Source organism: Callospermophilus lateralis, chromosome 2 (assembly GCF_048772815.1).
Source record: "Callospermophilus lateralis isolate mCalLat2 chromosome 2, mCalLat2.hap1, whole genome shotgun sequence".
Lineage (NCBI taxonomy): Eukaryota > Metazoa > Chordata > Mammalia > Rodentia > Sciuridae > Callospermophilus > Callospermophilus lateralis.
This window is the reverse complement of record NC_135306.1, coordinates 156201241-156273329: the sequence shown is the minus strand read 5'-3', so window position 1 is coordinate 156273329 and position 72089 is coordinate 156201241. Positions and strand designations below refer to the sequence as shown.

At 36.0% G+C, this 72089-nt stretch overlaps 4 protein-coding genes and 1 pseudogene across 4 annotated transcripts in view; all 5 read left to right on the top strand.

The window, feature by feature from the left end:
- Positions 1–30538: 30538 nt before the first annotated feature.
- Or6a2 (olfactory receptor family 6 subfamily A member 2) lies at positions 30539–31522 on the top strand. The gene has a single exon (XM_076844168.1). The coding sequence runs from the start codon at positions 30539–30541 to the stop codon at positions 31520–31522; it is 984 nt and encodes a 327-aa protein (XP_076700283.1).
- Positions 31523–37339: 5817 nt separating this feature from the next.
- LOC143391467 (inhibitor of nuclear factor kappa-B kinase subunit alpha pseudogene) lies at positions 37340–39416 on the top strand (annotated as a pseudogene).
- Positions 39417–44346: 4930 nt separating this feature from the next.
- LOC143389306 (olfactory receptor 6B9-like) lies at positions 44347–45291 on the top strand. Its single transcript, XM_076842456.2, has one exon. It carries the CDS (start codon positions 44347–44349, stop codon positions 45289–45291), a length of 945 nt encoding a protein of 314 aa, XP_076698571.1.
- Positions 45292–53772: 8481 nt separating this feature from the next.
- On the top strand, positions 53773–54717 carry LOC143389295 (olfactory receptor 6B9-like). The gene has a single exon (XM_076842450.2). It carries the CDS (start codon positions 53773–53775, stop codon positions 54715–54717), a length of 945 nt encoding a protein of 314 aa, XP_076698565.1.
- Positions 54718–69734: 15017 nt separating this feature from the next.
- LOC143389285 (olfactory receptor 6B9) overlaps positions 69735–72089 on the top strand; it is an 8520-nt gene continuing 6165 nt past the window's right edge. Inside the window, exon 1 of the mRNA XM_076842447.1 lies at positions 69735–70646. Within this exon, the coding sequence (XP_076698562.1) occupies positions 69735–70646 (912 nt within the window). The remainder of the gene's footprint in view (positions 70647–72089) is intronic.

Here is a 72089-nt window from a genome sequence, read left to right as displayed (position 1 = left end):
TTAAACATTAATATTTCATCAATAAGGACTTTGCTGTACAAACATCTCCAACTATATGTGAATATTTACCTGCATACATACAATACCTTTATCTCCTTCATCACAATTGCCACAAACAGACCCTTAGCTCCCCCACCTCTTCCAATTCAAATGTTGAAGCCCTAATCCCCATGATAGTATTAGAAATTGGGACCATAGGAGATAATTAGTTCTTAAGGGTGGAGGCTCTCATTAATGTGATTAGTTTGTTAAGAAAAGGTCAGAGAGTTACCTAGCCACCTTTCTGTCATGAAACCACAAGGAGGATTCTGCAGTCTGCAAACCAGGAAGTGGATCCTCACCAGATGTTGGATTTGCCAGCACCCTGATTTTAGACTTATCATCCCCCAGAACTCTGAGAAATAAATGTTTATTTTCTAGGACAATCTATGGCACTATTTTTTAATAGCATCCTAAACCTACTAGGGAAATAGTTAATGATAGATCATTATTCTTATAAAAATAAAGCTGTCATTCAATGTCTGACTCCTTTACAAATTTCTTTGTTTATCTACAAAAGAGTCTTTGAAAGGTTTATGTATGTATTCCTTTCAATTGCAGGCACCAGACCATAATGTCAAGTCATTATTAACATGAAGCAATTTTCATCTAGAGCAGAATCCTTTACTTTTTTATTTTTCAGGCCATTAACTTGTTTGAAAGTCAAATTTGAAAGTCAAATACCTATGGTGTATCTCAGTTTGTGTTTATGTGAGTGCATCTTTGCTGTTTAGTCTGTTACTCTATCTTCCCATGATTTCGGAAAATGGGCTAAGGGTTGATTAGATTCAAGTATGTTTGTTGCTCATACCACAAATAAATGATATTTTGAACATATTTCAGCAAAAAACTGAATTTTTTAAAGGTATAGCTACCTACTTCTGCATATGGAGATACCTGGATATTTTTTAAATGCTCCAAAATACTTCCTTTTGATGCATTAAGTTGCCCATGCATGAAGACAGGATTTGAAAAAGTTTGGTCCTACCACCTAAAGAGTTGGTATTTGATACAGATGGACTTTGAAGATCTGAAAGTTCCTTGTTAAATAGATGTCAACCTCAGATAGTTGAGTCATAGGAAGCACACTCCTGGAAAACATGATAAATACTAAGGCTTAACACTTATTCACTTATTTATAGCATGGCTGTGCTTTTACTTGGCAAATTTAATGTTTTTCAATCTCCAGAATTGGCTAAATAAATTTGAAAAGCACACTCAATTTACCAAAAAAAATATTCATAGTTGATTGTATATTCATTCATTAATAATCTCTGAATGCCCACTTAATGCCAAGCACCATTCTAGGCATGGAAGACAGGCAAGAAATCTCTTAAATTACTTAATTGGTTTTCACATCAGTTAAAACTATTCAGCATATAATATATGTGTGTACAATACACAAATCATGAATGATGTTTTACTGTGACACAAAGAAGTGTGTGACATATCACCTGCCCTCCTGATGCCTTGGCTTAGGGTTAAGACAAACACCAAGCTGTGATAGACTAGAAAGACATGAAAGCTGCTATTGATATAAAGAGGTGATTGAAATAGTTTCTGATGGAAGACTGAGCTTTTTATTTCATTAGAGCTACCAATTAGGAGGCTGGGATTGTGGCTCAGCAGTAGCGTGCTTGCCTAGCATGTGCGAGGCCTTGGGTTCTATCCTCAGCACCGAATAAAGATAAATAAAATAAAGATATTGTGTCCAACTAAAATATTAAAAAAGAACTACCAATTAGCTATAATAAAATGAGGGAAATAACTGAGTTCAATAAGTGTTTTGTTCATGTCTTAAAAATTTGGATTTTTTTTATGTTCAAAACAACATTCATCATGAAGTCAAGAACACATTTTTTTATCAGACATAGTTTGTTGCTTTGTCAATTTTGCTTTATCATTCACTAGCTAGAAGCCCCTGAAAGATAAGTGACGAGCATCTGTCTGTATTATTTGCATGTTTTGATTTCCTATTATACATAGGCAGTCTTCTTCTCCCCATTCCCCTACTGCTGAACTGGATTCAGAGAGAGGAAACAGGCTGAGTCAAGGAAAAGGCTCATGATCAAGCCAAAGACATTACCAGAAACCCATCATCCAGGCAAATACTATAGCAGTGCTTTGCACAGAAGCCTGACTCAGAATTAATTATTCTTAAATAAAGAAAGTACAGAGTACTAAAGAGAAATCCATTCAAGTCTCAGACATACCCTCCCCGTTTTTTTGGTATAATATAAAACTTCTGGGTTTCAAGAGCCCCAGGGCTTCCTTCACCACATTGACATAATTAGGCAAAAGCAGGAACAAGAACAGCTCTCCATGGTCCTACTTTATTCTCATTAGTTGGCACATTTCTGACACTAAGTCCCAGCAACCACGCTGTGGAGTTCTGCCTGGGAGCAGGATGTGATAGAAACAGCCTTAATATCCCTCCCCGCCCCCCCGCCCCCCAACATGTTTGAGACCTGGCGTGGCTGCCTGTTGGCTATTCACTCACAGGCAAGTTTTGGCTTCCCCTATCCTCATATGAGTGAGAACTGGGCTTAGAATACTTGAAAAGGCTGTTGTGAGAATCACACCTGATTGCAGAAGTAAAAGAACTCTGAAAGCTGTACAATGAAGGAATCTCCATCCATCTTCTTGGTAATACTTGTGGACAAAGTTTCTTTTTTTATTTTAAGATTTTATTCTTTGTTTCTGTGTCCATAAAAGTTTACCTACTGGAAATTAAAATAAAACAAATTAGATATAGATCCTTCCCTTTAGCAGATTTTAGAGTAAAGGACATAAACATAGGTGGCAACAAGGCTATGTAAAAATTGCTATAATCACAGGGGTGGGGACACTTTTGGGAAGTGGCAAAGGGTAGAATTCTGGAACTCTTGTGTGGCTGAAAATTAATGGTCAAGTTCAAGTTCAAAATCTGAGCCTAAGCAAGTTTGAGGACAGAGTAAGCATATAAATGGGGTGGGAAGGAAAGTCGAATCTGGCTGCAGTAGAAGAGAAGAACAGATGGTCCGAGTTCAAAAGAGAGGGAGAAGGAGTGGGAGGGAAGGGACAGAGGAAGGAGGGGGCCTGGGAGAGGTCACCTAAGAATTTGGAGACTACTGGTAGCCTCTACACCTAAATTAGTTTCTCAACCTTAGCTGCACTTGGAGTCACTGAGAAAACTATGAAAATAATGATGACTGAGTCCCACTCCCAGAAATTCTGGTTTAACTTGTCTGGGGTGGATTTTTTTTTTTTTTTTTAAAGAGAGAGTGAGAGAGGGGGAGAAAGAGAGAGAGAATTTTAATATTTATTTCTTAGTTATCGGCTGACACAACATCTTTGTTTTGTATGTGGTGCTGAGGATCGAACCGGGGCCGCACGCACGCCAGGCGAGCGCGCTACCACTTGAGCCACATTCCCAGCCCTGGGGTGGATTTTTAATGATTTCTATCTGCAGCCAAGGTGAAGAGCCAAGGAACCAAGGCAGTGTTGTTCCACCTTCAGTTCACTGGTACAAACAACTCACCTTGAAAAAAGTGTGGGTCTGGAGTGAACCTGAGATTTTGTACACCTAACAAAAGCTTGTATGCTTAAGCTTCCAGCTCCTAACAGGCTCCTGTCAAGTTTGTGTCTGAATTTCATAAAGGGATACAAGTTGATTGACAAAAGGTGATAAAATAATGATGGAGATAATGTCAACATTGCCTAATATTTATTGCAAGCACTGTGCCTGGGGCTCCCACAGTTAAATTGTTATCATCCTCAAAACAACCTTGTAGGGTCTGGTAATATGATTAACCCTGCTTTACAAATGAGGGAACTGAGGATTTAAAAGTTGGTCATCTTATCTAAGTTTAGAAATCTGGTGAAGATATATGAATTCTGTCAGGCTGATGTCAAGGGCTCTGTTATCCCTGTTCGGAGATAAGTCTACAGTTAATTTTAAATGTTAGGCATACCCCTGGAGAGAAAAATCTGACACAAAGAAGCAAATCTGGAAGTAGCTAGAAATGGTATAGAGATAAATAAGGTTGAAATCTAGAGCTGGTTACTTATGGTAGCCAGAAGAAAACAGAAGAAAGGACTGGCTTATGAATTGTTGCAGGGGAAAGCATAAGTTCTTTATTCTGGATAAGACAGATCACAGACTTTGCCAAGGTTCGCAGTGTGATTCCAACTCTGTTTAGTTCATTAAATCCCTTGGACACATTGAAAAAAGTCCTAGTGTTTAGGTTACACCCCAGATCAGATAAATCAGACTCTGGGAATAGGCACTAGCATTTTTAAAAAACTTCCCAAGGATCGGGAACTGCAGCTAAGGTTGCCAGTGGTGGAGTTTGCAGTGTGGGGCTCTGGGAGGAAACTGATACCATGCTAAGTTTCCTAGGAAATGTTACATTTCCTAGGCAGCCTCTCCTAGCAGCTAGAGGTGTTTTCTTCTTTTTCTGAGCCTCTCTACCTTTTATTTCTGTCTGAGAACACTGGCCACATGCCACCTTTAACACACGAGTACTTGCCTTTACCCTACTCCCCTACAGCTTTGGAGACCACAAAAGAGTCTAGTGTAAAGCATACTACACAACAGGTTTGAATCTAGTCAGTGACCCCAAATGAAGCTCAAAACTTTCCTTGACCAAATCAGTTGAAGTAACATAAGGTACATATTACTCTCTTTAAGAGTTTCAGAGAGTTTTGCATTTAAAATCCCTAAGATGTTCTGTAGTAAGAGAATGTCTTTAAATTGTCTCATGGAGGCATTCAAAAAATTATTTGAACATAAATCAACCTTTTTATTCTATTTTTTAATGCATAATATTCGGGGGGAAATGCTAGTGTAGAAATGAGAATGGTCTTATGCAATATCTGGCCACCAACTCCCCATAATAATAATAAATATTAATACCACAAATACTACTAATGAAAGCAAACTTTATAGGCTGTTGTAAATGATTACATAAATTGAGTTTGTAAAGGATAAATATAATAAGTAACAAATAAAATAATATCATTTATGTAATGTGTCTATTACACTTCCTGGTGGTGGTGTTTCTTTCTTTTATACCTGGCACAGATTCATGTTAAACACACTCAAGGGTCCAGGGCGTTAGCTCAGTGGTAGAGCGCCTGCCTCGCATGTGTGAGGCATTGAGTTTGATCCTCAACACCACATAAAAATAAAGATATTGTGTTCATCCACAACTAAAAAAAAATATTAAGCACACACAAAAAACTTGTCATGATTTTTTAAAATTTATATTAGTATATTAATAATATTTGTTATCTATTTTATATATACTTATATAGACATACAATATATTTTATTAATATATTAATAATATTTCTCTCTCTTTTTTTTGCATTAAAATTCTTAATCCCAATATTGGTTTTGCTTGTTAAAGTGAAATGTCTCCATTTTACACAAAACTAATATTTATACTTGTGGCTCTTTCAGCCCCTAGGATATTCTTTCTACTAAATGGTCTCTCCAGAAAGAATTAAAATACTGAGGAAAGGGGAATGGATTCCAGGTGGCCATATTTGCTACTCATTCTCCTGAAGTGAGCACATAATATGTCAGGTGTCATATCTGATGTCATAGTTTGTCTCCACACCTGCCCTTCTGGCCTGAAAAGGGGCAGGGATGTCCTTCATCTCCACATTGCCTGCATCTGCAAGATGCCTGGAGATTCAGCACTGTGCACAGTTTGTTGAAGAGCAGAACAATTGGCACAGGGCAATGGAGATGACTCCCCAACTGATGTCTACTGATCACCAATGGAGCTAGACACTGACTACCACTGTGCTGTCCTCCTCTGCCTCTCCAGAATCAGCCTTTGTGATTCTTGAGTCTGAACTCTGAAATCTTCTCTGACTCACCTCCAAGTCTAGAGCCAAACCCAGCTTGGCAGTCCTGAGATCTTGACTGTAGCTTAAAGGTCCTGATACTTGTTTCAGCCCTTCCTTGGAGAATTAGTTTAATATTACTTTCATATCCCATGTCTAATAAACAACTTTGGGTTTGGCTAAAAGGAAAAGCCAGGGATCTCATTTCAACAAAAGTCTATTTTGGGTAAGATTCTTCCATGTCTCCAGGGTGAAACATTAACACATTGCCAAGACCTTTTTATAACACATGTATAAACTCATTGCTTATATAAAATGGGGACTCAGTGGCCCAAGACAGGCTCCATTTACTCTGGAGAGAAGAATTCCTGGGAAGAACTTGCTAGAACCTGAATGAGACTGTGTAATTCTTTAGTCTAGTGAATAGGCGGTGCAGTATCTCTTCACTACTTAGCATGCTGAGCAGCAGAGAGTCCTCATGCACCTCAAAGCTGCAGGTCTCTGAAAATACGGGAAGACACAGGAACTAGAAGGGGAGACAGTGAGAGTGCAGAGTTTAGGGTGGTCTCACCTCACAATTTCCTCCTGGTTCTGTTCTTCCCTAATGGAAAGTGGATATTGGTAGTTTTTTGCCACTTTTTTTGTAAAATTCTGATGCCCAACATTTCATAATCATAATACTCTCTCTGACCCACAAAAACTCATGTCAATCTCACAAAGCAAAACAAAAACAAAACAACATTTAGTTCATTTACAAGAGTCCTATAGTCTTAACAGTTTTAGCATTTCCCCAAAGCCCAAGTTAAAAGTGTCCTCTGAGATTCAAGTCGAACTCTTAGCATAAGCCTCTGTAAAAATCAAAAGCAAGTTATTTATATCCAATATATAGTGGTACAGGATGAACATTCCCATTCCAAAAGTGAGAATTAGAAGCAGGGAAAGAAGAAATGGGGCAAAGCAAGACTGAAACCTAGTCAGGCAAACCAGTTTGGCAACTCTGCTTATAGAATTTAGGACATGTGGCTGGGAAATATGCTTTCCAAAGGGCTTGTGCAGCCTGACCCCTCTGGCCTTGCCAGGTTATACACATGGCCTCTGAAAGGAAAGTGACCACAACACTCAGAGCAACCAAGAGATCTTTATTGCAGCAGTGAAATGGAAGAGGAGGAGGAAGAGGAGGAGGAGGAGGAGGAGGAGGAGGAGGAGGAGGAAGAGAGAGAGAGAGAGAGAGAGAGAGAGAGAGAGAGAGAGAGAGAAAGAAAGAGCAAGAGAGCAAGAGAGACAGAGAGAGATAGAGAAAGCAAGAGAGAGAGGGGGCCCAGCAGGAGGGAGTTTTTATAGCCCAAATCTAATGGGGTCTCTGGGTCTGCAAGCTGCCTTGTTGGCCCAAGGGGGGTTAAGTGTTCAGCCTTGAGTGGGGGGTTGAGTGCTCAGCCTTGAGCAGGGTGGGGGATTGCGAAGCGCTCAGCCTTGAGCGGGGGCTTGGGCACTTGGGCTTGAAGCAAACAGGTGATAAAGAACCAGACAGAGGGTTTGACTGGCCAGGTCATCCTGCAGCTAACTTTGTTTGGCATGACCTGCAAACAACTTATTCAGCCTGTCCTGCACCTAACAGCTTCTCTTTTAGTTTGGTCTCTCCATGTCAGCAGCTTTTCTCGGCAGAGAATTCATGCCATTGGCATCTCTTAACCTCAGAATTCTCCATTGCAGTTTGGCTTCCCTTTCACAACTTCATGCATTACCCTCTAAGGAGCTGTCTGAGGGACTCTGACCCTGCTACATCTTTCTTGGCCTCCCAGGTCTTACTTTGAAATCTCAGAAAAAGTCTCCACTTTATAAGTATTGTAAATTACCACAAAGAAATACATAAAATAGTTAAGATCATTTCCATTTAAGTTGATCTCAAGATTATTTTCTTTCAATTCCTGTTATTGCTCTCCTAAGGGCTCCTTTAATTTCTAAAACTTTATTCTATTTCCCCTTTAACTCATTCTCAGATTCTAATTCTAAATTTTAGAGAAGGCAGGCATATGTAGTTCTTTAAAAGTACATAATATTTAGGATTAAGACATACACTAGAATACTAGCTCTGGCTCTTAAATAATTGTTACTGTTGAACAAGTTATTTATGCTTTGTTAGCAAGTATCCTATTTTATAAACAGTGGTAATAACTTGAAACTTTATTCAACAATATTTAATTCGTATTCACTTGCCAATAATTGTTATTTATTTAGTTTACCCTGCTTCAGTGGAGTTCACATATATTTCTTCTGATACAATTTTAGTAAACCTACTTGAGAATTCTGCTTGACTTGTAGGAAATGCTAATTGTTTTCTATAAGTGGAATTGATTGGCTTGACTTGTAGGAAATGCTAATTGTTTTCTACAAGTGGAATTGATTGGCTTTCATTATTCTTATTTTACTATATATTATCTTGCATAAAGTATTAGTATGTATATGTTATGTAATTTTATTATTGTATTATATCCCAATTGAAAATTTAGAGGAAATGAAAGTATAGAGTTTTAGAGTAATGGTATGAACTTGAATAACTCATAAGTAGTAGATACAGGCATTTTAGTCTCTAAATTGATAAGGGGAATTAAAAAAACTATGTTTAGACAGATTAATAATGCATTGTGTAAGGGGAAAGAAAATAATTCAATATAACCATAGATGAATGGATGAATGAATGGCAAGAATTGAAACTGGAAAGGTAGGATTTTATAATAAGGAAGCTTAGAACATTAGTTTTATTCTGAAGATGAAGGTGAATCATAAGGGTTTTAAGCATAGCAATGATGGATTATCACATGTGTATTTAGAAAGAACTCTAGGGAGACTATGAAGGATAGATTAGAATAAGGTGTATGAAAATCTGTAGCATAACTGGAAGCAGGGACTCCCAATTAGGAGACTCTGGCACTAATTCTCTAGGGAGATTTAAATTAATGCCCAAGTTTCATCTCCACAGCAGTGATTCTGTGAGAACCTGGGAGTGTATGAAATGTTAGGAGTACAAAGGGAGGAGGGAAGAGGGCCAATGACTCCTAGGATAAGTATAGTTCAAAAGTATTTGAAATATATAAAAAATCTACACATGGATATTTAAGGGAAATAGCAAGGAAATCCATGGATATGGAAGGCAAGAGGGTTTAAAATTTCAAGAGCACTATTTCATGTACACAAGCATCCAAAAACCCCTGAAGAATGTTTGGTTTTCCCCAAGACTCTCTACCAAGAGCTGGGATGAGCTTGGGACCACTTGGCTCTTCTATCACTTCCTCCTTCCAGGCTCTGGTCCCTTGAGTTCTCTCTCTCTCTCTCTCTCTCTCTCTCTCTCTCTCTCTCTCTCCTCATAGTGTCTGAAAGGGACCCCAGAGGTCTAACAGTAAAAGCCTAGAAGTTTCTGCTAAGAGGAGCTCATTCTCTTTCCCTCCAAAGTAGCGACTCTTGGGCTTAGCTCTATTGTCACTGACTTCTGTCCTCAGTTTCTTCGTCCCCTGGGTTTGTAAACTAACCAATCCATTAATGAACAGTCACTGTCTGTGACCTCATTAAAAAGTTGATAATGAGACACTCTGCTCTTGAGGGAGCACAGCTGACTGAGGCTCCCAGTGGCCTCTGCTGAGGCCTGGAGGGGAAGGGTAGGTGACTAGATAGGCTCAGATCTGGGGAGGGGGCTAATGTCCCAGATGACACAGCCATACCTCCTAATGATCTCATCTTGGCAAGAGGCCACCTTTGAAGCTCAAGTCTCTGCTGGCCTGCAGGTTTCCAGGAGCAGCTGCTGTCTACAGCAGAAACAATTTTCCTCTGAGCAGTCAGCTCTGCTTAAAGCCTGCTCTGCTAACCTATTAAGATGGATCACTACAAATTCTGAAATTGAGTTGACTTTGTGCTGCTTTGAATTTGTGGCTCATTAATAATTATATCATCTTTTTATTTGGCCTCTCTCACACTGGCTATGTGCCCTTGTCACCTACTCTCTACACTGCCATTAGGACGAGTCTTCCAATCTATGATTGATTGTTACTTCACGCTCAAGCTCTTTCCATGGGAATATATTGCAACAAGATAATATTCAAATTCTGTAACATAAAAGGCTCTCTACTTTTCTGTACTTCCAGACTTCTGTCCTGACAAATGCTATCATGTTAGTCATGATTGCCACTACTATCACCATCATCATCATCATGAATATCATCATCGTAATTAATATTTCTATAGGGCTTCTTAAATATTCTGCAGTGTATTTAAAATCCCCAACAATGCAGGAAAATAGATGTTGCAGTTATCTCCCTTTGGTAGACAAGACTGAGGCAAGCTAGCTATGTAACTTGCCTAATGTCATACTGGGTACTCCGAGGAATGAAAGCAGAATTATGACCTGGACATTTGGCTTCAGAACTCATGCTTTTACTCATTATAGTATACATCATGAAGATGCGGGCTTCCAAACATTTTTTGCTTTCAGCTTATTTGTCCAAGGGTGCCTATCTCACACACAACCTGCAAATTGGTTCCCATTTTTTCATATACTTCTTGATTTGCTACTACTTCTAATCATTTTACATTAGAACTCAGGGTCCTGTTGTTTATGTATTCCCCCCACCTCCCAACTGAAAAGAATGTTTTTGCACATTAAGTATTGATTTGGGTTCAAAAAGTTATAATAGTTTATTGAATCTGTTATTATACATTTGTTTCAACATAAAATATTGTATCCTCTTTGAGAAACTAGAAAATGAACCCTTGACCACTCTCTTGCTGCCATGCCTCTACTGCCATAGGTTTGCCCCCTCTATCTTTTCCCATATCAACAAAAGGAATCTATCAGACAGCTTGCTTGTGCCAGAAATATGAATGTAATCTCACACTTACCCAACACTAAGTCATTGTCCGCTATCACTTGGTTGATTATGATAGTCTCCTACACTCTCTTTATACTTTTGCCACCAATAATATACTATCTACACAATAGATATGGTTACCTTTAAAAATTATTTTTTGCTCACAATGTTTCATAGCTGTCTATTGTGTAGATTAAAATCTAACATCTGTAGGATTGTCTGAAAGAAGCTTTGGAACAGTACAATATTTTCATACCTGTGCAATCAATTTTTACCTCTTTCATATGTATCCACAAAATTTCAAGTTGATTTTTCTGGTTTTGGTAGCATAGTCTGTTATCCTCACAGAGTGAATTAGAAATAGTTCTAACTTCCTCAGTTCTTTGGAATATTTTCTGCAAGAGTGTTGTTGATTTATTTTAGAAATATACTAGAACTCACCAGTGAAGGCATCTTTCCCTGGGCTTTTTTTGTGAAGCTTTCTATTATTAATTCCACTTCTTGTTATAGGTATGCTGAGATTTTCTATTTATACATCATTTATACATTTATACATTCTATTTATACATTTTCTGTTTATACAGCTTTAGGCAGCTGGTTCTTGTATTTTTTTCTAGGAAATTTTCCACTTCATCTAGCTTATCTGATTTGTTGACAAGAAGTTATTCCTACCTTATTAATAATCCTTTTTATTTTGGCAAGGTCAGTTTTAATGGTCCCCTCTTTCATTTCTAAAATTTTAGTAATTTGAATTATTTTCTTGATCAGTCTAGCTAAATCGTTTTCAGTTTTGTTAGTCTTTTCTAAGAATCAACCTTTTTGTTTTCATTTAGTCAACATTTAAACTGATACATAAGAACATACAAATTATACATATTTATGGGATACAATGTCATGTTTTGATACATGGACACATTGTACAATGTTTAAATCAGGGTAAACATATATATATCTCCTCAAATATTTATCATTTCCTTATAGTTAAATCATTTAAAATCCTTTCTTTCTAGCCTTTTGAAATACATAGTATATTATCATTGTCCATAGTCACCCTATCACACAATAAGTTGCTAGCACTTCTTACTCCTATCTAACTTTGACTTAGTGCCAATCTTGCTTCACTTTCCAATAACCACATATAGATTACATTGACACTTACCTTCTGTTGTCTAATGTCTACTATAGGTTTTGATTATTTTATAGAAATATTTAATATTTTATTCCTTCTGCTGGCTTTGTGTTTAGTTTATACTTCAGTTTCTAATTTCTTAAAATAAATTGTTGATTTTTTTCTTTTCTGATATACTTACAACTATAAATTTCCCTTGAAGAACATATCAGGTATATCCCATTTAATATGTTGTACATTATTTTTCCTTCTCATAAAACATACTTCCTAGGTTTCCTTGTGACTTATGCTTTGACCCAATGGTCATTTAATTTTCATACTTCAAAAAAATTTCCAATTTTTTGTGTTTTCTAGTTTTAATCTATTTTAGTCAGAGAATACCCTTTATATGATTTCAATCCTTTTCTGATATTTTTCAAGTTTTCAAGTCTTCTTCTTTTCCTTTTATCTTCTAATTATTATTATATTCATTTTTGAAAGTAGAGCATAGAAATCTCCAGTTGATATTTTTGAATTGCCTGTTTGCTCAACTTCAAATCTTTCCCCTTTTGTTTTATATTTGAGGGCTCTTTTTTTCAGGTGCATATAATTGTTAAATATTCTTGCTTATTCAATTCTCTTATAAATGTTAAATATAATTCCTTGTTTCTAGGAAGTATAAAGTATGTTTTGTTTGATTTTAATGTAGTTATTTCAGCTCTTTTGGTTACTGTTTGGGTAATGTATACACTGTGTGTGTGTGTGTGTGTGTGTGTGTGTGTGTGTGTGTACAATTTACTTTCAACTTCTTTATCTCTTTGAATATAAAGTATATCTTTTATAAATAGCATATGCCTAGATCTTATTTAACCAGTTTTTCATGAGAGTATTTATACTATTTATAGTTAATGTAATTACTAAGTTAGGATGTATGTTTATTATTCTGCTGTTTGTTTTTTGAGTTGTATGTCTCTGGGTTGTTGAGTCTATTACTGAGTTATTTTGTGTTAAGTAGATATTTTCTAGTGTACCATTTTAATTCCCTTGTTTATTTTACAATAATTTTTTATTACCTTTAATAGTTGCATGGGACTATAATTTACTTATAAAATATTAACATAAAAGTTTTGTTCAGATTAATAAAAATAATTTCATAGTTCAAAAATGTTCCTATATAGATCTATTTCCTTCCCACTCCCATTACTATTATTATCAGATGAATAACATCCTTATTTATCATATGCAGGTCAATATGATAATTTGCAATGATTTTAAATCATTGTCTTTCAAAATAAAGAAAATGCATTAACACTGTCTTTCTTATTAACTAAGTAGTTAATTGGTGCTCTTTATTTCTTCATGTGGGTTTGAGTTATTGTTTAGTGTTTTTTCATCCTAATTTGCAAGATTTCCTTTAGCATTTATTGTATGGAAAGTCTACCAGCAGCAAATTCTCTCAGCTTTGGTTCATCTAGAAATGTTTTAATTTATGCTTTCTTTCTTCATTTTTAGGTACCAGGAGTTGAACCCAGGGGGGCTTAGTCACAAAACCACATTCCCAACCCTTTATTTTATTTTTAAATTTTGAGATGAAGTCTCACTAAGTTCTGCTGTATTTTTGAAAGTCAGTCCTCGTGGAATATAGAATTCTTGGTCAACAGTATTTTTTTTTTTTGTATTTTGAATATATCATGCAACTACCCTCAGTTGTTTATGATTCTGCTGAGAAATTAGGTATTGATGATGTTGATGATCTTTGTACATGATAAGTCTTTATATTTTTGTTGATTTCAACATTATGTTTTGATTAATGAAGCCTGGGTGTAGCTTAGAGTATATCCCATGGGAATTTGTTAAACTTCTTGTATGTGTAGATTACTTTTTGTCATAAAATTTGGGAAGGTCTTAGTGATTATTTTTGTCCCTTTGTTTCCTTCTAATAATCTCATATGAAAACGTTACTATGTTTGATGGCATTGTACAGTTCTCTGAGGCCTTGCTCATTATTCTTAAAAAAAAAATTTTTTTTTTAGTTGTTGATGGACCTTTATTTTATTTATTTGTATGTGGTGCTGAGAATCGAACCTAGTGCCTCATGCATGCTAGGCAAGTGCATTACCACTGAGCCATAACTGCAGCCTATTATTCTTAACTATTTTTTCTTTGTGTTTCCAAGAATGATTTAATCTCAGCTGATTTACCTTTAAATTCACTGTTTTTTTTTTTCTTTCTACCACCTCATATTTGTTGTTGAGGCACTTTAGGGGTTATGTGTGTGTTGAGGTACACTATTGGTGTTCATGCTGGAAGGTTACAACTGTGTCTTTAGCCTTCACTCCCTGCTTGCGCAGAACCTCACTGAAAACCTGAATTGAAAACTGCTTGCCTTCTCACTGGCAGATATGGAGACTCTGGGTAGACTTAACAGTATGAACTTTCCCTTACGAAGGCTGGCCTGGGTATACTAACGTGCGAACAGAAAAATTTTAAAAAGTGAAATGACTTCTTTTTTTAAAAAATCATGAATCTTAAGGGATTCAGAGCATAGAAAACACATGAAACAGGAGTCAGACTACTCTTATTTAACTACATAAAATTTATGAAGACAAGTTGAGAGAGTGGGAAAACAAAGATAACATAGTCACTGCAGTCCTGAGAAATGTTGTGAAGCCTCCTTATCTTTATTTTACTTAAAATTTAGTTTTTTTTAAGGATGAGTGAATAAGAGGACTTTTAGTTTATATGGTGGTCTCAGAGCCCTCAATCTTTGATAGAATCAGGGAAACTTGTAACTCTTGAGTTTCCACATACATAACATGACATGGTAACAGAAAAAATATCTTGTGGTTTGTCTAGACAAATGGGTTTGATACAGATTTATATAGGTCTCAAAAATAATGTAAGGCATGTAGAATGAGTCTCAGTGCTTGAAAGAGTTCTAAAAGCAGTTTTCTGTAACTCAAAGAGTTGCAGTCAGGTCTATCAAAATGCTCCTCATGACAAGAAAGAGAAAGGACTGAAACTAGAATCTGTGGAGAGTCTTAGGAATGATCTCATAAAATAAACTTTGGATGATATTTTGGAGTATACCTGTGTAATATATAGAACCACTTATGAAGCTCATTCTATGTTTATGATGCTTTAGCGTAGTGCAAGTCCCTATGAACCTAGGTATCTCTGGTAAAAAAGTAAAGAATCTGAAATGAAACTTAATTTATATCAGTTTCACAGAAAGGGATCTCATAAAAAAATTATGTTCTATTTTAGAAAAATAAACTACAAAGTTGAATTTGGGGATTTCTAGTACAGTTGATCAAACATACATTCAATCTTGTATTCTCTTAAATCCATATCTTGACAACAAAAGGATTTTTAAAAACAGGCACAAATACTCAGGGACAGAATACAAAGAAGTTCAGATAACAGCAATACAGTTTTGGAAGTTTGAAAAATGATGCCAGAAAGACCAGAGAAAGACAGAAGTAGAAAATAAATTGCTGAAGTGGAGGCAACCATGGCAGATGATGTAATTGGCATACCAAGTCTGCTTTTCTTTTCTTTTTTACTCCCCTGTATGAGTAATGTAGCAATTTCAAATTACCTAGATTACCAGAACTTTTCTTTAATTGGCACATCAGTAAGCCATTCAGTTAAGATTTTAGCTTACTTTTATATTGAGAATTGTTCATAACCAAAAATGTGTAAGAAGTTTATTTCTGGGTTTTTGTCATAGTTAATTATATGTTAATTTTGACTAGCTACATAAATATGAAGTTTAAAAATGAAAGAGTATACCTGTGTCACTTGTCCACATTCTTTCATTACACACAATACACACACACACACACACACAGATAAGAACTCTATATTAAGTATTTACCTCTAAGTTTCTAAATAACATGTTCAAAATGTTGTTTATTCATTTTTTAAATTAAGCATACTTAGAGGCATTTTTTTTAATATTTATTTTTTTTCAGTTACCGGCGGACACAACATCTTTGTTTGTATGTGGTGCTGAGGATCCAACCCGGGCCGCATGCATGCCAGGTGAGCGCGCTACCGCTTGAGCCACATCCTCAGCCCTAGAGGCATTTTTTACTATTTCTTACAAAAAGTTTTAAACTGATCAGATACAAATATTTTCCTTAGCATTTTTCATTGATAGCTATGCAAATAATTTCCAACCTACAGAGATATGATTAATTTCTCTTTGGGAGAAAAGATGAATCTGCCAGTTCATGATGACCATCTGAGAACATATTTTTTTTTTTGTATTTAATTCAGCAATTAATTGTAGCATTTTTTGTTCTGTTACTGACTATACAGGATTTGTAATCCCACTCATACTCTCATTGTTTTTTTTTTTTTTTTTTTAATTAATTTTTATTGTAGGTTGTTCAAAACATTACATAGTTCTTGATATATCATATTTCACACTTTGATTCAAGTGGGATATGCGCTCCCATTTTTACCCCATATACAGATTGCAGAATCACATCATTTGCACAACAATTGATTTACATATTGCCATTCTGGTGTCTGTTGTATTCTGCTGCCTTTCCTATCCTCTACTATCCCCCCTCCCCCCTCCCCTCCCCTCTTCTCTCTCTACCCCCTCTACTGTAATTCATTTCTCCCCCTTATATTTTTCCTCCTTTCCCCTCACTTCCTCTTGTATGTAATTTTGTATACCCCTGAGGGTCTCCTTCCATTTACATGCAATTTCCCTTCTCTCTCCCTTTCCCTCCCACCTCTCATCCCTGTTTAATGTTAATCTTCTTCTCATGCTCTTTGTCCCTACTCTGTTCTTAGCTACTCTCCTTATATCAAAGAAGACATTTGGCATTTGTTTTTAAGGGATTGGCTGGCTTCACTTAGCATAATCTGCTCTAATGCCATCCATTTCCCTCCAAATTCTATGATTTTGTCATTTCTTAATGTAGAGTAATACTCCATTGTGTATAAATGCCACATTTTTTTTATCCATTCGTCTATTGAAGGGCATCTAGGTTGGTTCCACAGTCTTGCTATTGTGAATTGTGCTGCTATGAACATGGATGTAGCAGTGTCCCTATAGTGTGCTCTTTTTAGGTCTTTAGGGAATAGACCGAGTAGGGGAATAGCTGGATCAAATGGTGGTTCCATACTCTCATTGTTGATGTAAATAAAACTGACATACACATTGAATGAAAATTGCATTTTCTTTCTTTTTTGTTATATTTTATATGAACAATAATACAAAATATGGAATACAAAGTACATATATTGGAAAATAAATGATAAAAACTCCATTATTCTAATAGTATACTGGAAAAAAATACAGGTAAACCAGAAAAAGCTACTAGAGGTAAAAAATAATTCAGCATGTGGCAGATACAAGATGAATATACAAAAGTATCAATAGTTTTTCTCAATATAAATTGAGTCTTTGTAATGTTCAAATGCAGCTTTTGTCTGCAGAAAACTTACTTAAATAGAATTTTTAATTCTTATTTTATTTATTATTTTTAATATTTTCAACAAATCTTAAAATTTTATTACCTTATTTATAAATCTAGTAACTTTTTTTTACAACCTATTCTGTGGTTGAAGTTTTATTAAAACATCTGTTTAACATACCAAATTTTCTTAAAATTTATCTCATTTACACAATAAATTAACTAAAATTCTTTAATAGTATTATTATACTTATTAACAGATTGATGGGATTCATTGGACATCTCTACATCTGCATACATTGTGCACTTCTTGCATCTAACCACCCTCCTTGTTTCCCCTTCCCCTCAACAGCCTTTCCAGTTCCTAAAAGCCCCTCTTAGTTTCTGTTTCCTTCCCTTGACTTTCCCCATCTAGTCACCACTACTATGTTCTGTTGCTGACTATATAGGATTTGTAATCCCACAGCAGATTTTCTCATGAGTATAAATGCCCCAAAGGGAAGAATAAAAATCCTGTAAAGTATTTCTTCATATTTCAGCAATTATTATAAATATGATTTGCCACAGTCCGGCTGCAGCAAAATAACCAGGGGGTGATGAGCAACTTGTGTACATTGATACAGCAGGAGTGGGAGCCATTTATTGTAGGAGAGGAGGGGTATATATACATTCCACACAGCTTATCTTAATTAACATAAACTAGATACTGCAGTCAACCAATAAGGAATCTCCACACTTAATGGCTCGCTGGCGTTACTTCATAAACCACTCCCTCTGCAAAATGCCAGGCGCCATCTTGATTTGTTTACAGACTCTAACAATGATTAATCAAACTTTTAAACGTAGTAAATAAAAGAATATTAAATATTCAAACTCTCTTGGAAAAAAATCAACTCAAATCTTTAAACTCAAGAGAATGATGGCCAAATATATCAAATCAATATAATATAAATATTAATTTAAGTAAATCTCCAACTCCTAAATTGAAAGAAAATGACTCTCAAGTGGCAAGGAGCACAATTCAGTTCTAAAGCATTTGTAAGAGACACAACTAATTAGGACATCATATTAAAGCAAAATGAAAAGATGAAGCAAGGAGGATTTCCGGTTCATGATGACCATCTGAGAACACAAATTTATTGCTTTTATTTTCCAAAATCCTCATAAAAGAACTTAAACACTATAAAAATAATTACACTGTATTACCATAAAACAACAAATGAAAGGGAAAAAAACATGTTGGATCTCACCATCATGTATACACACAACACATACCTGCACAATCCCCCCAAACTAAAAGTAAATAGCGGAAAGATCAGTAGAGTGGAGGGAAGGGAACAGAAAGAGGGAGGAAAGGAGAAAAAGAGGAAGTACTAGGGACTGAATTAGAGCAAATTATATTTCATGCTTTTATAATTATGCCAAAATGAATCTTAATGTTATGTATAATCTTAATGTTATATATAAAAAGAACCAATTAAAAAAAGAAATATGATAGTATACCAGTGCTGTGTAGGGCCAATAAAGAAATACCTATACATAAACTAAAAAAAATGTTAATTTTAAGAATAAACTGGAGTGGGCTAGAGTTGTGGCTCAGTGGTAGAGCACTTGTATAGCATGTATGAGGCACTGGTTGGATTCTCAGCACTGCATATAAATTAATTAATTAAATAAGGATCCATCAACAACTAAAAAAACTAGTAAAAAAGAATAAATTATAAAAAATAAATGAAAGTGTGTAGAAAATGTCATTTGAAGTAAAAATACAAAATCAGCTCTAAGTTGTTTGCAACACAAACACACAAGTTAAGTGGTGTTTGAAAATACAGGGAGCAAAAGCTATTGTATAAAAATTTTATTGATAGTTCCAGAACATCTATTATTAATATCAATGTAAAATATGTATTTTAAGTGAAAGAACCTTTAATAAGACAGCAATTGTGTTAATTAATTAAAGAATCTAAAAATTAGATGAAAATGTGATTTGTTTTTATTCAATGAAGCAAGATTAAATGTTTGAAATATGATTTTAAGGAGAAATATATGCACCACAATAGGTTTTAGGCATTTTGTGGATACAAAGATAATTAACTTAGAACAACTTACTATGATAAATGAGTTTACTTTAGTAGAAAAATAGAATTTGCTCTCTGGAAACTGGGCACCCCTAATCCCCAAATCCCAAATCCAAAATGCCAAATCTAACGTGTTTTAAGTATTGGCATGTGACAAGTGAAAAGTTTCCTACTTGGCTTCATTTGACAGGTTACAGTCAAAATGCAGGTGTACTAAAAATGTTGTATGAAATTTCCTCCAGGCTATGGGTCTAAGGCATGTATGAAATATAAATGAATTTCATATTTACACTTGAGTCTTATCCCCAAGATTATGTGTGTATAAATATCCCAAAATTCCCCCCAAAAAATCCAAAATCTGAAGTGCTTCTTGTTCTAAGCATTTTTGATAAACAATACTTAACCTATATATAATTGTTTCCCCCACAACAAATAAACAAATAATAAGGTTAAAAACTTTCCAAAAATAAAATTTGAATATACCACAAAGCAAATAAATAACACATGAAATAATAAATTTTTTGGTGACTTAACAACTGGAAACTGTTTCATTTAACTTGCCCCTGGATCATAGATAAACTTCAAAATTATCTTTTGTAAGGCTATTTAGATAATAATTAAAATAATAGTAATTTAAACAACTAAAATATTTTTTGACAATATCAACCAATGGGGAATTTTGAAGTAAACTCCTTCACAATAATTTTACTTCTTTGGAAATACTTAATAAAAAAAGGATTTATAAGCTCTCATTAATGCCAAACAAAAAAAAAAAAATGGCACTATCAATGAGCTTCTCTTTTAAAGATCTGAGAACACCTTGGCACATAGCATTCTCCAGTAGATGAAACCTAAAAGAAGCAAAGGAAGTTTAGAATGAGTATATATATATTTTTTATACATAAATAATTATTTTCACTTAATTGGTAAATTTTTTTAAAGAAAACAATTCTTCAAGAAAATAAATTTGACATTATTTGCTGTTATGACTCTTAAAAGTTCATTAGCTTTTGGTAGTTAAAAATGATATGAAATGATGTCCTATCCCCTCCCACACCACCTTCTTTCCCTTATTTTGCTCTAGCTTCCACATATGAGAGAAAACATTCAGATCTTGATTTCTGAGTCTGGCTTATTGCACTTAGCATGATGTTCTCCAGTTCCATCCATTTACCAGCCCATAACATTATTTAATTATTCTTGATGCCTGATTAGTTTAGTTCAATGGAGTAGAAGAACAAGAGGGAAGAAGGAAAGAAGACAAAGGGGTAGAAATATGAAACAAATTTAACAATATCATGTTATATACATATATAAATGCACAGAAAGAATTTCACCTTGTGTATATATGGAAAATATCAATAAAAATAAATAAATAAAGGAATTAAAGGAAGATCAATAGAGGAGACAGAATAGGGGGAAGGAGGAGAGAAGGGAAAGGGGGCAATAGGGACTGAAATTAAATTTCTTGCATGTATTATTTTGTCAAAATGAGCCCAAATACTATGTAAAATTATAATGTTTGAATAAAAAGTGATATGAAATCTACTCAGATATTTTATAATATATAAAAATGATTAATATAAAAATACTCAGATATTTTACTAATTTATAAAAATGACTAATATGAAAATTAATGATAATTTAAAACTATATCTATTGTTATAAGTTTGTCAATAGTAGATTTGTAATGTTTTTCTTAAGATATGTTATAAACGAATTATATAAAGCCAATCTGAATGAAACCTAAAATGAGTAAAAATAATCATTTTATTTTTATTCTTTTTTGAATAATTTCTTAATCCATCAATACTTTTAGGCTTAATTTGCTAATCATAAAACTCTCAATTCCATCCATTTTCCTGAAAATGACATAATAAAATCATTTTCATTCTTTACATTTGTTTTTCTATCTTCAATAAATTTGAAATATGAACAAATTTTATAATTCTTTGAGGAAGCATGAAGTAATTAAGATTTACTACAAACAAGAATAAGTGTTGGTGAGAAAGTGGGAAAAAAGGCAGAGGCATACATTGCTGGTGGGACTGCAAATTGGTGCAGCCAATGGTGGAAAGCAGTATGGAAAACTTGGAATGGAACCACCGTTTGACCTAGTTATTCCATTCCTTGGTTTATACCCAAAGGATTTAAAAACAGCATACTATAGTGATGCAGCCACATCAATGTTTACAGCAGCACAATTCACAATAGCTAAATTGTGAAACCAAACTAGATACCATTCAGTAGATGAATGCATAAAGAAAATGTGGTATATATACACAATGGAATATTAGTTGGCATTAAAAGAGAATAAAATCATGGCATTTGCAGATAAATGGATGAAGCTGGAGAATATAATGATAAGTAAAGTAAGCCAATCCCCAAAAAACAAATTCGAAATGTTTTCTCTGATATAAGGATGCTGATTCGTAATGGAGTTTGGGGTACAGCATGGATGAATAGACTTTAGATACTTTAGAAATTTAAATAGGGCAAAGGGGAGGGAGGGAAAAGGAGGGAAGTGGGGATAGGAAAGACAGTGGAGTGAGACAGACATCATTACCCTAAGTACATGTATGAAAACACAAATACTGTGACTCTACTTTGTGTACAACCAGAGATGTGAAAAATTCTGCTCTATTTGTGTAATATAAATTGAATTGCATTCTGCTGTCATATATAACAAATTAGAATAAATAAAATTTAAAAAAAGATTTACTAATTTTCCCATTATTTGCAAGGATCTATGAAAAAAATTCCAAGGTTTCTTATAATTATAAATGAGAATATGCTATATTGTGTTGCAATAAGAAATTATCCCAACTTTTCAGGGCTTTCAAAACAAAGATTAATTTCTTACTTATAATACATATTCATTGTAGATTGATTAAAGTCTGTTTCATGTATTTGTCACTCTGAATCCAAAGATGATGAATAACATTATATGGAAAATTGTTAGCTTTATTAAAGAAGGTAAAAATTCCCTTGGAAAAGCACTTTCTAGCTCTTAAACATTGTACTCAGAATTTACACATCTGTGGTGTCAAATGTAATTGATCAAATAAAGTCATATGACAATAATGATGTCAATGAGAGCAATGTAAAAATCCTCCACCCAGATGGGTAATGAATACTTTGAACAAAACATATTATATGGTAATGTATCCATTATATATACCAATAGTTATCTTCCTTTTTATACTTGAAAGGCACCTCTTGTCAATAGCATATACTTAATCCAGGATGATAATCCAGGATGATAATCAGGATGATAATTTCTGCCTCTTAATTGGAATATTTAGTTTTCTAATTCTGGTTCAGTTTATGTGTTTTTCTGTCTCTTTTGCTTCTTTCTTGGTATTTTAACTATCACTGGAATTATTTGTTAGTTTGACTGTTTATGTGTTTCTTCTAGAGATTATAATGCCAATTCTCAATATACACCAGTCTACTTTAAAGTAATACTATAAGTTTTTCATATGTAATATGACATTTTTACACAAGTAAACTTCTATTTCTTCTTTCTTTTGTGTTATTGCTGTCATACTTTTTATTTATGCATACTCTGTAAATTTCATGATAATTATTATTTTTGCTACAAAAGTTGATCATGAATTTTAACTGATTATGTCCACTAAGCACAACTAGAAACTGAACATTATATATAAAACAAACTCAAGACTGAAAGATGGGAAAGAAAAAGCTGCCTTACCAGGAACATTGTAAAACAAGGAATTAAATTATAGTAAGTTCCATGGGTTTGCAAAACAGAAATCTAGAAATGATATAGGTACAGACAAAAGAACTTTGACAAAAGTGTATTTTCTCTTGCTGAACAACCAAGAAGGGGGCAACCAGAAATATTTTAAATAATAACCACTGTAATCCTGCCGAATACAATAGGAAAAAAAAAACCTGTGGTATTATCCCTACCCTTACTAACAAAGATTTAGTGGGGAGTCAAGACTTCTACCCACCACTTTGGGTAAGAAATTGGAACTTTCATCCCTCCTGGGAAGTAATGAGCTTCTCTAATCAGAACCACCAGGTGTCAGTGGAGACCATATGGAGTACTTGAACTTCTACCCCCATTCTGTCCTTCTCTCTTCATTTGTTGTGAGAGGATGCCTAATGGAGAATCAGAACGTTCACCATCATCTAGTAGAAATGTATGTTAGTGCATATCACATATGGAGCAATAACTGAACTCTCTTACTCCTACCAGGACACTATCAGTGAAAGACTAGGGATTTGGACTTCCACTCCTTACCAGCTGTAAAGAGAAATCCCACAGTTTTTAGGTCATTGGAGAGTGAATGATGAACCTGGGCTTCTAGCCCCCACTTGCCCACTATCCCACTCTCAATTTTGGAGCAATATCAAAGAAAGCCAGCTGAGATAGAAAGTTTACAATTCAAGTGTAATAAGTGAATACCCATCATGTCTTGGTTTCAATAGAAAATTATTCACCGTAGATCCAGGGGAAAAAAATAAAATCAAATGATAAAAAGATAACCAATAGATAATAACACTGAGATTATGGAATGTTAGAATTGTCTATTAAATATTTCGAAGCAGTCATTACAAAAGTACTTCAAAAAAAGAATTATGAACACATTGAAACAAATAACAAAATAGCAAATCCCAGAAAAGAAATAGAATATTAAAAAAGACACAAATGGAAATTTTAGAACTGAAAAATAAAATAACTGATATAAGTTCAGCAGATGGACTTCATGGGTGAATGGAAAGGAGAAGAGAATGTATCACCAAACTGGAAAACAGAACAATAGAAATCACCTAATCAGGACAACAGAAATTACCTAATCAAACAACAGAAAGAAAATAGACAGAAAAAAATGAAACAGAGATCAAGCATTGCTAGGACTATATGACAAATCCTAATTTTCAAGTTGTTAGTATCTTAAAAAAAAGAGGATCAAGAGAGTAGGACTCCAAGAGGATGGAATCAACGTTATAGAACAATCCTTCCAACAATAGCAGAATATATTTTTTTCAAGTGCCCATGAAAAATATAACAAGATAGACCATATCCTTGGCCACAAAGCAAACCTCAACACATTTAAGAGAATAGAAATCATAAAATATATGTTGTTTAACCACAATAAATTAAAACTAATTTCTATGAGTTTGACTTTTTCAAGAGTCTGCATAGAAGGTGACATCTTTCTTGTCTCTCTGTGTCTGGCTTATTTCACTTAACATTATGATCTCCAAATCCATCCAAATTGTTGAAAATGATAGGATTTTGTTCTTCATAAAGGATTTTCAGCCTACATCTCTTGAATACAGGACATGTGTTCACAGTATATGACTTTTCCTATACATTGCTGAATTATGTTTTAATATTTTGTTTATATTAACAACAAATATTGTCTATAATTTTTATTTTTGCCCTTTCTTCAATTTTTGTATCAGGGTAATATCAGATTTATAAGGTGAAGAGGAAAGTTTTTTCTTTTTTCCTGTTTTCTGGAAGGGATTATGTAGTATTAGTGTTCTTTATTTGATCCATTCTCTGGTGAACCATATAGGGCAAGATATTTCTCTTTTTTGAGTTTTTTTTTTCTTTCTTGGTACTGGGGATTTAACTCAGGGGCATGTGACCACTGAGCTACATCCCCAGCCCTATTTTGTATTTTATTTAGAGACAGGGTCTCACTGAGTTGCTTAGTCCCTTGCTTTTGCTGAGGCTGGCTTTGAACTCATGATCCTCTTGCCTCAACCTCCTGAGCCGCTGGGATTATATGTGTGCATCACCATGCCCAACATCTTTTTAGAGCTTTTAGACTAAGCATTTATCTTTAATAATTATCAGACTTTTAAAATGGTCTATTTTATATTGGATGAATTGTGATAGTTTGTATTTTTAAAGAAATTGGTTGATTTCTTCTAAATTGTTAAAATGGTGTGTGCAGAACTGTTCACAGTATTCATTTATTATCCTTTTTATTTATTCAGAATTTATGTTGGTCCTATTATTCATTTTGGTTCATTCCTTAAATTGATAATTTGTGTCTTCTTTTTTATTTGTAATCTTTTTAAAAGTTTGTCAACTTTATTATTCTTTTTTAAAAACTTGCTCTTTGTTTCATTAATTGTCTCTGTTTTTCTGTTTCTACTTTCATTGATTTCTGCTCTTTCATGATTTTTTTCTTCCTGTTTGCTTTGTGTTGATATTACTCTTCTTATTTTTCTAAGTTCTTAGAGTGTCAATTTCAGAATTTCCATTTTTCAGAAATGTGTTTTTAGTACCATAAAATTTTTCTTGGCATTGCTTTAGCTATGTCCCACAAAATTATGACTTTTATCCAATGCTACTTTCATTTTCATTCAATGTACTTTAAAATCTCTTTTGTGACTGTTTCTATGATCCATTGATTACCTAGAAGAGTGTTATTTAGGATCCAAATGCAAATGAAACCAGAAGACATCATTACACTCTTACCAAAAACACTAAAATTAAAAATAGTGACAACTTTAAATGATGACAAGGATGCACAAAAACTGTATAACTCATACATTTCTGGCAGTGATGTAAGATGTGGTTATCACTCTAGAAAACAGTTTTAGAGTTTCTTTTAAAAAACTGATCATTTGATTAACATACACCTCAGTACTTGCATTCTGCATTTATCCCAGAAAAATGAGAACAAATGTTTACATGAAAACTATATACAATGTTTATAGTAGCTTTATTCACAATAGCCCCACCTGAAAACAACCAAATATCTTCAACTGTTGTATATTTAAACTAAAGTATGTCCATAGCATGGGATGCTACTCAATAGTTAAGAAAAGTCAGATATTGATACAATCAATTGTTTTTAATTTTCTTTGTGATTCTCCAGAAAATGTTGGAGAAAAAAAGCAAAATGCTAGGAAAAAAAGCCAATTCCAAAAGATTATATAGAGTATGATTCCTTTTATAGCATTCCTAAAATGGCAAAATACAAAAATAGAGAAGAGATTAGTGGTTGCCAAAGGTAAAGGAAAGGGTAAGGGCAGGAGAGAAATGGGGCCCCCATCATAGTTCACACACTTTATGTCTTACAGCATTTACTCCTCAGTGACTCTGTGAGGCACATAAATCTTATTAAGTAGATTAGGAATCTAATGCTCAAAGAAGTTAAGTAAATTGCCCCAAATTATTTTACTGAGTTTCCCAAACATTTCACTTGTATCTCTTTTTGGTCTCTTGGACTCCTGCCTTGGAACCATCCCAAAGCATCAGAAGGAGGAGGAGAAAACAAAGGTGAAAGAAAGTAAGTACAAGATAAAGGGCTCTTGATTGGTTTGCATAGCTCTCTGACGTGGAAGGAAGAGAAGGTGGAGTCTCTGTATCTTTCTTTGCCCTGATGCTTTAAATGTCTTTTAAATATACTCCCTAAGTCCTCTGCTAACCAGTCTAGCCATCTCATCTAAAAGAGTGAGTAGATTCTATTATCTGCTGATTTCTCTTCAAGCAGTCAGTTCTCCAATGTTTTCCTTATTTTGCTCAATACTTCCATTTTCTTATTCCTCTCTACACTTAACAGAACTCTGAACTCGTATTAATATTGCCCACATCTGGTCCATTCTATTGATACTCAGACCAATACACTTTCTTCATCTTTTTCATTCATGTTCTTTATTCCTATTCTGCCTGTTCTTCCTATGTCCTTTATTATCTTCTATTACTAGTCCATTCTTTCCGTATTCTATATCTTCACCTAATATTCTCTCATTGAATCTATAATCTATACTGCAAGTTCATCTCACCCTAATACCATAACTATTATCTAGACAGTCCAATCTTCCTGCACTTAATCTAACATTCTCATGATTTTTCTGGCACCTGAAGACTTACAATCAATATGTCTTTCCAAATCTATCAAACTTTTTGGTAATCTATTGAAATTCTCCACTTGTGATCATTTCTACTCAAATCCTTTTTCTATTCTGCCTTCATTATATTTTACTCCTATTATTTGCAGTTCATCTCTTCTGTGCATATTATACCTTTCTCCACTTTTCCATCCACCTGTGCATCCATATAGCAATTATAGTGTCTTTGCTAACTAAAGAAGACCCTCTAATAGGAAATACTGTCAGGAGAGACAGAGATACCATTTAATAATCTATGTCTGCAGAATATGGATAGTTTGGAAGGAGTGATAAATAAAGAATGAAAACATGAAAGATAAATATAAATTCCTGGGAGCAGGGTGAGTTTTGTTGGTAGGGAAAAGTATATGTGCTGAGTCACTGAGTGAGAAAACATCATGGAATGTTTAGGGAAAAAAGTGGGCAATGACTGCTGTGGAACAGTTAAAGGAAACACATTTTGATGGCTTTTTGGAGGATTTCATATGTGTTTGTCAATACTGGATGCCCTCATGGTCACCCCAGAAATAAGTGGAGGAATAGAATGAGGAAGTTCAGTCTGGAGTAAGAAAGACAAGGTAAGAAAACTATTGAAATTACTAAGTTAAGAAATAGCAAGGACCTAGAGAAAAGGCAATAGAAATAGGACAGGAGAAAGGAGACAGACATGAGGGACAGTGAAACAGACAGTTTAGATAGGATTTAGGTTACTGTGGGCGTAATGTGGGGCAGGAGGAGGATGAGTATGAAATATCTAGGAAACTTCCAAGTCTCTGGCATACATGACTCCATGGAAACAAATGCCATTCATTGTGATAGAGGAATAATGGGTTTGGGAAGGATTTCTCTAGAATACATTTCATTTGAGAAACTCTAGTGACTTCTGGGAAATTATGGCCACTCCTTGTTTTATCAGTAACAATATATGGGGCCACTTCGACTACGCAGCTCCTCTTTTATATCTATCTGAGTAATGGCAGCAGTGATGCAGCAAATAAAATGGTACTTAAGCTTTCACATTATTTAATGGGAGCAGTAATGAGAAGAAACTCACCCAAACTACAAAGGCAAAAGGAAAAGAAGAGTAACTGACGAGGGGATGCCACATGAGCCAGGACCTGAAGGCAAGCAGGAGTCAGCCATGCTCATGACACAGCAACATGGGCAGAGTTAGGTGGTGATAACATGGGCTTACAAGACAATGTGGACTGGGGCAAAAAGCAAAATTTTGGTGAAAGTAAGGGCAGATCAAGTATCTGTAGGTCTTGTTAAATAGTTCAAACATTATTATGTAGGTAATGGGGTACTGTGGACAGGTTTTAAGTAGAGGAGTAGAGGAAGGAGATTTGAGGTGTGGGGGTGAGATCACAGGCAGAGATACCAATTAGGAGTTCACCTGTGAAAGTTTTATTATTTTCAAGTTTGCAGAGCATCAAATGTTAAGGTGGTCTTCTATTATCCTATTCTATTAAAGGATAAAGTGGGCAGGTCTGAGGTCAAGGGGGTCAAAAGCCCAATGAATGGCATACAAATCAGTTATTGAGGAGAAAAGACCAAGGCTAAGATCTTAAAGGACAATTGCAAGTTTGAGTTCCTACTTAGGAAGCTAGTGCTTGACGGGGAGATGGACATGGCAGTGTAAGCTTTTAAGTGTTAGAATATGAAGATACATTCCTACTACTAGATCATGAGCTTCTTAAACACTATTAACCCTTATGTACTACAAACTCTTAACTTATGGATAATCTAGAGCATCATTGATCCATTTAAATTTTGAAACAAACAATATTTGGATGAGGATGGTAAGAACAGAGGTGATGGGAAATGCAAGTCTCTCATACTGAGAGAAATGTCAAGGGCTCAGTAACGACAGCAGAGTATAAAGAGACGAGAATCTCAGGTATAAAATCATTAGCAGGTTAAAGTTTGATTTGCCAGCACATTTTGCTCCTAGTACCTCATAGAAGCTAAGAGTAAAGGTCTTCATAAGAGTAAATCGAAAGGTCTAAGAGTAAAACGAAAGAAAATTTGTGAGAGGAAATAGCGCTGAGGTATTCAGTTGACTGTCTAGTCCATTCTTTCTAATCTGTGCACTCCTCTCAATTTATGATCATATAGGGGGTGGGGTGAAAAATAGTCCTTTATTCAAATCAATCATCATGTGAAAATGCTAACTTCTATTTCACATCAGGCCCAGAAAAAAAATCTTGAAGTTTCAAAAGAGAAAATTTTGTCTTTGATATCAAGATAAACAGAGAGTGGTCCACCAAATGTAAATTGGTCTTCAGGCTAAAAGAAGGTGCTCTACTCTCATTCCAAGAGAGTTAGCACAACTTTTATAACTGATGGGATTGTCAGTTCTTCTGTCATCTGGCATCTGTTTCCTAGCCTGATTTTCCAGTGTGTCCCATGTCTTCCCCTTGAGTGCTGAGCTTTGTGGGACTTTCATCCTACAGTTGTTGTAACCTTTGGTGTTCTGCTTTGGTCTCTTTTCTTTGCAGGTAGGAACTGCTTGTCTAGCTGAATCCCAACAGTTCCCTCTCCTATATGTGAATTTAGGATATATCTTACATTCCATCCTGCGTATCACCTGTTAATACTTTAGAAGCACCAAGGTCCTAACTTCCTGGTCTCATTTCTTACCATCTATGTGACCTAGAGCATGTCTCTTAATCTCTCTATACTTCAGTTTCCCTAGGTATTAAGTGAGGCAATTACTCAGAGTAGTTGAAAGATTTTTCTGAAGATCAAGTGAACTAATACTGCAGTGCCTGCAATAATAATGCACAGTAAATGCTCAGATGTGTTATATAGTATTGTCATTCCTCCACTGTGAAATTTATTTCCTCACAATAGAATCACAATCCAACTTATGACAAATTCTCACTTTAGGGCAACTGAAACTCACCATTTTGGGTTTATTTTATTTTGCTTACGAAAATTTATTACTACTGTATTTTCATTATCAAATTGATGATCTTAATCATTCCCTCTTGCTTTTGTATAGGACCAAAGAGAGACCTTGGGATCAACTAGAATCATCTTACTTGGTGTTTCTCAATACATGCTTCCCAAAGTGCCAGAACCAACTTCTATTCTGTCTCCTAAACAAACCTATTTAGTTTTGTGCATGTTCGTGCTATCGTATTTCTCAGCTCAGTGATTAATTATATGTACTCTATATACTGCATCTTATCAACACAAACCCACCAAGAGAAAAGCTAGATTCTTGAGGCTGCCCCTTGAAGACACTCCATTTCCATCTCCTGAAGAACTGTTGACAAAACTGACATGGAGCGGAAGAATCACAGTGGGAGAGTGAGTGAGTTCGTGTTGCTGGGCTTCCCAGCTCCTGTGCCTCTGCGGGCACTGTTGTTCTCCCTTTCTCTGCTGGCCTATGTGTTAGTGCTATCTGAAAACACCCTCATCATTATGGCAATTAGGAACCACTCCACCCTTCACAAACCCATGTATTTTTTTCTGGCTAATATGTCCTTCCTAGAGATCTGGTATGTCACTGTCACTATTCCCAAGATGCTTGCTGGCTTCATTGGGTCCAAGCAGAATCATGGACAGATAATCTCCTTTGAGGGTTGCATGACCCAGCTTTACTTTTTCCTGGGCTTGGGCTGCACTGAGTGTGTCCTTCTTGCTGTTATGGCTTATGATCGCTATGTGGCCATCTGTCATCCTCTCCATTATGCTGTCATTGTGAGTGGTCGGCTGTGTGTACAGCTAGCTGCTGGCTCCTGGGCTGGAGGCTTTGGCATCTCCATGGTCAAAGTGTTTCTCATTTCTCGCCTTTCTTACTGTGGCCCCAACATCATCAACCATTTCTTCTGTGATGTCTCCCCATTGCTCAACCTTTCATGCACTGACATGTCCACAGCAGAACTTACAGACTTTGTTCTGGCCATTTTTATCCTGCTGGGACCACTCTCTGTCACTGGAGCTTCCTACATGGCCATCACTGGTGCTGTGATGCGCATCCCCTCCGCTGCCGGACGCCATAAAGCCTTTTCCACCTGTGCCTCTCACCTCACTGTTGTGGTCATCTTCTATGCAGCCAGTATCTTCATCTATGCCCGGCCTAAAGCACTCTCTGCTTTTGACACCAACAAGCTGGTCTCTGTACTCTATGCTGTCATTGTACCTTTGCTCAATCCCATCATCTACTGCTTGCGTAACCAAGAGGTCAAGAGAGCCCTACGTCGAACTCTTCACCTGTACCAGGGACAGGATGCTAACCTGAGGAAATCTGGCAGAGATGGTTAGAGGGGAAGTGTGAAGTCTGGTGAAACTGGGGTTGATATCTTCTATGAAGTCTTGTGGAGTTCCGAGGGCCAAAATTAGAGATTAGCATTTCAAAGGAATCTCTGCAGAGAATCCCTCCTATGATTAGTCCAGAAGGAAGAGGAATGGATTGTAAGCCAGAAGTTAAATTTCTACAGGCCTTTTCTGTAAATTACAAGCTAGAGGCTGGTCTAGCATTTTGTCCACTATTGAATTTACACAGTCCCACTTCTACCCAAGGAAGTACAGGCTTCCTTATGAAAATACAACAGACTTTATCATGAGCTCTCATCTAACAGAGCCTACTGACTGTTACCTGTAAGGTAACAGAGGTTCAGGAGGTGATCACTCTAGTGTGAATTACAAAGCAAGGAGATAAGAAGCAGACATTTTGTGTTGACAAATTATCATTTCTTAGACCACAGGGTTTCTAGTTTCATTTTTAATTTACGGAGGTCAGTGTCTACGTTAAACTGGTGACTGAAAGAAACTGTTTCTTTCTTTCTTTTTTTTTTAATGAATCTTTTTTGTAGATGGACACAATACAATGCCTTTATTTTTATGTGGTGCTGAGAATAGAACCCAGGTCCCGCCCGTGCTAAGCAGAGCGCTCTACCGCTGAGCCACAATCCCAGCCTGCAACTGTTTCTTTTAATCTTCTGTCTCCCTAGTTAGGCTATAGTCATCATGGAGGCAGGATCACATGTGCTTACATGTCATTTTAATACGATGGCCCTCAACGGTATCTAATACATAATGGCTATGAATAAATATAATAAATAAATATAGCTTGGAGTCATGGAGGCAAGGAACATGTGTCACACATACAGATGAATTTGGCAGGCACAGGAGCTAAATCCTTTACTAGGATATGGAAGGCTACAAATTGACTCAGTCTTGCTGAAAGGAAATGTAAATATATATTACAAACTCTAAAAATATTGAAATCATTCTGATTCAAAAATCAAAAATTCAAAAAGATGTGGAGATATTTTTATTTATAATGACAATAATGTGGAAATATACTTAACTTTTACAAATAGGGCATTATTTAAGTGAATTAGAGACATTAAAAGGAATATTATGAAGATATGAAAATAATACAATCTAAATAGAATTAATGACAGAATGACTGTTCTTAATATTCTCAATATGTGAAAAGGTTAGGCTACCTAAGAGTATCAAAAGAATCAGCCTTATTTATTTGTTTAAACCTAAATAGAAAGAATTTTAATAAATTATTGGTGATAGCTATGCAATGGACCTCTTATTCTTATAAATTATATCCTGTGGTAAAGCATTGTTCCCAACATATTTATTTAAATAAACATTTCTTAGTCAATAAGATTTATAATTTTATTTATCTGCACAGAAAGATAGTTGGAAGATATGTAATATAATTTTCAGAAATTTAGCTCCCTACTCTTTTGCCCAAGACCCAGAACCTTGAAGACAAAGAAGCTTCTATCTCCAATTATGGCATCTGATTATAGCTGGTTTTTTTTTTTTTTTTAAAGTTATCTGCTGCTTAATAAAGTTTGTGAAAGGCTACTAGCAAGGATATTGGGCATTGTTTGCTAGTCTAGACTTACCACAAATTTTAAACAATAAATATATTTGTGCCAAAACTTTTATATAACCTTGTAAGTCTTACAGTAAGTTTAAAGATGACTGGATATAAAGTTTATCAAAAGTCTACCCCAAACTGTCACCCCCTGAGCAAGTTTCTGAAGGGGATAATGATCTGGGAGTGGGGGGGTGTCCTTTTCTGGACATCACTATTATAGGTTTACTCTAGTTAATAGTACAAATGAGATGTTGGTTTTCTTCCTTGTGTTTTTCTTTATTTTCTGAGCCTTTTTATAATGAAACTCATTACTTTTTCAAGTTAAAAAAAATCTCTAATTTTGACTTCAAGTTTGAGTTTAATTACTTAAGGTATGGAAATAATATTTAGCATGGTGTCCTGAATATTTTTATATTTTGATAAAAAATGAATGAGAGGAGGTTTGTTTCTATGTGAACTATGACAAGATTGAGCCCTCTATTGACCTGGACTGAATTTCAATAGTTGTATGACCCTCGTGGCTTGCACTGATTTTAAGGTCATAAAACCTCCTGAGGTTTTTCAAAACGAATCATTAATATCTGGTGAAGTTTTCTTCATTCTCCGTTGATTTAACTTATTTCTCCCTTTAATATAGATGTGGGACTTTGTTTTATTCCTGTTTCATTTGGTCCTATTTGTTTCAGACTATCTTTATAATCTGCCAATCTTTCAAATTGTCTAATAGATGATGTAACTTTTGGGGAGGTCACTATTCTCTTGCATCAGTGCAGGAGGCAGAAGTACTGGGTTGTTCAGAAAGGAGTGCTATTCAGCATTTCCAAAGGCAGCTAACATCTACAGGAAAGTGATAATCAATACAGAGGATTTTTGTACCCAAAATATTGAGTGGGGGCTGGGAAGTGGCTCAGTGGTAGTGCATTTGCCTGGCATACACAAGGGCCCAGGTTCAATCCCTAGTAACCTCCTTCAAGAAAAGTCAGGTGGTTCCCACCAATGTTGAATAAAACTCTGCCTTTCAAATTTCTTCATAGCCTGTTCTGATTCTCCTTTTGGTCTTTATTTTAAACACTTGTTCACTACAAACCTTGAACACATACATTTTTTTATTGCTATTACAGTATTTATTTTATGTAAACAATCTAGTATCTTAACATTTGCCAACATTTAACATTGTTAGCAAATATCCCCCAAACCTTTCTGGATGAATAATATTTTAAATATAACAATCATCCTGCAGTTCTGAAAATCCTATCTCTGCTATTAAAAAACTATTGCAGTTATGAAATATGAGTAAAGACTGTCAAATATTAGAGCAGAGGAGACTAAATTAACAAGATTCCTATGTGCAGTATAGTATATTGCATTAGATCTTGAAACATAAAAAGAATTTTAGTGGAAAAATTTTAAAAATGAATAAAATGGTAAAATTTAAATAGTAGTAATATGTCAATTTTCATTTCTTAGGTTTGACAATTATACATGGAATGAAAGAGGATTATATTAAGGGAAAGAGACTGAGGAATATATGAGACCTCTTTTTACAATTTTCATAATTTTTCTGTAAATCTATTATTCCAAAATAAAATATATATTAAAAGCATGACTAGTCTTTTTAGACCTAATAATTTAATAGAAGTTTGATTATTTGCAGTGGTTTACACAAAATGAAATTATGCTGTGCTTTCCTTCATGGTTACAATGGTATATACAGCTAACACTCTTCTTTTGTGAAGATATTTTAAAAAAATTTTTTTACCTGAAGTCTTAATTCTCATGACATTTATTCATCAATATTTTGTTTTTAACTCAGCTAATTTATAAGAGAGACTTAAAGAAAAACCTACATCTGGTTAACCGCTTTATACATTTCTCACTCTAGCCAAGTATATCAGCTCTTTTAGAAAGCACTCTTAGGTGCTGGCAAGGATAGGATAATTACAGGAGATATGGATGATGAAAGCCTAAAAGTCTTTATTCCTCAGAGCAAGATTGCCTTCCCTGATTTTCACATTCCATAGTCTCATTTCATGAAGACCAGTAGTCCCAGCCTTCCCAGAACCAGTGTCAACTGATATGCCTTTAGAAAAAGAGGAAAAGGAGGAGGAAGGAAGGGCTAGATCCACCAAGTTCCAACCAGTCATTAGTAGACCTTCATATCCTCAAGAGCTGCACAAAGCTCTTCAGGCTTTTTGCTTCAGCTGCATTCAGCCACCTTTGACTATAGACCAAGACACAAATGCATCAGATGAACCTTTGTTCTTTCAAAACTTCTAGCCGTCAACTCTAGAGTTTATGGTTACTTGAGGCACAATTTGTAGCAGAGATCCTGAGAAAATCCCTAGACCATGGTCAGCTCTACAGACAAGGGGGTTGCTGCTTCCCCTGTTCTGAGCACATGGTGCACCCTTTGAAAGAGTGTCCCTTCAGTGACTGCATGCTTCCTGGAGTCCAAGGCAGTGATTATGACCTCTAGTCACTGCAGAGGCCTCTTTATTCTTTGTCTCATTATTTTAGTCAGTTTTTTTTATTTGTGTCCAAAAAAACTTGACAAAAACAATAAAGAGAAGTAAAAGTTTATTTTAGCTCATTGTTAAAGAGACTCAGTCCATGGTGGGCTGAATCCAGAGCTCTGAGCCCAAGGTGAAGAGAACACTATGGTGGAAGGAAATCATCTCAGAACATGACGGCCAGGAAGTAGAGCGAGTTCCACTCACAAGGGACAAAATATATATATCAAAGTCATGACCCCAGTGACCTACCTCCTCCAACCACAACCTACCTGCTTATAGTTACCACCCAGTTAATCCTTATCAGTGGATTGATTCACTATTAGGTTACAGCTCTCATAACATAATAATTTCAACTCTGAACCTTTTTGCATTGTCTCACAAATGAGCTTTTGAGGGACACATGATATGTCAGACATAGCACTCCCTTTTTGCTGTCATTCTGATACCGCCGGTTATCGGTGATGAGTCCTGCTCGCCCACATATTGAAGTCTGAACATTAAAGAAGCATGCTGAGGCAAGCATATGAAGCAGGGTTTATTTAAAAAGGGGTAACACAGACTTCTCCCACGAGGAAGAAGGGGGGCCATAGCTGATATCATGGTATCCCAAGAAGCAAAGTGTTCTGCCCTTTTTATATGTCCTAGGCTTCCTTTGTTCTCCTGCCTTTCCCCCCTTATCTTTCTTCTTCCTGCCTTCAGCGGGGTGGCCAAAAGGTGGGAAATAGGTGGCCTGAAGAGGGGAGGGCAGGATGGAGTAAACAAGGACACATTGACAACCTTTTAGCTCCCTGTAGGGAGGGGAAATTCCTGGGACAGGTTACCTTGGCAGCAGGTTGGAGCAGGGGCAGGTTCTTGATAAGATCCCTCAGGGAACAGTCTCCAACTTCCAAGACTCACTCAAAATTGGCCTCCTAGATCCGACCTGACTCGATTTACCTATCTACACTGACTGCTTGCCTAATTCTGGCTTCAATTCCACATTCTTTCCTGTGCTAGTCTCTCTATATTGAAAGCCCTTTCATTTCATTCCTACTGATCACATCTGGGTCATCACTCTTACTTTAGCACAGGTAATATTCCACATTTGCATAAAGCAGTGTTAGAACTGTTAATATATTTCACTTTTGATCCTTTCATCAATGATAGAATACTGACAAGGGAACTATTTTTTTATTCCAACTTATAATGGATAAACTAAGGAATGAAGAAAAGTTTCTAAAGCAAAGGTTTAAAAAAATGGTTGAACTTATATTAGGAACCAGTTCTGACTGCAGAAACAAAATTACTTCTCAAACTACTTCCAAACTACCTTGTTTTCATGAGTATTGGATAATACTTTTTGATGAAATCTTTTCTAGGTACCTAACTTAAAAAACATGCCTTCATCCTGGTAGTTTTAGAACATTTTGTACATGTTGTGGCACATGTAACATTCTATGCTTATCATAGTACATTCTTCTTATTTTACCAATAATACCATAAGTTTGCAAAGGGAAGACACCATCACAAACATATTTTTATTCTGAAGACTGTTTAGCATAGCATCCCATATTATATATATATATATATATATATATATATATATATATATATATATATATATATGAGTTCAATAAGACCAAGAAGGTTTTTTAAATAAAGAATGAACAAACAGGGAGCAGCCAAGTAAGGGCAGGCCCTGAGAGATGCAGGAGTGGCTTGGCACCCTTCAGAAATGTTTGTCTGTACCAGCATTGGGAACTTGATAGCAATTAATCAAGATAACAAGTCTTGTCACCTGGAGCTAAGTACTCAAAACAGAGAATGGTAGAGCCATGAAATCCAGATCATGTAGTTGAAGCATGCCAATGTTGTAAAGGCCTGTGATGTTCCTGAGGAATTGAATTTTTAATAAATGATGTGCCTCTTGTAGCAATGGAATACTGTCCTGGAGGGAATCTTAGGAAGCTACTTAACAAACCAGAAAATTGTTGTGGAATTAAAGAAAGCCAAATATTTTCTTTATTGAGTGATACGGGGGTCTGGGATTCCATACTTACATGAAAACAAAATTATACATCAAGATCTAAAACCTGAAAATATAGTTTTTCAAGATGCTGATGGAAAGGTAATGCATAAAATAATTGATCTTGGATATGCCAAAGATGTTGATCAAGGACGTCTCTGTACACCTTTTGTGGGATCACCATAGTATCTGACCCTGGAGTTCTTTGAGAATAAGCCTAACAGTTCATGGTTGATTATTGAAACAGACTTTTTTATTTTTTTTGCATCATCTGCAGCCATTTACCTGGCATAAGAAGATTAATAAGAAGGATTCAAAGTGTATATTTTCAAGTGAATAGATGACAGGAGAAGTTGGGTTTAGAAGCCATTTATCTCAACCAAACAGCCTTTGTAATTTAATAGTGGAGCCCATGGAAATCTGGCTACAGTTGATGTTGAATTGGGACCCACAGCAAAGAGGGGGACCTATTGATCTTGCTTTGGAGCAAGCAAAATATTCTGTATTAATGGATCACATTCTGAATTTGAATCTAAATATGATTTCTGCAAAGATCATTTCTTTTCTGTTACCATCTGATGCAAGTCTTCATTCATTACATTCTCACATTGAGCATGAAAATTTTTCAAGAACTCTTTTCAGAGACAGGAATTTCTTTGGATCCTCAAAAACCAACCTCTAAATGTTCTAGATGAAGTTAGAGGCTGTGATAGCTGCATGGTTTATTTGTTGGATAAAAGTAAGACTGTATATGAAGGACCGTTCACTTTCAGGGATTTATCAAATTGTGTAAATTCTAGTGTATAAAACAGAAAAATACAGCTTCCAATTATATAGCTACATAAAGTATGGACTGAAGCAGGGCACTATGTGTCTGGGATAAAAGAAGACAATAGCAGGCTCTTTCAGGGACAGAGAGCAGCAATGTTAAGTCTTCTTAGATATAATGCTAACTTGACAAAAATGAAGAACACTTTGATCTCAGCATCACAGCAACTGAAGGCTAAATTGGAGTTTTTTTTACAAAAGCGTTCAGCTAGACTTAGAGAGAGATTGTGAACAGATGACTTATGGGATATCTTCAGAAAAAAATGCTAAAAGCATGAAAAGAAATGGAAGAAAAGGCTATTTACTGTGCTGAGGTTGGTATCAATGGATACTTCAAAGGTCAGATTATGTCTTTTTACACTGAAATCATGGAGCTACAAAAAAGTCTATATGGAATACATCAGGGAGATTTTGATGGAATCTCCAGAACAACATGCAATTGATCTATATAAGCAGTTACAGCACAGACCTGCAGATCACCCCTACAGCAGTAGCACAGAGATGGTGACGATCATTATGCATACTGTTCAGAGTCGGGGCCATGTTCTCAAGGAGCTATTTGGTCATCTGAGCAAGTTGTTGGGCTGTAAGCAGAAGATTATTAATCCACTCCCCAAAATGGAAGTGGCCTTCAGTAACATCAAAGAAACTGACAATACTATCATTTTATGCAGAGAAAAAGGCAGAAAGAAATATGGCTTCTCCTTAAAATTGCCTGCACACAGAGTTCTGCCTTGTCTCTTATTGGATCCAGTCTAGAAGGTATAGTAAACCCTCAAGCATCCGCATGGCTGCCGACTTTAGAAGAACGTGCGCAACCTCTGTCATGTGTGGAAGACTTTAGTACAAGTGATAGAAAAAAATTTGAACTGTCTTGTTCCTTTAAGCACTATTATTTGTGAAATAAATGAGGAACAGGGCAATAGTATGATGAATCTTGATTATAGTTAGCTAACAGGATGACTTGCCTCTTGTTCACTGACCTCAAACCTATGGAAGTTGTTGCTGTACATGTTGGAACTTGTTTTTTCCTCCATGAAACCACTCTTCACATGCCAATCAGAGGAATAATGACTGTGATCAGAAACTAACAAGATGTTACAAGCACACTATCCTGATTTTTAAATAAAGTTGACTTCCAAACAGGATTTTATTTTATAAAAAAGTCACTGAACATACTTAAATATTTGTTTTAATACGATAGCTACTTTGGAACATCATTGAAGCTTCTTCAAACTTGGTAAAACATTACTTATTTAACTACAATAATGCTTTACAAAGTTTTAATTTTTAGATATAAGGCCATAGTATTGTACATAGAAAAGTAAGCCTCATTTAATGTACATTTTAAGTAAAAGTGTCTACCTATGTTTCTGTGGAAGAAACTGCTCACAAGTAAAATTGTACTTCGTGAAGAATAAGCCCTACCTCCTTGTGTTGTACTCATTAAGTGCTTTTCCTGGCATAAAGAGTTGTCTCAATCCCATTTTTAATTTTACTACACATTTAACAGTGTCCCCTTCTTACAGAAAAGATTGTACATCTGTGCCTTTCATTCAAGTTGAATCATAAAAGATGTTGTATGCTATGTGTTTATGTATTTCAGATGTATATTTAATAATATCAAAAAAGATGCCTGTTAATTTATTATGTATTTGAAAACTTATGTGTTTTTTTATTTGTAAAAATGGGTTGTTTAAAGAATCAAGTCTTGTCATATAAGTTTATATTCCCTTATCTCTAATTGTATTTTCAAAATCCAATAAACTCTAAAAACAAGGTTTTTAGAAGCTTGGTGAAAAAATTTATTTGCTTGCAAAACTAATCTGAACTGATATTTAATCTTTTTATCCATTTAGTATGAATATTCATGTATTTTGCTGCAGAAATATTAACAATTTTTATTGGGGGGGGGCAATTGTGCCATAGACTCTGAGGGTTAGTGTAGTATGTTATATGCACTGAATTTCTTTCTAAAATCTGAAAACTTTATAATTCTTAAATATCAGGCCCCAATGGTTTTAGATAAATGAAAGTGGAGCTCTATCTTCTGTTAAATAACTTAGAAGGCATTATTTATTTAAAAAATGTGTAATTCTTTTGTATTCTAGTTTTTCACTTTGTGTATTAAATGATTTTTAAATTCCGAAGAAAGAATGAATAAACACCAGAATTTACTTGATCTCTCTAACTGTAACTTAGTACCCCTTGACCAACCTTTCTCCAATCCTCCTTCCCTGCTTCCTTCCCCAGCCTCTAATAATCACTGTTACACTCTTAGATTCTATGAGATCAATTTTTTCTAGTTTCCACATGTAAGATCATAGTATATACATTTGAGTAAAGATAGAAGAAAGGAATACAAAGAAATGATAAATATTTGAGGGTATATATATATTTTTTTTCTAAAATTTGTACATTATTTAATACGTACATATTTAAAAACATCACATGATACTTTGGAATAAGTATAATTATTATATGTCAATTAAAGATATAAAAATAATAGAAAAACAAATCATTGATATTATCTTAAAGATAGACACATGAATGCATCTGTTATAAACCCAATTAGGTTATTATACTGATTTTTAAATAATTTGGTATTAAATCATCTTGTAGAAGAGAAAAGGATCACACTTTCCCCCCAGGTAGAGATAAACATGGTAAAGGTATAAACAGGAATTTATAGATAGATGAAGATTCAGTTCTTCTGACCAAGTCCCCTGGACATAGACTTGGCAGTGCACAAAGAGTTTCCCTAGAGCCAGGAAAGACCAAGTGTAAGTGAGTCTCCTGGGGAGAAGGCATGGGCAAAAGGTAGGCAAGTACTATTATATTCTCCTGTCTCTGCTTTTGTCTTCCTGCTTTAGTGCCTGCTGTGCCCACTATGCTTTCTAAGCAAAGACCATACACTTCAGAGAAGATAAAAATCTGCAGAACTGGTCAGTTTTTCCATGATAAGTACAAATATTTGAAGAATTTTCCACTCAACAAAATAGGACAGATGGATTATGATGAATGGTTAAAGTACTAGGGGAGATTGGGTGATCTCTAAAGAAAGCTCCACAGAAAATGAAGACAAACTTGGGAAATGTTAGCAGGCATCATTCCTGGGCAGAAGGGTATGGGGTTAAATTAATAGGAAAATGAAAATTCAGTGCACATTGCAAATTTACCCAAGTTTGGGGAAATTCAGGCAGGTGAAGGATTATTATGTATTGGACAGGAGGACAAAAGGTATATTTCTTATTCTAGAAGAAAACTATTAGTATGTGTTGTCTCTTAAGAACAAATACATAAGACTGGGAAAAGTAGTTTTGTAACATAATCAAATGATTCATTTCCTCAGATACCATAGAGATCTCAAGGCTTTGATTTGGGTTCTGAAAATAAGAGAATAAGAAAAATGAAGAGAATTTTGCAGCCCTACATTCTTCAAAATAGAGCCTGCTAAAAGGTACATTTATGGCAAAGAAAATAGAGAAGAATATGAAGCTACAGGCATTTGCTTAAGTATATGAAATCAGGATATTAAAAAGAAGGTAACGGCATTTGTGGTCTGCAACTTAGAGCTCATCAAAGATGTTATAATCATGTTCTGCAGGAAATTGGAATTACCTTAATCTCTAGATTATAACAGAAAAAGTAAGTATAAGTAAAAGCAAGTGAATGGCCATGTGTTTATATGAGCACATGTGATTGAAATATAGTGCCTATGATTGAATGAACATGTATAAGTGTAGTAATGTATAGTGAAATTATAGCTAATACAGAGAACAAACATGGACCAGGTCCCATGTTATTTCTAGGCATTATCACATTTAATTCTCACAACAAACCCTCAAGATAGGCATTATTATCAGTGTTCCCACTATACAGAAGAGGACATTCAAGTACATATTTGCTAAGTCTTCTATTCAGGATGCTATTATCAAGAGCTTTGCTCTAACCTGAAGTCAGTCCTTTTGTGAAAGGTGAATGTGTAGGACAGCATGAGACTGATGGTTAAAATGTAGAATGTAGTACATGTCCTGAAAAGAAGGGGTGTCTCTGGTGGTGCTGCTTCCTATGGGTTTAGAATATGGGAAAACTCTCTACTCTGTTCTCTAAGCCAGTTTCTTATTCCCAGAAAAACCATGTGGTCAAAGACAATTTAAAAATGACCAACTAAATATTACTGAACTACCTCAGTAGTGAATGCTGGGGATGGAGGGCAATGGACAATCTCCTTCCAACTATCAGGCAAGGCTGAGCTCTGGCTATGATTTCTTCAATGGAAAGGGATAGTGGTGCATCTCATCCTTCAGTCTCTTGACATAAGCCATGGTCAGATCTCTATTTCAATGGATAAGAGATGATTATTGTTTGGCTGCCATCCTCCTTGGTGGAAAGTGAACAATGCATGGATTGGGCAGAAGATATGGACAATGATCTGAAAGCAGGACCTCAATTCAGTCTTTACTTATGAGGGTGGTATTTAATGGCGATACACATTCATTCATAATATTTTAAGAGATGATCCTGTGAAATCTGTTTACCTGACCAAAGACCAAAGCTTATGCTGCACTCATGTAACCTCCTGCTTCTCATCACTGTGTACCAGAGTCAGAGATAATGGCTAATATTTAGCCATTATCTGACCTAATAAGTGAATGGAGAGCAGGGCTCAGATACAGTGTTCTCAAACCTTCTATATATGTTTGTCATAAAAGTGTACTGGAAGTGCAGACTCTGAATGTGTCAATGATGTACAGTCTGATGGACATGTGCCTTCTGCCAGGGGAAATCTGAAGATCTCTCTCCTTTGTCCCTGACCTATTTCCTGTGGATTCCAAAGTTACAATCGATTCATTGATTCACTTGTTAATCCACGTTCCGTCATTATCTGTGTGTTTTCCAGTCATTGTCCTAGGCATTTTGGTCACAGTCATGAAGGGCAGCATCTTGAGTTTTGGAAGATTGCAGTGTAGTAGATAAAAATTTCAATGCAGGAGGGGAACATGCATTGAGAAGCAAATGCTGATGGGGCACTTGACCCAGTTTTTATAGATGACTTCTAAATGTAATCGTGGACCTTGAATCACCAGGTAAAGATTAGAAAAGGATGTAATAGGAGGAGGGAATAATATATGCAAAGCCACAGGAACAAAAGAGATCATATAAACCTGGGGAGCAAAAGAAGGGTGAGTATGTGTGGAGCATGGAGTATTATTTATAGGGTCATGAGAGATGAGACTGGAGAAGTAGGTAGGGATCGAACTATGAGGTACTTTTTATGTGTGATAATTAAAATTTGTCATATTTCATTCACTGATGTGAAGTCAATGCTGGATTTAAGGAATTTTTGAACAGCTATTATTATTTTAAAATTTCCATACACTGTACACTGAACAAATTAGGCAGGCTCAAAATATGTCAGCTAACAGATCACTCAAATACTAAACTTTTAAAACTTTATCTGATCCTATGATATCTTTTGGCTTCTTTTAGAAAGGAGTACATCTTGTGCACAGTTACTAATTGATCGAAGTCCTTGAACCAATGAGAGACACAGAAAGACAGAGAGACATGGTGTCCATGATTATTGAAAAGGAGCTATGAATGAGATAGATCATGATATTCAAATCATTATCTTCAAGTAAGTGAGAGTTGGTGTGGAAGGCAATTTTTGATCCAGGAAGAGTTTCATAAGAAAAAAAGAAAAAAAGTTAATGGAAATTTGTGCTTCAAATCTGAAGAAGAGTCCCTATTAACAGAAATTATTTTATGAGTCTGATTAACAGGAAAACACAATTGCGAACTTACTTTGGTATTTGGTCTGATGCCATAGACATCTTCATTTTTGTGGTGTTACCATAGAAGACTTCAGTACCTCCAAGTGCTGTCAGTCATGCAGCAGATGAACATCACTCTGGTCAGTGAGTTCATCCTGGTGGGCTTCCCCACTGCCCCATGGATGCAGCTCCTGCTCTTCTTCCTCTTCCTCATGGTCTACTTGTTGGTGGTAGCAGAGAATCTTGTTATCATGTTCACTGTTTGGGACACAGTCTCCCTCCATAAGCCCATGTACTATTTCCTGAGTAGCTTATCTTTCCTGGAGGTCTGGTATGTCTCTGTCACGGTCCCCAAGATGCTGGATGGATTCCTCCTGCAGAGACGGCACATCTCCTTCACAGGTTGCATGACCCAGCTCTATTTCTTTATCTCTCTAGCCTGCACAGAGTGTGTGCTTTTAGCAGCCATGGCCTATGACCGCTATGTGGCCATCTGCCACCCTCTTCGATATCCAGTCATCATGACCACAGGTTATTGTGTGCAGCTGGTTGCTTTCTCCTACATGACTGGCTTCATGATCACCGTGATCAAAGTCTATTTCATTTCACATGTCACCTTCTGCGGCTCCAATGTCATGAACCACTTTTTCTGTGATATCTCACCAATCCTCAAACTGGCATGCAAAGACATGTCCACAGCCGAATTAGTGGATTTTGCATTGGCAATTGTCATTTTAATCTTCCCTCTCACCATCACTGTCCTTTCTTATGTCTACATAGTGTCCACGATTTTGCGTATATCCTCTACCCAGGGAAGAATAAAGGCCTTCTCCACCTGTGCATCCCACCTCACTGTAGTCATAATTTATTACACAGCCATGATTTTCATGTATGCCAGGCCAAGAGCTATTGCATCTTTTAATTCCAACAAACTAATCTCAGCTGTGTATGCAGTCCTCACACCCATGCTAAATCCTTTCATCTACTGTCTAAGGAACCAGGAAGTCAAGAATGCTATCAAGAGGACCTTGGGGGGAGGCAAATGCCTCCTGCTCAGCTGATCTCTGCTGTCTTGAGGAGGAGACAGTGTCCCATGCAGAAGTTCTTTCCATGACATTTGTCATGGTCCTTTTTATTACTAGCACTCTTCTACAACCTGGATTCCTAAAAAATTTATAGTATGTAAAAAATTTTAAAGGAAGACGCTTGCTAAGTATTGTTTGAACCATAAACTAAGAGTCATGCTTTAACCATTTTACAACATAGATACTTAGGTACTTTAAAACAATATAATAATATAATATATTCAATTTTAACACATATGCTTGCATACATAATTGTATATTTAATGTACGTTTGAAATACGCATGGTGTCAAAATACAGTTCCTGTTCTCAAAAATATCTATTAGTTCTCACCAAATGAATAAACTTAGTTCTTTTGTTTGCTTTTCCAGTTTCTTCACAGTACATTTTAATTATCTCTTTGTCTTTAATTTCATATCTTGCCCATGACGAACCTGTACAGATAAATATTAGGTTGTGATTATTATCACTTTTTAAAAGTTTGCCCAGGGACCTAAAGGAAAGTGTCTTGTTTTCACTTAGAATCATTTCTCAGGGCAAAGTTGCTCTCCCTGATTGTCATGTTCCATAGTTTCATTTTTTTTTTTTTTAGAGAGAGAGAGAGAGAGAGAGAGAGAGAGAGAGAGAGAGAGAGAGAATTTTTTTTAATATTTATTTTTTAGTTATTGGTGGGCACAACATCTTTTGTTTTGTATATGGTGCTGAGGATTGAACCCGAGCCGCACGTACGCTAGGTGAGCGCGTTACCTCTTGAGCCACATCCCCAGCCCCATAGTTTCATTTTATGAAGACCAACAGTCCCAACCTTCCCAGAATTTGTTCAACTCACCATTCACCTTTAGACAAAGAGTATAATAGGAGGAGGAGGAGGAGGAGGAGGAGGAGGAGGAGGAGGAGGAGGAGGAGGAAGGAAGGAAGCTCATGAGGAGGAGGAAGGAAGTAAGCTCATGAGGAGGAGGAGGAAGAGGAGGAGGAGGAAGAGGAGGAGGAGGAGGAAGAGGAGGAGGAGGAGGAAGAGGAGGAGGAGGAGGGAATCTCCTCTAGGATTCCTCATTTTCTCAGGCCTTTGCTCATTTCAGCCACATTTGGCTATTGCCTCAGACACAAGTGGAGCTCTTGGGTCTTCATTCTTTTAAGACTTCTAGCAACCAATTCTAGAGTTTAATGGTTAATTGAGGCAGAATTTGTAGCAGAGACTCTGGGGCCTCCCTAAGCTATGGTCAACTCTATCGACAGAGAGGCTGCCACTTCCCCTGTTCTGAGCACACAGTGCATCCTTTGGCATTGTGTGTCCCTTCAGTGACTGCCTACTTCCTGGACTCCAAGGCAGTGGTTAGGACCTCTAGTCTCTGCAGAGGCCTCATGATTCTCTCTTCTCACCTTTTGCTCTCATTATTCCACATGCTTTGCTGTGCTAGTCTCTCTACACTGAAAGTCTTCTCACCTCATTCTTATTGATCACATCCTAGTCATGGTTTACATTCTAGCACAGGTAATATTCCATATTTGTGTAGTTAATGCAAAACAGTTTTAGAATTCTTTGTCATTGTTGTTTGTTTTTAAGAATTTTTTATGTTTATTTGTAAATGTAACCTGCCCACAGTTTTCTTTTCAGCACCCAACTTTATTGAGATATGTTTGACAAAAATCACATTTATGTAACTCGTTAAGTCTCAGACTTTCAATTCTGCTAATATTTAAATGATATTGACCTAGTGCATTAAAATATGTTGAAAATAATAACCTAGAGCTTATATATCCTTTATATATATTTTTCATATTATATATGTATGTATTCAAAGCTCTAATCATTCATGTATTACTTCTCAAAAGAATAGGCCTCTAAAAACATAATAACTAATTCAAAGTTACTATAAGTGGAGTATTTGTTGCATAATTTAAATCTTTATACTTGTTCCACATTTGGAACTTGGGGACAAAATGAGTTTAGTCATACAAAATGATGATTTCACATATGTATAGATTGTGAAATGATTCCACAATCAAGCTAGTTAACTTACCCATCACCTTGTATAATTACCCTTTTGTGTGTGTATGCTAAGAACCCTTGGTATTGACTCAAATAGCAAATGTCAAGTACACTATACATTACTATTAACTGTAGTAACCATGCTATACTGTAGATCCTCAGAAATTATTTGTGTTGAAATTGAAAATTTGTACCATTTGGCCAATATCTCTAGTTCTTCCCAGGTACCCTGTCCCTAGTAACCATTATTCTTCTTTCTGTTACTATGAATACAACTTTTTAAGCTTTTGCAGACAAGTGAAAGCAGGCTATGTTTCTATTTGTTTCTGCCTTATTTCAGTTAGTATAATGTTTTCTTGTTGATGCAGGTCATCACAAATGGCAGGAGTTTCTCCTTTTTAAAGAGTGAATACTATTCTGTGATACAGATAAACCACATTTTCTTTATTCATTAATCTGCTGACAGATGCTTATTTAACTGATTTTTTCTATTATTTTTCTAGTTTCTATTTCCTTTATTTCTGCTTTGATTTTTTATTTCCTTGTTTCTATTGACTTTAGGTTTAGTTAGTTTGCTTTTCTTTCTAGTTCCTTGAGATGTAGAGACAGGTTGCTTCTTTGTGATCTTTCTCTTTTTTTCATATTATAGGCATTTATTGGTATGAATCGTTCTCAAAACTGTCTTTGTTACATCTTTTAATTTTTGATATGCTGTGCTTATAATTTTTGCTTGTCTCAAGATATCTTTTATTTTCTTTTTAATTTCTTCATTTACCCATAGTGTAAGAACACATTGTTTAATTTCCATTCATAGTGAGTTTTCTACTTTCTTCCTAGTACAATTTCTAGTTTCATACCATTCTAGAAAAAAAAGACATTTGGGGCTGGTGCTGGGGCTCAGTGATAGAGCACTTACCTGGCATGTGTGAGGCACTGGGTTCTATCCTCAGCACCGCATATAAAGATTAAAGGTTCATCAATAAAAACAACATTTTTTTAAATTAAAAATTGATATGATTTCTATCTTAAGTTTGTTAAGACTTGTTTTGTGTTTTTCAGGAAAAAAAATGTTTCTCTCTCTCTTCCATCTCTCAAATATAGCTTCGTTGTGTGAAGTATTCTTGGTTGGCCCTTTTTCTTTCAGTACTTTGGACATACCATCCCCTGTCTCCAGACTTACAATGCCAGTCTCTGTTGAGGAGTCCATCAAACTCCTGATAGGGGTTTCCTTCATATGACAAGCCTCTTTTCTCTTGCTGCTTTCAAATTTCTTTCTTCAGCTTTGATTTTTAACTACTTGTTTAAACCTTTTCTGTTATGGTTGCTCTAATATTATACTATAATCAAAATATGTGAATAACAGAAAACAATTTTTCAGTTCTGAAGAAGATCCAGGTGCTGCAGATCCAGTGTCTGGTGAGGCCCTTCTTTCTGGTGAACATAGGATGCTTCTTGCTGTGTCCTTACATGGTGGAAGGGATGAGGCAGCTGTCTGTGGCCTCTTTTCTGTGTGTGTGTGTGTGTGTGTGTGTGTGTGTGTGTGTGTATGCACGCACATGCACACACAGTACTAGAGATTAAACCCAGGGGTGTTATACCGCTGAGCTACATCCCTAACCCCTTTTTCTTTTGAGACTGTGTTGTTAAATTACTTAGGGCCTCATTAAGTTGCTGAGGCTGGCCTTGAATTTTCAATCTTCTTGCCTCAGCCTCCCAAGATGGTGGAATTATAGGTGTGCATCACCATACTTGGCTTCTGTGGTGTCTTTGATAAGAACATTAATCCCATTAATCCAGGAAGTCTGAGTCTTAAAGATCTAATTACCCTCCAAAAGCCCCATATCCTAATATGTTTACTCCAGTGATTAAGTTTTCAACATATCAATTTGAAAGAGGGAGCATAAACATTCAGAGTATGGCAGATTGTTATGTCTCATTGAAGCATCTTTGGGAAGAACTTGTTTAGGGACCTTTGAGCTTCATGTACTAGATTTGGAAAAGTTTTTTTTTTTTTAATAATTATTTTCTTTAAATAAACTTTCTGCTCATTCCTTTCTTTCTTCTTAAACTATAGTATTAAAACTGGTTTCCCCTCTGCATTGTGTTCCATAAATCCTGTAGGCTTTTTTCATTCGTTTTTGTTCTTTTTCTTTTCTCCTCTGACTGAATAATTTTAAATGACCTGTCTTCAAATTTGCTGATTTTCTTTTTCATGATCAAGACTATGATTAGAATCCTTTATTTCATTTTTCATTTCAGTCATTGTATTATTCATCTTCAAAATTTCTGTTTCATTCTTTTTTATGTTTTTGTCTGTTTCTTGAACCTCTCATTTTTCTCCTTATTATTTTCCTTATTTTATTAAATCATTTATCTGTATTCTCTTATAGCTTACTGAACATCTTTAGAACAATTATTGTGATTTTTTTTTTTGTCAAGCAGTTGATGTATCTCTTTTTGAGGGGTTTGTTACCAGACATTTGTTGCATTTCTTTGATAGTTTACTATTTTCCTAATTCTAATGATTCTTGAAGCTTTGCAAATTTGTTTGCACATTTGATGAGTAGCCACCTCTTCCTGACTTTGTGGACTGGCTGTGGGTTAGGACATATTATTCCTACTGGAGGAAGTACAATGTTACAAGCTATGGGTCTGTATCTAGTGGCACAAGCCACCCATATCAGTATGTGTAGTAGCTCTGAGTTCAATGGAGTGCAGTTTCTGGTTGGCTCAGGCAGCTGCTATCTGCAACATCAATAATTGCAAGGTCCTTTGTTGCAGAACTACAAGGGGTCACAGTGACTGTGAGGGCTCTTAGAATATTTAGAGTTACATCTTTCTCCAGCATCAAGGACCAGGACTGTGGGCAGGACCAGGACTTACCAGAGGCATAAGCATGGAGGACTATAGCATGCATATATCCAGTTATGGGGTCTGGGGATAGTAGTGTACCTGTATATGGCTGTAGGGACCAGCTTCAGGTTCCTGCATGGTGGTTGGGACTGGAACAGGGGCCAGAAGTAGAGATTAAAATTATTTGCCCTAATAGTCTATGCATGTATAATTTTATCAAAATGGACTCTACTGTTATGTATAACTAAAAAGAATCCCTGCCCCCCAAAATTACTTATCATCATATTGCTTTCAAATACTTTCTTTCCATGAGTCTGGAATGACATCTATTTGAAGAAATATTTTCTATGTTCTTCAGTTATAGAGGATCTTTCTCTCCTTGGAGTTCTTAGAGCATTTTGTTCATATATGTCTTATGGAACATGTCACCTAAATGTATGGTTTACTTTTTATTTTAGGGCGAGCTCAGGACCTATATATTTTATTCCAGGATCATATAGCACAGCAGTTTGTACACAGGGAGACAACAGTAAGAGCAGAAAGCATATTTTATATAAAGTATAAAAAATAACTATAAAAAATAAGTCTGTTATCTTAAATCCACTTAGGTTTCTTACTCTGGTTTCTGAGTAATTTGATATAATACCAGCTTGCATATACTGATAAGTGAAAGGACCACACCATATTCAGAGGTATAAATAAACAGGATCCATTATTTAACAGAAATTGATAAGTAGCCAGAGATTCAGCTTCCCAGGTCCTCTAGACATAGTCTTGGCAATACACATTGAGTTTCCCTAGAGCCAAGACAGGCTGAGAACAAGTTGGCCCTAGGGAAAACACATGGAGAAAAAAAAGGCAGGGTAGGCAAGTGGTGAATATATTATCTTGTCCTTGCTCCTGTTTTCTTGCTTTGTAGCTGCAACACCTACCATGCAGTCCAGGCAAGGATGCGTCATGATTTTCCTAGGGAGTATGATAATCTGCAGACCAGTTTTCTTTCCCATGATCAGTATAAATGTCTGAAGAATTTTCCATTCTCAGAGTAAGGACAGATAGACCTGGTGAGTGCATGGAGATACCAACAAAGATTGACTGATCCCTGAAGATATCCCCAAAGATGATGAGGAAGAACTTAGGGAGATGGATGCAGGTGCCATTCTTGAACATCAGAAAGGGTATTTGGGGGAATAATATGGGAAATGAAGATCCAGTATATCCATACTCAAAATTGAGAGATTTGGGAAGATCTGAATCTGTTGGGTGTTAGGGGCATGAAGGATATGTTTCTTGTTCCAGAAGACATCAGAGTTTTGATCCTTTAGGACAGCACATTAAGGACTGCAAACAAAGAAGTCCTAGATCATAATGAAGTTTTTTTTTTCTAGGATGCCACAGAGAGCCCAGAACTTAGTGCTTTTGCTTCTACAACAAGGAAAGTAGAAAGAGATGATTTTGCATTTCTACATGTTCTAAACTAGCAAATATTAGAGGTACATTTGTTGAAGAAAATGGGGGTGCTTGAATAATAAAAATATTTCATTAGAGTGAATTAGGAATAAGGCATGAAAGATCTGCAAATTTTTACAGATGCTATAATCCTACTCTCTAACAAATTTGGGTCATTTTGTCTCCCAGAATATAACAGGAAAAGTGCAAAAAGAGTATGGGTACACAGGAGTGAAAACATACAATAGAGTAAACTGTATAAGTGTAACATAACATAGCAGCTAATACTTATAGAGAATAACTATGAATTAAGTCCTATGTTAAATGATCTCAATGCATCATCATATTCATTCTCACAAGACAGTCCAATTGTAATTGTTCCAATTTTATAGGATGGAAGTACCTTTCCTTAAGTAACCTGCTCACGATGATACAACAACTAGGTGATGGAAATAACACCTGAAACCTTGTTCTGACTCTAAAGTCAGTGCTCTTCTGTGCAGAGGTGAGTATACGGTTAATTGTGTGGCTGAGGAGGGAGTCATGCATTGTTAACACATGATCTAATGAGTAGCAATTTCTGTATTGGTGATGACTCCTAATGGGGCTAGGTCATAGGAAAAACTAGTTATTCTCTGATACCACACAAGTTTCTTTTTTCCATCAAAAGCATTTGGCTAGTGATTAAAGAACTAGGCCAAGAGCTCCTTATTAGTCAATTTCCTCAGAGGTGAACATGTAGATTGGAGGTTGAGATTAAGGGGCAATCTTCTACCCAGCAAACAGTGCTGAGCCATACTAATGCATGCAACTATGGAAAGTAGATAGTGGTGCCAATAATATATATATATATATATATATATATATATATATATATATATATATATATATATCAGCACTTTATGCTTCAGCCTCTTGCCAAGAACTATGGCCAGAAAATCTGTAGCTGGGGGCATATCAGAGTGAACTCTGAATGGCCTACCACATTCTCTGTTCAAAGAGAACAACACATCATGGACAGGAGTTTGGCAAAAATAGTAAGCAATGTTTTAAAGCCAGGCTTTAAGGAGGTCTTTAATAAAATGAATTGATAAGATATTTGAGCTAACTCAAAAAAACATGATGACCTTCCAGCTTTACAATATCCATCTGTCCTGTGCTGCACTCGTGTGTTCTCCAGCCCCTCCTCATCTCTTTGGATCTCAGCTTGAGACAATGCTGGGTCTTTAGAAAGAGGACCTACCAAGTTAGCTGGAGAACAGGGCTCAGATCTATCAAAGTATCCTGGAAATGCAAGCTCTAGATTTGTCAAAGATGCCTGATAGATACTGTCTTGCCAGTAGAGATCCAGTGATCTCTCTCATCTGCCTTTGGATGATTCCCTATGGATATCAAAGTTGCAAGGGATTCATTAATTTACTTGCTAATCCATATTCAATTAATATTCATGTATTTGCCAATCAATGTTCTAGCAATTGGGCCACAGTCATGAAGGAGTGTGTATGAGATTGAGTATAGTAGGGAAAAATTTCCATTCAGGAAGGGAGTGTGCTTGGAAAGCAAATGTTGCTGGGGCACTTGACCTGGTTTTTGTATACATGAAATTTTTCAATAGCTATTGTCATTTAAAAATTTCTTCAGACTCTAATTTGAAGAAATTGTGCTGGATCAAAACATTAAAGTGGAGGGATCCCAGAAATATTAAACTTTTGGAACATTTTCTGACCCAATGCTTACCTCCATGTTTTATTTCAGGTGGAAATAAATATTTGTTTGGTAAGTTTTTAATTAAACATAGAAATGGAATCAACATGGAATCAACAATGGAATCAAATGGGTCTATCTTCATTAATAACGGAACAAAGAATGACATGAATGTTGACATTCCAATTATTGTCAATAGGTAAGTTACAATCACCGTCAATAATTGGTTTGGAAGCGTGTTTTAATTCAGGGAAGCTTTTGTTAAAACAAAACAAAACAAAAAAAACCAAACATTTGCATCACATTTGAAGAAGAGTAGCTTTAACAGAAATTATTTTATGAGTTTCATTTGCAGGAAAACAGAATTGCTGACTTATTTTGGTATTTGGTCTGATGCCATAGACATCTTCATTTTTGTGGTGTTACCATAGAAGACTTCAGTACCTCCAAGTGCTGTCAGTCATGCAGCAGATGAACATCACTCTGGTCAGTGAGTTCATCCTGGTGGGCTTCCCCACTGCCCCATGGATGCAGCTCCTGCTCTTCTTCCTCTTCCTCATGGTCTACTTGTTGGTGGTAGCAGAGAATCTTGTTATCATGTTCACTGTTTGGGACACAGTCTCCCTCCATAAGCCCATGTACTATTTCCTGAGTAGCATGTCATTCCTGGAGGTCTGGTATGTCTCTGTCACGGTCCCCAAGATGCTGGATGGATTCCTCCTGCAGAGACGGCACATCTCCTTCACAGGTTGCATGACCCAGCTCTATTTCTTTATCTCTCTAGCCTGCACAGAGTGTGTGCTTTTAGCAGCCATGGCCTATGACCGCTATGTGGCCATCTGCCACCCTCTTCGATATCCAGTTATCATGACCACAGGTTATTGTGTGCAGCTGATGGCCCTCTCCTATATAAGTGGTTTTACAGTCTCTGTCATCAAAGTTTATTTTATCTCACATGTTGCGTTCTGTGGCTCTAATGTCATGAACCATTTCTTCTGTGATATCTCACCAATCCTCAAACTGGCATGCAAAGACATGTCCACAGCCGAGTTGGTGGACTTTGCTTTGGCAATTGTCATTCTTGTTTTTCCTCTCATCACCACTGTCCTCTCCTATATCTACATAGTGTCCACCATTTTGCGTATACCCTCCACTCAGGGAAGGAAGAAAGCCTTCTCCACCTGTGCATCCCACCTCACTGTAGTCATAATTTATTACACAGCCATGATTTTCATGTATGTCCGACCCAGAGCTATTGCATCATTTAATTCCAACAAACTAATCTCAGCTGTGTATGCAGTCCTCACACCCATGCTAAATCCTTTCATCTACTGTCTAAGGAATCAAGAAGTCAAGAATGCTATCAAGAAGACCTTGGGGGGAGGTCAATGCCTCTTGCTCAGCTGACTTCTGCTACCTTGAGGAGGATACAGTGTCCCATGCAGGATGTTCTTCCATGACATTTTGTCATGGTTCTCTTATTACTAGCACTGTTCTACAATATGGATTCCTACAGAAATTGCAGCAGGAGAAAAGGAAAAAGGAAAAATTGTAGGAGAAAATGTAGAAAATTGTGCATAATATTTGTCATGCTAACAGTGGACTATTATTGATAAACAATGTAGATATTTATTAGTGCCTTGAAATCATACAATTGCAATAAATATTTAGTGTGTGCAAGCAATTGCTCTTAGTACTTTAATCATAATAAATCATTTTAGTCCTGTAAAATTTAATGAGTTTATTATTTTTATTGCAAATCAGGAAAACGAAGAACAGAGTAAATAAGTTGTTTAGGATTGTTACCTAATTACTATCAATTTCATTATTTAAGCCTAGGAAATCTCACTCTAAAATCCACTGTTTTAGGTTCTCCCTCTCCCTCTCCCTCTCCCTCTCTCTCTCTCTCTCTCTTTCTCTTCCCCCTTTCCCTCCCTCTCAAGAGTCTTTGATAGTGGTTCTGGAGGCAAGTTATCTAACAAACATTGGTGTGTTGAAAGCAGTCCGGTTGTTAAGTATAGATGTGGTGATAACTGATAATGGTGTAGTGATAGTGCTGGTTGTGATTACTTCGGGTTGTTGATGATGGAATACTATTGACATTAATAATGATATTTTATGACCTTCTTCCAATTTTAGCTTCCTTCTAGGAGTATTAAAACTCATTTCTTATTACAGAGGTGAGAGCCATAGTTTCACAAGAGATGAAATAATTGATGTTCCTGTCACATTTGCAGTTGGTATCTCTTAAGACTCTTTCTTTTGAGTTCTTGAATTCTTTTGGCTTTCCAGGGTGTATCATGCTACCACCAACAAACTAATGAGATATTGTTACTTCCATGTAGGACTGAGCTGAAACTCTCAATATATCATTATAAAATAAATGCTACATACAAATTAATGAAAAACAAATGCAAAATTTCCTAAAACAAATAAGTGTTATACATCATTGAGGCATCTGCTAACTAGGTAAGGAACTGTAGTATAGCAGACAGAATTCTACAAACCTCATTAAATTGAGACTAAATATAGATGAAATAATCAGGAAGAGATATTCTAACTATATATTCCTATATATAACTATATATTCCTAGCATAAGTGAGACCCCCAAATTATTTGTTCTAAGTCACCTGCAAAGTTATTCAACATACCTTGGCTAATTTCTTATATATTGCTCTTATTATACTATTCTACCACTTAAGAATTCTCAATATGATTTAAGTAGAACATACTCTGCATACTCTGTTATTATTATAATATCTATTTTAGAATAATTCTATTATCCATAAACTTTAATAATATCCTCTCTCTTCCCATCTACATGAAGTAAACCTTATATTTTACTTATCCTGAATGTGAGACATCCATTCTGATATTAGCTCTCTTAAAGTTTTCAATAGTGATAACAAATCAATTCTTCCCATACTTATTCATTCATTTACTGAGTATTTCTTTTCTTTTTTTTTAGAGAGAGGGAGAGAGAGAGAGAGAGAGAGAATTTTAATATTTATTTTTTAATTATCGGCAGACACAACATCTTTACTTTGTATGTGGTGCTGAGGATCGAACCCGGGCCGCACGCATGCCAGGCGAGCGCGCTACCACTTGAGCCACATCCCCAGCCCTGAGTATTTCTTATGTTTCCTTTCCATGCAACATTGTAGTAGTGGTGTTTGTGATTGCATTGGATTATTGATGATGAAACACCATTGATATGAATAATAATATTGGTGGTTTTATAATCCTCTTTTAATTTTACCTTTATTCTAAGACCATTACCATGATAGTCTTTGAGAACAAAATGGTGAACAAAGTAAAAAAATTATTCCTTTGAATAGTTTAGAGATGAATGATAAGAGCACAAATATATTATATGCTATAAGTGTGATGATACAAATATAGGTATTATGGAAGCAAATGGTAGGTAGACGGCCAAGATGCTCAGAGAAAATATTCTAGCATAAGTAGTATGTAGGCTATGGCTTTAGTTGAGTGAGAAATTGTGGGTAGCAGTGAGTCAAGGTTGTGGGGAGAGGAAGGCCCAAGAGTCAAGAGAGATAGTAACATATTCAAAAAATTAAAAGATGATTAGCACATTTTGAAGTGAAATGAGGAAGAAAGGGGTTTTATGAAGAAGAAAAATTCATCTTTACCAATTGAAATTTGCAATATTAAAATTTTCTCATAAACTTTATGGGTATATAATAAGTTCTATGACAGCATTTTTAGTTTCTGCAAATACTAGATCTTCAGCTTGTGCTTCTATCAGATAAATAGTAGTCACTGAAAAAATGAAGCAGGAGCAAGGTGAGTTGATTAAATATTCAGCTGTAGCAACTTTTTACTCTAATGACAGTTATCAGTTTATGTGTTTTACTTTGCCACTATACTGTGAGTTTCTGTAGAGAAGGAATTAACCTTATTCATATTTTTATCTATAATAGCTTCCACAGTGCTTGATATTATAGGCATTGTACTACTTGTTACTACTTTGCACTCCTGACCCTCAATTTTTATTCTCTGCACTCCCTTATTCCTTTGCATACCCCATCTCTAAGGAGGTGAGAGGAATTGATCCTATGGACCTCTAGCTTTCTATTTGGTTTAACCAGGTGGAAGCTCCAGCTGGAAATTGGAGGATGCAAACAGAGAATGCAAGACATTTCTTTCCTGGCTGACTTGTGTGACTTTGGTAATACCTAGTGACCCCCTACTGGCCCTCACCCTTCTCAGGCTGCAGGTGTTGCTGGGTTTCTGCTCTGCTGGTCCTTACTTGGCTCAATATTTCTGACTGGCTGTTTTCACCTTTTCCAGCCTCTGGATAGTTGTAACCTGCAATTCTCCTCAAAAATTTCATCAGAGATTGTTTTCTATTTCTTTCTGGAATCCTGACTGATATGGAATCCAACAATTATTAGTTAAGTTGAAATAAATCATTGTGGGCATACCCAGAATAAACAATGCCACTTTAAAAACTCACATATGTTTACATTTTGAAATCAGTAACATGGCATAAGAAAACCCCATTTTCTCCTTAAGTATATGTCAGAACTTGAAAATACTACCAAACATTTTGTTCCACATTTAGTTTTTCCATAAATAATTTCTACTTTTCTTCTACCCGTATGATGTAATTATCAAATTGAATGGATTTTGAGATGTCTGAGCTAACACAGTCAGTAAATTTATACTCAGGTGTTAAATATATTGTGCCCATCTTATTTGCCATGCATTGTAGACCTACAGGTATCAGTAGGAAGCACTTAGTTTCTCCAGAACAAGTTTCAGTTTACTGCACAGAGAACCCCTCCCCTGCTTCTTCCTTTTTAAGTTGATCTTCATCTCTTATCAGAGTACATCAGGATGTATTTTAAGATCTGTGGAAGAATTCCCTCAATATGCTTTCCCAGGTACTGCTAATTCACTCACTGAGGTTTACAATCTTCTAACAATCAACCTATTTTGATTTTTAAAACTACCCCATTGGAGACTGAGTAAGGGAGAAAATATTGTGAAAGTAAATGAGCTTTGTAGCCAAATACTTAGCTTAAAACTCTATTACCTTAGTGTCTTTTATGGGTTATTAGAGCTTCAGCTTCCTTACCCATAAAATGTGTGCCATAATATCTACATTCAAAAGTTGGTATGAAAATTAAAAGAGGATGGATAGACGTGAAAGCATCTCGCACAGCGCTTGACTTATGCTCTTGTAAATTATTTGATAAAATACAAGATAGGCAGGATTGTTCATGGTACTTTTTTTAAATTTTTTTTAATTAATTTTTATTGTAGGTTGTTCAAAACATTACATAGTTCTTGATATATTATATTTCACACTTTGATTCAAGTGGGATATGAACTCCCATTTTTACCCCATATACAGATTGCAGAATCACATCAGTTGCACAACCATTGATTTACATATTGCCATTCTGGTGTCTGTTGTATTCTGCTGCCTTTCCTATCCTCTACTATCCCCCCTCCCCCATCCCCTCCCCTCTTCTCTCTCTACCTCCTCTACTGTAATTCATTTCTCCCCCCTTATATTTTTCCTCCTTTCCCCCTCACTTCCTCTTGTATATAATTTTGTATACCCCTGAGGGTCTCCTTCCATTTACATGCAATTTCCCTTCTCTCTCCCTTTCCCTCCCACCTCTCATCCCTGTTTAATGTTAATCTTTTTCTCATGCTCTTCGTCCCTACTCTGTTCTTAGTTACTCTCCTTATATCAAAGAAGACATTTGGCATTTGTTTTTGAGGGATTGGCTAGCTTCACTTAGCATAATCTGCTCTAATGCCATCCATTTCCCTCCAAATTCTATTATTTTGTCATTTCTTAATGCAGAGCAATACTCCATTGTGTATAAATGCCACATTTTTTTTATCCATTCGTCTATTGAAGGGCATCTAGGTTGGTTCCACAGTCTTGCTATTGTGAATTGTGCTGCTATGAACATGGATGTAGCAGTGTCCCTATAGTGTGCTCTTTTTAGGTCTTTAGGGAATAGACCGAGTAGGGGAATAGCTGGATCAAATGGTGGTTCCATTCCCAGCTTTCCAAGAAATCTTCATACTGCTTTCCTAATTGGCCGCACCAATTTGCAGTCCCACCAGCAATGTACAAGAGTACCCTTTTCCCCACATCCTCGCCAGCACTTGTTGTTGTTTGACTTCCTAATGGCTGCCAATCTTACTGGAGTGAGATGGTATCTTAGGGTGGTTTTGATTTGCATTTCTCTGACTGCTAGAGATGGTGAGCATATTTTCATATACTTGTTGATTGATTGTATGTCCTCCTCTGAGAAATTTCTGTTCAGGTCCTTGGCCCATTTGTTGATTGGGTTATTTGTTATCTTATTGTCTAATTTTTTTAGTTCTTTGTATATTCTGGATATTAGGGCTCTGTCTGAAGTGTGAGGAGTAAAGATTTGTTCCCAGGACGTAGGCTCCCTATTTACCTCTCTTATTGTTTCTTTTGCTGAGAAAAAACTGTTTAGTTTGAGTAAGTCCCATTTGTTGATTCTAGTTATTAACACTTGTGCTATGGGTGTCCTATTGAGGAATTTGGAGCCCGACCCCACAGTATGTAGATCATAGCCAACTTTTTCTTCTATCAGACGCCATGTCTCTGATTTGATATCAAGTTCCTTGATCCACTTTGAGTTAACTTTTGTGCATGGCTAGAGAAAGGGATTCAGTTTCATTTTGTTGCATATGGATTTCCAGTTTTCCCAACACCATTTGTTGAAGATGCTATCCTTCTTCCATTGCATGCTTTTAGCCCCTTTATCGAATATAAGATAGTTGTAATTTTGTGGATTGGTTTCTGTGTCCTCTATTCTGTACCATTGGTCCACCCGCCTGTTTTGGTACCAGTACCACGCTGTTTTTGTTACTATTGCTCTGTAGTATAGTTTGAAGTCTGGTATAGCTATACTGCCTGATTCACACTTCCTGCTTAGCATTGTTTTTGCTATTCTGGGTCTTTTATTTTTCCATATGAATTTCATGATTGCTTTCTCTATTTCTACAAGAAATGCCGTTGGGATTTTGATTGGCATTGCATTAAACCTATAGAGAACTTTTGGTAATATCGCCATTTTGATGATGTTAGTTCTTCTATCCATGAGCAGGGTATATTTTTCCATCTTCTAAGATCTTCTTCTATTTCTCTCTTTAGGGTTCTGTAGTTTTCATTGTATAAGTCTTTCACCTCTTTTGTTAGGTTGATTCCCAAGTATTTTATTTTTTTTGAGGATATTGTGAATGGGGTGGTTGTCCTCATTTCCATTTCAGAGGATTTGTCGCTGATATACAGGAATGCCTTTGATTTATGCATGTTGATTTTATATCCTGCCACTTTGCTGAATTCATTTATTAGCTCTAATAGTTTCTTTGTAGACCCTTTTGGGTCTGCTAGGTATAGAATCATGTCATCTGCAAATAGTGATAATTTGAGTTCTTCTTTTCCTATTTTTATTCCTTTAATTTCTTTCATCTGTCTAATTGCTCTGGCCAGTGATTCGAGAACTATGTTGAACAGAAGTGGTGAGAGAGGGCATCCCTATCTTGTTCCAGATTTTAGAGGGAATGCCTTCAGTTTTTCTCCATTCAGAATGATGCTAGCCTGAGGCTTAGCATAGATTGCTTTAACAATATTGAGGTATGTTCCTGTTATCCCTAGTTTTTCTAGAGTTTTGAACATAAAGGGATGCTGTACTTTGTCAAATGCTTTTTCCGCATCTATCGAGATGATCATATGGTTCTTATTTTTAAGTCTATTGATGTGGTGAATAACATTTGTTGATTTCCGTATATTGAACCAACCTTGCATCCCAGGGATAAATCCTACCTGATCATGGTGCACAATTTTTTTGATATGTTTTTGTATCCGGTTCGCCAGAAGTTTATTGAGGATTTTTGCATCTAGGTTCATTAGAGATATTGGTTTGTAGTTTTCTTTCTTTGAAGTGTCTTTGTCTGGTTTAGAAATCAGGGTGATGTTGGCCTCATAGAATGAATTTGGAAGTTCTCCCTCTTTTTCTATTTCCTGAAATAGCTTGAAAAGTATTGGTATTAGTTCCTCTTTAAAGGTTTTGTAAAACTCTGCTGTATACCCATCCGGTCCTGGGCTTTTCTTAGTTGGTAGTCTTTTGATGGTTTCTTCTATTTCCTCAATTGATATTGGTCTGTTTAGGTTGTCAATATCCTCATGGTACTTTAAAGATCAACATATATCCCAGTTTCTTCATGAAACAATCCTGTTTCTTTTTTCCCAGGATAAATCAACACAATCTGTAAACCAGTTTACCAGTTTATCCTGAAACCTATCAAGAAGCAAGGATTTCTGGCTGTGCTTAATTCCTGTTCAAAGTTACAGTCTCTTGGTTCATTACTCTTCCAAACTCTTCCTTGTACTGATAATGATTTGAATAAACACATTATTTCTTATTCTATATTATAAGTTTCTTTTGTTATATGTTTATGACTCAGTTCCTTAAAAATAACCTCCAGTTGTTATATATTCTGTGGCCAATAAATATTTTTAAATACTTTCTTGTCTTAATATATATGATGCTCTTAGTCTATAGTCATAGTAATGACAGACACCTTCAAAACTTCCTGGTATATCCAGAAACTGTTCTTTCCAGCTCTTTCAAGTTTTAGTTCTGTGGCTGGGACAAATGTCATTGCTTAGCTTTTCATATCTATTTCAAAACTTTCTCAAATGCCAAGATTAGAAAGCTTTAAACTATAGGGCAAAGGCTTTAATTTTAGTTCCTGTCCGATGCATTTAGCTAAGATTCTTTGGATTTTTATGTTCTGAATTTTATTTTTAGTTGACAAAGGGTAATTGTGTATATCTATGTGTGATATTTTCTACATATATTTACAATATGGAATGATTAGAGCAGGCTAATGGACAATTCTAATACTTTACCTACTGATTATTTTTGTGTGGTTGAAAACATTTAAAACCTACTTTTTTCACAACATTGATATAAAACAATGTATCTTTTTTTCTTGTAGTCACCATTCTGTCCAATAGATTTCTAAAACATTTATCTGCCTGCACAGCCATTAGTAAGGAGGAAATCCTGATATTTGTGACAAAATAGATGAAAGTAGGGGGCATTATGTTCCCTGAAATAAGCCAGGTACAGGAAGACAAATCCCACATGATCTCACTTATATATGAAATCTATATAAGACTTTGAGTCACCCAAGTCATAGGCAGAGCAGGACAGGGTGTGGGCATCCATTTAGCCGATGTGGATGATGGCAGAAGTTATGAAGTCAGTAGCTTCTGAATTCATCAACACTGCATCAGCAATAGCAACTTTTTCTATTGTGGCAGGGACAGGTGATTCTGGTGCTGACAGTTGTCTCTGTGGTTCAGCCCTAAGCATTTCCTCCAGTCCCCTCAAAAAATTTACAAGAATCACATTCCCTTGCTGCTTAAAGCTAACTAGAGTGGATTCCACTATATAATACATCACCCTAGGAAAATTATTAGTTGTTCTGAATCTTTATTTCCTTGTTTGTAAACTGGGAAATAGTAATAACATTCTATAGAGTTTTTGAAAGGGTTATGTTAGATAACACCAGTGAAGTCTTTACAATGGGGCAGGCATACAACTTACTGATGTAATCTGTTTGCTGTAAACAGCATCTCTTATTAGCCATATATATCATTATGGCCTTACCCAAGACAGTCTCAAGTCTTTCAAATTTTTACAGAAGAATTCAAGGTAAACAAACTACATGTTATAACAATTCAAAGATTTCTTTCTTGAGAGATTGAATGGGTAGTTCTACTAGTCCCTAAAATATCCGGAATGGCCTGGGGTTGCAATGTTTCTGTTATTACTAGCCAAGATAACCAAGTTAATAAACTTCATGAATATTGAGAAGCAAACATGAAACAATACTGTATAAATCCCTACATTAGACAAATGATGAAAATAACTATAGTAATGACTGTTTTTGAGTTTGCATTTTATACATATTTTACCTACTATTATTTGAATAAAGGTTATTATTTTAATGAAAAAATTGGTATAGTATTTATAACTATTTTTATAAAAACAAATTCATAAATTAAAAATATTATTGTTCTCTCTCAAGAATTTTATTGAAGAAAATGTTTACATGAAAGCTGCAAAGATGGCACCCAAATTCTCTTTTTATCAACTTATTTGTGTTTGTTGCTCTTCCTCTAATAGTATAACATTTAAGAACTGAAAAAAAAAATCTCCAAATAGTGCACAATAGTCTTCAGCTGCTACTACCTCACTTGCTGTTTTCAAAGAGAGTTATATGCAGTGGAAACAGTGTGGGCACAGACATTTTGTCTCACTCTAGACCTGTGTCCTCCATGTTCTGATTGGTGACCAGGCCTGGCGCAGCTCTCAGATATAAGATCATTTCTTGTTCCACTGGCCTAATTCCCAGGACTCGAAAAGCCTGAGTAGTCTCTTCATCCTTTTCCTCTGACCCACACTCTAATTATGACCTGCAAGGTCTTACCACTCTGTTGATAATGGGGGACATGGGAAAATTAAGTGGGGAAAGAGAAGGTTGCCATCTAGTTTAGAGCAAAAATACTGTCACCTGCTGGTTCCTGTGTCTTTGTGTTGTCTCCTACTCTGCTTTAGATTCTGGCTTGTTTTCTTTTTAGATTTCTAAGAATGGATATTCCTCCTTCTAAGTTCCTCCCTCAGGGTAATGATTATTCATATAGTGTAGGAAAAACAAGAGCAATATAAAACAATCCAAAAGGAAAAGACAAGAAAGATTTCCTTAAAAGATGAAAGATACAAAATTAAGCTATGTAGAAAACATAATTTTATAATTTGCTTTACCCACTAATGCTACATTTCTACCCTATGTACAATTATATACCTTTTATGCTTAGGTGAAGGGAGTAGAGAGAAAGCTCATCTCTCGAGAGCTCTGTATGCTCTATCAACACTGTGAAATCAATTTTCTGTGTTTTGATCCTCCCCCAGCATCTTCTTCAGATAGCATCATATCTTGAAGAATCAAAGTAGTCATAATAAACTTTTCCCCAGAAAGAAACAAAGTTAAAAAAATAAAATAAAAGCTTGCATCTAGGATTAAGATCAGACACCAGCCTGATTTTCCATGATCTCATTGCTGCTCTGTTTTATTTTATTTTATTTTTTACCTGAAAACCATCTTACATTTTTCTTTGTTGTCCTCTGGAGATAATTAGGGAAATTCCCTAACTTCTTTGTCATTGTTGCTCTTGAAAATATCCATGGCACTTGTGAATCAGATCCCCAAGGATATACCTTTAAAAGAACAGTCATCTCTGTTGAACAGTGGGTTCATTGTACCCTGGACCCATCCAGCTCCATAATTTGTCTGGGTGAGACCATAGGAGGAGTCAACATACACAGTTAGCCCTTGGCAGAGAAATGAAAGACCAAGAGTGAGAGCAAGAGAGAGCAAGATTGAGAGTGAGGGGATAGAGACACACAGTGAATGGATCAAAGAGAAAAATCTCTTGCAAACAGAAAAATCTCTTATCCAACACGGACACCCAACAGGCCCAGAAATAAACTTTGAATTTTGGGTTTAAAATTCTGGTCACATAAAAATTGAGGTGATGCTACATTTTCTTTGAATTGGTAACTGAATAATTTTTCATTCCCATGTAATCTTTGTGGACCCTGGAGTCTTTCCTGGGTGAGGAGATTCAAAGTTGTGGAATTATTGAGCTTCATAGAGAAGCATTTTCCCCAGGATTTAAAGTAAGCTATTTCAAAGCCTCTATTACTTTTCTCCATTTCCTTATGTCACCTTTCTGTAACTCCTTTCAGGTGGAGAGGCCAAAACTCATGGAGTGATGTAGGGTATGTTCTCCAGGACGCCTCTCCACAGATCTGATCTCTGGACAACTGAATCTAGATCTCCAACCAAGATGACCTACTCCACCAGGTTTCTAAAGAGAAATAAACAGAATGCAGTTTGGTAAGGCATCTGGTCTTAATTAAGCATTGCAAATTATTTGATTATCAAGTGCCTAAACATATATCAGGGACTATAGTAGATACAAGAGATAAAAAACATACCAAAGGCAGGCTAAAATTATATTTTCAAGGTGTTCACAAATCTAATAGTGGTGACAGGTAAGCAAAATAATACATGTGATGGTATGATGTTATCAGGTCCAAAATGTTATAAAACCAGAGATGGTACTGAAAAAGAGTTGGGAGTAATAGGCAGGAAGTGGGTGTTAGGACTGGGTATGCAGGGCTGGTTTGTTAGGATGAAATTTGAAAAGGCATTTGCTGGGTGGCAAGAGTTAGAAAGAGTTTCAGGTGGAAGATGAAGTCTGTGCATCTACAGTCTGAAAGTGGATTGCTTCCCCGAAAAACTGCAACTTCTTTAGTGTGGCACAAGCTTGGGCTGAGTATTGACGAAGGAAGAAGGTCAAAATTAGAGAAATATGGGCATCAGAATAATGTAAAGATCAGGTCTGCGGTAGTCACTGATGGATTAAAATTTGAGAATCATAAGATCATATTTGTATGTAGCCAACCTGGTTTAAAAAAATCTCCCTTTATTTGTGCAAGTCTCCTTATTTTCATCTAACATATCTCTTTGTTTTTTTGGACTTCATGAAGTTTTCTTTTTTTATTGGCATAAATAATTATTAGTAAACCCATCAAAAATATGGTAATTTGTTTAATAGCTATCTTCCATGTAAGACTGTATTCCATGTTTGTTTTGATTACAATTTTATCCCTACAATCTGGTCCCTGAAAGACACTCATTAAACATTCACAGATTAAAAAGGTGAAAGTAATTCTACCTTGTCTCTTACCATGTATCTATGAGCCAGTTATTTAATTAATCTGAGCCTTACTTTGCTTATCTGTCCAATGTGGAGAACACAGCCTCCTTCACAGTAGAATATAAGATGCAAATGAGGAGATGTACATTTAACAGTTTATGGCCCAGAGTACACAGTCAGTCAGTGGAGGAGGTATAAGTAATGGTGTTGTATCAGACACTGCAGTGTGACTTGCCTGCCCAGCAGCTGCCATCTCCATAATGTCCCCCAGCTCTCTGAGTGCAGTCTGAAGAACTGGGCTGCAGAAGCACAAGGGGCAAATATGAGAGGAAGGGGGTCATCTGTCCAGAATATCCTAAAAGACTTGACCAGGCAACAGTGCCAATGACAAGCTTGGACTGTGGAGAGAAGGCCAGGTTACTTTCTCTTTTTCCTGAGAAAATCCACTTTTCATTTCCAGCATCTTCTGAATAACTCAAATCAATTATATTTCTTAGACTCAGCAGATGAGTGTGCTTCTCTGACTGAACTTAACACTCTCTCCTAATAATGACTTTCAGAGGTAGGTAATCGTTAGAGTACTAGTCAGTGACTGAATCAGAAAACAATGTACAGAGCAGGGGTTATGTACATTCAGATGTTAGGCACATATGAAGTTTCAACCAGGGGTGAATGAAGAGCACCACAAATATTAGAAGTCCTTGAACAGATAGACTTGGAGGCAAGTTGCTCATATGAAACAACTAGATTTTAGGAACTTCAGACTGCTCATAAAAAGTCAAAGTGGCAGGAGTTCGGACAAAAATAGACCTGAAAAAAAAGAAAGTTGCTTTCATTATAAGGGTCAAAATGAGGATCAGGAGGATGAACAAAATGGGAAAGAATTGAGGATGGTTATACAATACTATGTGAGATATAAATTGGAATTGAGGCTGTGGGCAGACAGAGAGAGAAAGGTAAGAAGCAATATTTAAAGGAGGAAGATTATTGCACAGTAGAAAAGTTATAGAATTTGATTTGGAGACAAATAGTCCATAATTCCATCTCTGCTACTTTCGCCTGTGTGAATTTAGCCAAATTATTTATCTAATTGTCTGTAACATGTTACCAGTAATATCTCACTTATTATAGTGTTGTGAGAGTTAAGTGACCTAGTATCTGGAAAGGGCTTCATACACATTCTGCCATATAAGAGATACCCAGAAAAAGACGAATATTGTTGATATGATAGGAGATTGTGCAGGCTGGGGGATAGCAAAGGCAAACAGGAGGAGTGGAACTGCAGGCTGAGCAGGAACACTGGGCGGGTGTTTAGCAAAGAAAGAGTGTAGGACAGGTTCTGGTGGCCTTCCTCATGTACCTAGTAGAGATCTAGGTAGTGAGTAAAGCAATACAGACCCAGGAACCTTCTCAAGGTTCCAAGAATAAAACGTGAATTTCAGGGTAATAAAAGGATCTCAGGGTAAAATTAGAGAATAAATAAATGGGACTTGTCTCCTTTTCCACAGGTAGCTACGGTGACAAGAAATAATCTGTCAGATGCAGTAGGATGCAGTGTGTTGGAAATGGGAAGAATTAGTAGCAGGTTATAGGAAAAAGTGCGAAGCGAGAGAACTAGTCACACATCACCTCACCTTCCAGCCTGTCTTGGTCCATTTATCCTCATTTGTGCCACCAATTCTTTCTAATCAAACTGTTATATCGCTTTACTCTGTGATTTTCCATCTTCTTTCCTTGATACTGAGCTCTCTTCCAAATCTCTGTCATGCTTTATTCAGTCCAAGTGGTTTGAAGAAGGCTTTCTGGGCTCACCAGACAGAAATGATTAGCCTCTATGATGGATGCTCACCACATTCAATACTTGATTGTAATGTTTATTTCAGTATATTATATTCTTTATTGCCTGTCTTTGTCTCCCTTGAAAGACAGCGCTAATGTCATTTGTCTGGGTATTTTCAGAGGTCCATGGTAGAGTTAAAAGTGTGGAGGAAATAGGCCAGGAAGTGGGACATTAACGTTTTTGAAATGGAAAAAAAACTTGGATACTTTGAAAGGCAGCAGTAGTAGAAAGTAAGCAGAAGAAAAGGGAAGAGAGGCGTAGTAGACGGTACAATGTCCTGACACAGACACAAAAATATAATCAGTGAGGAATAAGATTATTATTTTTAGGAAGAGATGATTGATTGCTCAATATATGGGAATGATTCAAATAACAGTAACCTGTCATCTGTAAGTTATTTTAAGAATTCTTAAATAGTTCAACTCTGCAACAACCTTCCCAAGTCACACCAATTCTCTCAAAGAAGAAAGCAACATGAATACTACTGCCTAGAACAATGATTAACTCATCCTCATCTCCCTGGCCTCTTACTTCTGTGACTTCATTTTTCTCCTCCACTACTTCTGCTCCAATTGTTCTCAATTTCTTGTTGTTTCTCACATTGTACCTCACATGAACCACATATTTCTTTTGTCAGGAAAACTCTTCCATCAGAGAATCTGATGGCTAATGCCTTCTCCTTCTTCATGCTGCTGCTCTGGATACCTGATCTTGCCATTCTATTTAAAAGATCAACCTGTTGCCAAGGCCAGCGCTGATCTTCTTTACCTTGGTCTATTAATTTCCTATGCAGAGCTTAACAAAGCCTAATTTGTATGTAGGGTATTTACTGTTTATATCTCTTTTCTAGGATGTAACTACCTAGGATGCAGATATGTATATATTAAATAGTTACGGTAGTAATATAAATGTGTATATATGTGTATCTATATAAGTTTTATATATATGATAGTTTGTATTAATAGGAGTCTTACAATGTCAAAATGTGTTTTTGTGCAAGTCATTTATATAATCATTTATTATTATCAAGTGTTACATAGTATACATAATTGTGTGTGCTATACTGTTAGATGATTGCCAGCACATTAGGTTTGCTGATGCCAGCACTTCCTCAAACAAGCAAGTAGTTCATAGTGTTTAATCATTCTAAAGTGGTAGACCTTTATTCATTCAATTTTTAAAAAATCATGGCCATAAATAGAGGCAGAGAATCATTGCCAGATTCAAAATACATATCTGAGGAATGGGCCAGATTCAAGTATTCTTGTTTTTTTGTTATTGTTATTGTTGTTGTTTTTTTCCAGTTGATGTGTTGCTTTTATATTCTCCAGGTTTTAAACATCCCTGGATCCCTGTCCTGTGTTCTGGACCTTCCTTGGCACTAATTTAAACCACTATAATCTCCTACAATCAAGCTGCCTCTGAAATCAGGGGCTATATGGACAAAGAAAGTATTTTCTCCTAGTACTACATGAAGAAGGTCCAGATCCTAAGGTCTAAGGTCTAAACCCTAAGTCTGACTTGTTAATTCTGCTTTGACATTCTTTGCTCTGCATTCTTTGTTTTCAGGTTTGATTCTGATTTTCTGGAGAACTTGTGACTTCTCCTGATTTCCAAATCATACCCTGGGCTAGATGATGACTCTAAAGTGTAAAATTAAAGTATCTGTAGTCTGAGGGTCCCTTGCTGGCAGTGCAGATCCTACTCTTCAGTTTGGTGTTATTATCAATCAATCTTTGCTTCTGGATGATCTAGCTATGTGGAAAGGAAACATCACTCATATTAGTGAATTCATCCTGGTGGGATTCCCTACTGCCCCTTGGCTGCAGATTTTGCTCTTTTTCCTTTTCCTCATCACTTACCTCTTTGTTCTGTTGGAGAATTTGGTCATCATCCTCACTGTATGGGTCACTGGGTCTCTGCACAAGCCCATGTACTATTTTCTGGGCACCATGTCCTTTCTGGAGGCCTGGTATATATCTGTCACAGTCCCCAAGATGCTGGTTGGATTTCTCCTTCATCCCAATACCATCTCCTTTTTGGGATGCATGACTCAGCTCTATTTCTTCATCTCACTTGCCTGCACTGAATGTGTGCTTTTGGCTGCCATGGCCTATGACCGTTATGTGGCCATATGTTGGCCTCTTCGCTATCCAGTCATGATGACCCCAGAGTTTTGTGTTCAACTGACCATTAGTTCCTGGGTAAGTGGCTTCACCATCTCCATGGCAAAGGTGTACTTTATCTCCCATGTTGCATTCTGTGGCAATAATATCTTGAACCATTTTTTCTGTGATGTGTCACCTATCCTCAAACTAGCCTGCATGGACTTATCTATGGCTGAGAGAGTAGACTTTGTGCTTGCCATCATCATCCTTGTGTTTCCTCTCTCTGCTACTGTCCTTTCCTATGCCTTCATTGTCTCTACCATCCTGCACATACCCTCAGCCACTGGGCAGCGGAAGGCCTTCTCCACCTGTGCATCTCACCTTACAGTGGTGGTTATCTTCTACACAGCAGTGATCTTCATGTATGTCCGACCTCGGGCCATTGCTTCATTTAACTCTAACAAATTGATCTCAGCCATATATGCAGTCTTTACTCCCATGCTTAACCCTATCATCTACTGCCTGAGGAACAAGGAGGTCAAGGATGCCATTAGAAAAACCATCGTGAGTGGCTGAGCCCTTGAGAGATTCTCTTTGTTGAAGAGACCTCCCTTCTTGCATAATTTTCTTTAACCACAAAAAGCTCCTTCATTAGAGGAGAGTCGACAATTGTAAACACACTCACTCAGAATAATGATTTAACCAGGGATCAAAGAAAATCCCCCCGTTGATCAGGTTTTCACTAAATTTCATTAAATTTCCTTTTATAAGGTAGTAGGTAAAGTTGTCAAAATTCTGAGATATTTATTAGTAAAATGGTTGTAATCTTATTGTTTATGAAGAACATGTTAAGAGGTAATCATTTATTATCTGTTTTCATAGTTTTGTTGGTGAGGTTATTCTATTTTGACTTATTTATTTTAAAAATTCTCTCCCTTTAGGGAGAGGCAAAAAAAGAGAGATTTGTTGTATAAAATGTGAAGGTTATGGTCTGTTCATTTATTTGAGGAGGGCTGGGGACTGTCTACTTTTATAATTAATTGGTCTTAATAATACATTATTTTATTTGTTTTAAAAATTTAATCAAAGGGCTAGGTTGTGGCTCAGCAGTAGAGCACCCACCTAGCACATGTTTTATCCTCAGCACCACGTAAAAATAAAGAGATAAAATAAAGGTATGTATGTATGTATATGTATATGTATGTATGTATATAGATAGATACACACACACATATATATCCTGTGGTTATATTATGTATATAATTTCATGCTTTAATTTGCTTCAATTTTTGGAACTTCTCCATAGAATATTTTGGATGAAATAAGGGCCAGTCTTTAGGAAAACTAGTGACTGTTTATTAAATCCCATTCCTTTTCAAGTAAAGGAAGCACTGGTATTGACAAAAGACCAAATGCTTTTGCTTAGATGGTACTTGGCCAGAATATGAAGAATTTTTCCCAGTTTCCCCAAATATCTACCTTTATTTCAATTTTGAAAAAGTAGATGCAAGATCTTGAAAAGTAGTATTGTTAGGTAGTAGCTAGCAATGAATAGTGAAATGCATGGGCAAGAACAGGCTTACTTTAAGTATTCTTGATTTTTTTTAAGTTACTACCAAGGCAGATGAGTATGGAAAAGCAGATTGCCTATGGAAAAGCATGATACAAAATCCTTAAGGATAAACAAACAAAAGTAAAAGTGGTAATGAGGATGAAGGGTGTGGGGATGCCTCAGGAAAAAAGGATTTATAGGACTGATTCTTGACAGGACCTATAAAGGTCAATATAGAACTATAATTATGGTGCCGCATGTCTCCTACTATCTCAGAACTGGGAGTTCTTTAGTGGCACAGGCACATTAAGGTGACTTTTGACTGGCTACTGGCCCTAATACCTATATTAACATGGGATTGACTTGTAGATAAAGTCCTCCCTAAATTGGATGGCCACCATGGCAGTTCTGGAGAGGACCAACTAAGGTCAAAAACTCCACTGTTCGGCCCT

Excerpts from the sequence above, each read along its gene's own strand:
- LOC143389295 (XM_076842450.2), top strand. The coding sequence starts at position 53,773 with ATGCAGCAGATGAACATCACTCTGGTCAGTGAGTTCATCCTGGTGGGC.
- Or6a2 (XM_076844168.1), top strand. The coding sequence starts at position 30,539 with ATGGAGCGGAAGAATCACAGTGGGAGAGTGAGTGAGTTCGTGTTGCTG.
- LOC143389306 (XM_076842456.2), top strand. The coding sequence starts at position 44,347 with ATGCAGCAGATGAACATCACTCTGGTCAGTGAGTTCATCCTGGTGGGC.